This window comes from Crotalus tigris, unplaced genomic scaffold (genome assembly GCF_016545835.1).
Source record: "Crotalus tigris isolate CLP2741 ecotype Arizona unplaced genomic scaffold, ASM1654583v1 scf7180000017977.1317863, whole genome shotgun sequence".
Classification (NCBI taxonomy): domain Eukaryota; kingdom Metazoa; phylum Chordata; class Lepidosauria; order Squamata; family Viperidae; genus Crotalus; species Crotalus tigris.
This window is the reverse complement of record NW_024096755.1, coordinates 1,178,443-1,250,531: the sequence shown is the minus strand read 5'-3', so window position 1 is coordinate 1,250,531 and position 72,089 is coordinate 1,178,443. Positions and strand designations below refer to the sequence as shown.

The 72,089-nt window shown below is 40.8% G+C and overlaps 2 protein-coding genes across 4 annotated transcripts in view; one reads left to right on the top strand and one right to left on the bottom strand.

Moving 5' to 3' along the window:
- RNF112 (ring finger protein 112) overlaps window positions 1–6,869 on the top strand; it is a 21,971-nt gene extending 15,102 nt beyond the window's left edge. For 2 of the 3 annotated variants that reach the window (XM_039345843.1, XM_039345844.1), the window contains 3 exons: window positions 1,974–2,027; window positions 2,828–2,899; window positions 4,410–6,869. In XM_039345843.1, coding sequence (XP_039201777.1) covers window positions 1,974–2,027; window positions 2,828–2,899; window positions 4,410–4,940 — 657 coding nt within the window. In that variant the 3' untranslated portion in view covers window positions 4,941–6,869. The remainder of the gene's footprint in view (window positions 1–1,973; window positions 2,028–2,827; window positions 2,900–4,409) is intronic. The other variant, XM_039345846.1, reaches the window with a different exon arrangement.
- Window positions 6,870–17,449: 10,580 nt separating this feature from the next.
- MFAP4 (microfibril associated protein 4) lies at window positions 17,450–37,700 on the bottom strand. The gene is made up of 6 exons (XM_039345842.1): window positions 37,443–37,700; window positions 33,530–33,620; window positions 21,159–21,322; window positions 19,784–19,880; window positions 19,144–19,326; window positions 17,450–18,481 (listed from the first exon to the last, which is right to left on the bottom strand). The coding sequence occupies exons 1-6, from the start codon at window positions 37,446–37,448 to the stop codon at window positions 18,234–18,236; spliced, it is 789 nt and encodes a 262-aa protein (XP_039201776.1). The 5' UTR covers window positions 37,449–37,700; the 3' UTR covers window positions 17,450–18,233.
- Window positions 37,701–72,089: the final 34,389 nt, after the last annotated feature.

Here is a 72,089-nt window from a genome sequence, read left to right as displayed (position 1 = left end):
CTAAGCAACCTACACCTTTGCATTTGTGTTTGGCATATAGAGATTTCTATTATATCCAAAGAGATCAGTCTTTTGAGCTATTTCTCAATGTTAGGAACTTTAAGATGTGTGGACTTCAAGTTCCAGAATTCCCTAATTCCCTAACTACTATCTACCAAACATCAATGTCTTCTTACATTACTATCCTGACTCTTTTACCGTCTCTCTGAGATTCCTAGTTTTTCTTCTATGTTGTCACTTTTAACAGCCAGCAGATGGAGCAGTTTCACTTTTCTAGGTTGTCCTTTTCCTTGCTGTGCTTCTGTATGTTTGTTCTCAGAACTGGCCACTCTTTCCAAAGGAAAAAACAACTTCTCTTTTTGCTGCTGATGGAGGCATAGCTGTAAAAACATACAGCTCCTCCCTCTCACACCTGTGTCAAGGTTGCTGCTTTATTGGCAACTCTGCTATGCTGGTGCTGGAGGAAATGAGAGGGAAATGAAAGGGAATGAGAGGGAAATGAAAGAGACTTAGAGTTATCTCAAGCAGCCAATCCTTGTGAGATGCCCTATTCTGGATAGGTGAAAAATGGTTATAAGAGGAAGAACCCTGGAATCTGCAGTTTGGACTTAAAACTGTATATGTAAATTGACGAGCAAACAGGAAAAGTCCAGCACTGCCTGTTCAAAACATGATTTTATAGAAACTCAGTTAAAATCCCTGCTCAGTTTAAAAATCCAATTAAAAACATCCAGAGAAATGATTGTTGAAATGCCACTTGAACACATTAAGCAAAGGGTAATTTAATTCCACTGTTGCTTGGCTCTGTAGCCAGTGGACATAGCTACCACATCAAGCTGGTAGTTCTGAATCTCATGAGGAGTGTTAGTGCCCATAGTTTTTTGTGTGACTTGGTTTGAGCCTTGTTACTACCAACTCAGAGGAAAGGAACCCTGTTGCCTCCCTTCTTTCATCCAGTTGTTAATGGGAGGAAATGCATGATATGCTTTGGCTTGACATGGCACACTGATGCAATTGATGTTCCCTCATAGTTTGTCCAAAATTAACACATGCCTAATGAGATCTAGAGTATGATAATACCCTGCCCACCCCTCCACCCTTCCTTGGCACATCTGTGAATATTTAGTGAGTTGATATATGTATTCCTTGCATGTGTATGTGTGTATGCATGTGTGTGTGTTAAAAAAAATTCCTCACCTTGTACTCACTCTTGGGTCTTCTACCAGGGGCCTTGGAGTTTGAAGGTTATGAGTAAGATCTTAGTTGTTCCTAGCATTGTACTTAATTGGACAGAGAGCTATGTTGGAGCCACTCTCCCAGCTTAGGAATCACAAACCCACATACTGTTATTACTACAACATGCACTTTGGCTTTTACTGTCCACATTCTCTCTAGTTCCTTCTTCAGGCCCTCATCCTTATCTACTGTCACAATACTAGTAGTGGTACTACCTACTTGTGGTAATATATAATTTTATTAAAGATTTCTATATATCTAAAACATAAACATGAAAACATAAAATGGAGAAAAAAGAAAAATGTGCAAAGTACAATATAGGCAGAAAGAGAAAAAACAAAAACACAATTAAAGAAATGACTTCTAATCTTCTTTACATCATATATAAAAAAAAACTTCTAACCCTGTTTCCTAGTCCGAGCCTTTGGTCCATTTCAATGCCTTTATGCTTTTGATATTTTTATTGCAATTGTTGTGTTAATCATTAACTTTTAAGTTCTAACCATCTCAGAAAAAGCATCATTTAATCCAAAATTCTATGTGAAAAGAGTGTGTCGTATATTGGGGAAAATACTGTGTGTGTCTGTTTCTGTGTTTTGATCTGTCAATAGAAATCTCTCGGCAGGTGGGTTATAAGTTGATTGTCTATATGCTGTATTTGGAGATATTCTGAATAGACATGTATTTGTTAATCTACTTTCACATGTTGAACCCTCCTTTTTTAAAATTTCTTTTAGGATTTATCAGAACTCATGAAACAATATCACACTGGTTTTTCCTCACCCATAGAGGTACTGACTTTCCCATTTTCCTTCTGCATCTTTTTTTTAAAAGGAAAATGTCCCTCAGAGCAAGCTCCACATTTGCAGACTCCATGAACACATCCACACTGTTTTCTGGGCAGCTATGTAGAAATCGTTTGCTTTTGCCCTTTTCTGTTTCATTTTGTTTTAATCTTAGCTTAGCTTACAATTCTAATACTACTTGATGGGTTCCCAACAAGGAATTAATGGGCCTGATAAACATAATGGGGCATGAAGAAAAAAACCAAAGAAATCTTGCTGAAGCTAAATTGGATTGGGCCTAGTTAGTGTTTGGATGGAAAAACATCCATTTGTTGAATTCTGTAGAGGTGGAAGATAAGATGAGACTATCATAAATAGCTTGTTAGATATGGCTTTGGAGAACCATAGCAGGAAATCCAATTTCTGATAGTGATGGATTAACCAGTGGAACAGCTTGCCTTCAGAAGTTGTGGTTCATCACTGGAGGTTTTTAAGAAGAGACTGAGCAGCCACTTGTCTCAAATTTGTAGGGTCTCCTGCTTGAGTAGGTGGTTAGACTAGATGACCTACAAGGTACTTTCCAGCTCTATTCTGATTGATTGGATTCTGCAGTTGGAATCATTTCCATTAAAAAGGAGCAGATATAAAGCTAAATAGCTGACGTGGGTGAACCTGATGCATACATCCAACTTTATACTTCTCTCTTTATTCCTTTCCTTGTCTCCTCTGGATTGTAAGGGAACTCAATGAAAGATTAAAAATTTTGTAGCCACATCTGCTAACCTTTCCTTTTTCTTTCTGCTCAGATGGCCTATACCTTCAACCAGAACAAAAATAAAATGTTCCAGAAGAAATTTAAAAAGTTCATCCAAAAACAGGTAGGTCAAGAGGAAGAGACCAGTTTTATTATAGTTTTTAATTTTTTAAAAGGCAAAAAAATGAGGATTTTGAAGAAGCAAATATTTGGAATGTGTTAGAGATGGAACAGATTTCTATGATTTATTTAATTTAAATTGGCATGTGGGGAAGGGCAAAGGATTGACATTTGGTCAGAGTATGGTAGACTAGAATCAGAAGTATAATATAAACCAAAAGGCTGCACTTTGAAAGTTCAAGTACAAATAATTCTTGATTTACAACTACTTCAGGGACTGAAATTATGGTTGCTAAGTGATGTGGTCATTAGGTAAGTTATTGTGTGGCCAGACCCAATTTTACAAACAATTTTTCCACAGTTAAGTAAATCACCACAATTAAGCAAAGTTGTTAAGTGAATCATGCGGTCAGTAAGCGAATCTTATATCCCCCACTGACTTTGTTGGAAACTAGCTAGGATACTGCAACTGTCATAAATGTGAGCTGGTTACCAAGTACACAAATCATGATTACTTAACTTCAAGGATAAATTGTTAATCACTTTTTTCAATCCTGATGTAACTCTAAACTGTCATTAAATGAATGATCATAAATTGAGGACTACCTATAGTGGTGTTGGTCAGTATTTAAATGCAGAAAAAGTAAATAAAATGATTTTTGTTTGACATTGTATGAGGATGGACTTAGGCTAGGTGAAATGTGCTCCACAAATGAAAACTTTGAGGTAGGTCAAGAGTAAAGCCTCTTATGTTTTGCAAAATTTAGTAGATATTACACCACAATTAGACCAATAGAGCAAATAAATAAAATTTAGTAGATAAACCATTGAGCCCTGGTGGTGCAGTGGTTAGAATACAGTATTGCAGATTGATTCTGCCCACAGCCTGGAGTTTGATTCTGACAGGGCTCGAGGTTGACTCAGCCGTCCATCCTTCTGAGGTCAGTAAAATGAGGATCCAAAGTCTTGGGGGCAATATGCTGTCATTGTAAACCTCTCAGAGAGTGTTGGAAAATACTATGGAGTGATATATAAGTCTAAGTGCTATTGCAAGTTAAAATATTGTGGCAGCTTCAAAACTTATCACACAGGTATTGGTTCTTTCTGTCACCTTAATTGACTACAAAAGGCTATTGGAAATACCCAAAGGTGCTTTGTCAAGAGGCAACTGGACTTCCTTGTTTTTCTTTGAAGACATTTCGCTTCTCATCCAAGAAACTTCTTCAGCAATGACTGGATGATAGAGAATGGAAGAATTTATATCTTGAAAAAAACATATTTGGGACAACTATGACCTGAATGACTGAGAATCTCCATAGACATTTAACTATTGGGAATATAAAATGGAGAACATAAAATCTGGTGTCCTAGACACAAGGACAGATTAAATATATGATAAACAGTGGAATAATAGGAAGTGACATTATTATGAATAATGAGGTGATTAATATTTACAGTCTTCTCCCTTTTCCACATCTATTTCTATAACCTACCACCCTTTTGTCCAATCTTAGGATAAATTCTCTCGCTCAGTGTTGGCAAGCCTACGAGTGCCCCCAAATTCGATGACTAGGCGCTTAAAGGAGAAGCAAGAGAAGCTCCTCCAACAGTTCCGAGATTCATTTCAGGGTGATGAGCCACATCGGACCGAATTTTTATCATGTCTGGAATCATACCTTAAGTGTGAAGCTAATGATTTCATGGAAGATTACAACCGTCGTTTCAAATCCAGTGCAATCAAAGCTGGGGTAGCCATTGGGGTGGGTGCTGTGGGGTTAGCTGGTGGGGCTGTTGGAGCTGGTATAGCAGCAGCCTTGTTGGCAGGAGAAGCCATTGTGCTGGGCACCGGTGCTACTTTTGCGATTGGGACTGTGGCCGGGGCAAGCACATTTGGACTTGTGGGAGGAGGAGTGGGAGCTAGTGTGGGAAGCCGCTTAGGGAATGCTAAGAGCAACGAAGCCAAGAATGAGGCTAAAGGTGTTAATGAGATTGAAGAAGAAGAAGAGGAGGAGAATGTGTCAGATGAGAAGAATCTTATTAGCTGATTAGGTGCATCTTAAGAATTAGAGCCCCTGTTTCCTTCACCAAAGAACAAATACCTGTTATAAAGATATAAATCCCAGGAGTCTAGTCTCATGTTCACTCCTTTGTCCCAAGAATTATGAAGAATTAGTCACTTCCATTTTGGGATAGCTATAAAATAGCATAGTTCCAGCACAAAGATTTGGACTTGCTAGTGACAATAAAAGACAAAGGCAAATGCTTCATTCAACGGCAATTAAAAGAAATAATTATTTCCTCTGTATCTCTCCGTCCCATTTGGGGGAGGGGAGGCAGGCCCTAATGAATTACTACTCTTTCACAGAACCATGTTTCCCCTGCTCTAGCATCTATTTTGAGATATAAAATAAAGGAAAAGCAAAAATTATATCCATAGCATTAGCTGTAGACATGGAGCTACTTAATGATATCCATTCTGCATTAGTCTGCTTTGGATCAAAATATAAAAGAATTTAAAGTGGGCCTTGTTGTCATCTCAAAATTTATCACAGGGTCCTTCACCCTTTGCAGAAAGATTGTAACACCTCCCAGATGGAGCTGAATCAAGTAGCAGGTGCAGTTAAAGGTGCAGTTTATGTTGTGTCTCAGTTACACCCCTTCCTGAATAGGGACACCCTTCACTTCATCATTCATGGCCCCCCCCCATCTCCTGTCTGGATTATTGCAATGCCCTCTACGTGGGGCAACCATTGAAAATTCTTCAGAATCTTCAGCTATGTGAGTTGCATTGGGTGTTGGTTTATTTCCAGATCCAATTCAAGGTGCTGGTTATGACTTTTAAAATCCTACAAGGCCTATAAGGCCAGATTACCTGCGGAACTGACTTTACCCCATTACAGCAACCTGTCCCACTTGGTAAGGCAGAAAAGGTAATGCTACAGAACCATTAGTTAAGAATTTTGACTGGTGGGCTCAAGGAAGAGCGCATTCTCTGCCACTGCCCGCACTCTTTGGACATTTTCTCCCCAGAGGTGAGGCAGCCCCCCCTCTCCTGGCCTTTCATAAATGCTTGAAGACCTGGTTGTGTTGACCTGGTTGGGGCCCACAGAAGAGCACATAGCCATGGGGCCAGCTAGTGCACCAAAGACTCTTCTTGCCTTTTTAATCTTGAACTTAAACTTTTAAGTTTAACAGAATTTTCCTGCTTTTAATCCTTTTTATTATAATATAGTTTTTATGATTTTATATCTATTTATACACTGCCCAGAGGCCCTCTATGAGAGAGATGGGTTGTTTGCAAATATGATATATAAATAAATTCAAGGTTCTGATGGTCACCTTAAAGGCAGCACATGGCTCAGCAGGGGGCTGAGATCAAGTCAACTCTGCTAGTCCAGAGAGAACAGGGAGACAAGGCATGTTAAAGGTCCTTGTACTAAGAGAATATCATGTCATGAATCCTAAGCCTTCTCAATGGTAACAACCTCTTTTGCAAATACCTTCTCCAAGACATACCTTTCCAATAAATTTTCTGGGAACTTTAAAGATTTATCGAATGTATTTGGGAGACAGATGAAATGCTGGGTTCTGAGGATCATAGGATGTCCTTTGTGATTACATGTTTTTAAATTGTACTGCTATAATAGATAGTTGATGATGATGGTGACTGATAATAGATAACAAACTAAACATTTTTCCAATAACATAACAATATTAACAGCTGCACATTTACCCAAAAAGCTCCTTGCTGAGCTTATGATATACTGCATCATATAACATTACCAGAATAATAAAAAAAACTTCTAATGTTTTAATGTTGGTGTTTTATATTTATAAAAACTTGTTTTTATATTTATATTGATTTCATATACTTATTCTATACCATCCAGATCATTTTGCATTAGATAGACAGCTATATACATTTGTTTAATAAATAAATCCTAGGTCTCTGATTGGAACTGGAATCAGTCAAATACATGATTCTGTTTGTTTGTTCTTTATATTGTGTTATAGGAACAGGGTGGGGAAATGAGTAGAGGGACTTCATTTTTTCCCAGAAAGGAAAGGAAATTCAATTTCTACCCACTTCTTCCTTTACTGGGTTTTGTTGCTTTAAACAAAGTTTATCTCAGCTCGCCTGGATACCAGAAGCAAACCAAGGTAGTTTGTTATAGCATAGTTTAATTGAGATCCTTTCAAGCGCCTGATTATTCAAGGAGCAGGTCCCTGGCATCTTCCTGAATTTCTATTCAGGATGACCATTTTGTCTCTCTAGGTGTGTTCAATCAGTGTATTAAAAGCATCTCATGTTCCTCAAAAAAACAAAATTGGTCTCACAGTCTCTGGTGTCATAATATTACCATCCTAACCCAGTGTGATGTCTTGGACACTTCAGTAGAAGTAGAAAGAAATAAAAAGAATCATTCACATAAATACAAAATAAGAGAAGCTCTGTTGAAGAATGAGGAAAATTGCTTTGCAGATCCACGGATGCTCTGAAATTGGAGGATTGGGCAGCTATTTGTTTGGAGAGATGTGAGGATTTCTGACACTGGTGGGGCTTTGAACTAAAAGATCACATACAACCCTACAGTTCTATAATTCTATTTTGTCCAGGATCTTCCAGTGTGAGGGCTGATTCTGCTTAAAAGCTTCACAGGAGGATGAATGGCAGTGTTCATTTTACCTAATACAATAAGCAAATAAATCACACAGAGTTGAGGAAAGTGGGGTTCAACATTTTAGTTCTGTGCAGAAATAAAAAAGAGATAGTCTTGGGGCCCAAGTCCAAATCAAGCACCCTTGCTGAAATTCAACAAGCTCTTTTTATACCATAAAACCACATATAACCCAGAATTTCCTGATCTTTCATTATTTGTTTCTGATTTCTTAATGCCAATTTAGAGTAATATTCCATAATAAGCATTGGATGGTGTGGGTGGGTTTGCACTTAATTACCTAAGCTCTCTTTTAACAGGCTGATGACAAACTTTTACCTTTGGATCTTTGCCTGGACATTTTTAAACACAGCTAAGCTACATGTCATGTTATCTTTCCTTGTTCTAGTAATGGGCCCATTTGCAAATTTCTTTAGCGCAATTACAAAACCACACCCTGCCATTTAGACTGGCATTTCTTACATGTGAAGTATTTGTGATCATTCTCCTTAGCTCTTTGCTAACAGATGTTAAAGAAGATGTCAGTTAATTGCTAAAGACTAGGTCTAGCAAAGACACAAAGAACAATGTTTACAGAAGCTTCTAATTATTTGTTAACAGGTTAATAGGCCCTCCTTTTCTAGAGTCACAGTTTTTAGGCCCTCACCAGGATTTCCTTAGCTGAGAAAGATATCAGTATGCAGCAGACAAGCCAGATATATTTCCCATAACAGCTCAAGGTTATAGGGTGACAAACATTTTTCTACAGGCTCTTTTCACTGGAAGAATCAGCCCTTTACCTTTGCTGCCATATGTACAGTTTTGTTTCTAGATCACCTTTGGGAGGATTTGCAGACGGTATATCAGGTATGGTTGCTCTCATGCTTCCAGTGGACATGCACTGTGAGGAAAACAATGGGAATGGAGTTCCTCTCATCTCTCTGTTGCAATGTCACATCCTCTTGTGGAGTGACTGGATTGTCTCAGCTACATATGGATATTGTAGAGCAGAGATCTCCAACCTTTCCGGGCTCAAGACCAGAGGGAAAGGGAGCAGCTTCAAAATTGGTGCATGCACATACACACATAGGGCCACACACACTGGCGTGGCACTAGCAGCCCTGTTCGCATATGTGGCATGCACTGCACACACCCCATGGCAGCTAATGGCCCCTTCACCTGCCCCACGCTAGCATCTCCATTCATGCCTGCGTGCATGCACAAACGGGGCCGCGGGCCCTAGCACAATTGGGAAATGAGCATCCACACGTGTACACACTGGCCAGCCGTTTCCGTGGGACCAAGAGCCTGCAGCCTGGTCCCAGGCCGCGGATCATAGGTTGGGGACCCCTGCTGTAGAGGACAGAATTACTGCCCCAGTCAGGTCTCTTAGGAAAGAAAGACCCTCGACTCCATTTCGGTGAAGTAATATATATTTTTTTTACTAAAAATTGCTGGCTGCAGTAAAGTCAGGCTAGAACTAAGTTTCCTGCACAAAAAGTTACATTTCTTTTTCCCCCCAGCCTATCCCTCTCCCCATGACCAGTTCATCTTCAGCCAATGAAGAGCCACATAATTGTTTTGAGAAACACTGAGATATTTGGGGCAGTCTACATTCCATTCTCAGGGTGTGTGGCCTTGAGTGCTGGCACAAACTGGTTCCATGGTTCCCTGGTCTTTGTCAAGCTGTTATCCCCCCTCCCTATTTTCCTTCATATCCCCACACAGGTTTATTGCCCATATGTCCCCCTCCCATGCCCCTTCCTATAGCCTTTGATGGCAGGATGCCAGTGAGGCGCTAAGCTAAAGATGGCAGAACTGACAATTACCTCCCAAGACAGGGATGGGCAGTTAATTTTCCCAAGGGGCCACCTGAGAAACTGGGATTGTTCTGGAGGACCAAATCAATGTCTGATGTCCTCAAACTCCATCACCTCAGCTCCTCGGGCTGCTTTAGGTGAGACAGGAGTGCTGCACAGGTACAGAAAAATGCTTTCTCTCCTTGTCATCCTGCAGCTGCCAGCCGACTGAAGGAGTGCACTGTGACTGCACAGAGCCAGATCCAACTCGGCTTCTTCTTTTGCTCCCTGTGGTCCACTTATTTACATTTGATTTCTAATTTCTGATTTACTTCATACAGGCTAGAAGAAATAGCCAGGACTGGATGTGGCTCAGGAGCCATAAAATGCCCAGGTCTGCCCCATAACATCAGCCAGATAAACTTGTTACAGAAAGCATAAAAAGCTGATATTCTGTGTTGAGAACTGGAAGTTGATCCTGGAGTCCATCTTCTCTCTGGGTGATGGTTTTACAATGGTTGCACATTGTTCCCTCTATTGGTCCATTCAACTTCATTAACTTGCTGGGATTCAGGAGCTCCAGAGACCCTTAAAAGCGGCAATAGTTGATGCCCTTCCCTGACAAGAAGTTAGTGAGTAAACTGAGGGTCCCACAGAAGGCAAGAATCTCTTTCTTTCCGTTATAATCCTTTAGGTTCTTCTATACTTGAATGTCCTTATTAACATAAATTCGAAATAAAAGAGAGCATTGTTACATTCTACCACTAGGGGGAGCATTGGTGTTATAAACGGTGTTTTAATCGGTGGAATCTAAAAAGAATTTAGATCAATTAATTCGTTTGCCGGGAATGAAAGCAGAAACCGAGGAGGAAGAGGAGGATTGTAGGGAGGGGTTGTGACCAAAAACAATACAACAAATTAAGGACTTTTGTATTATATTATAACTATAAATTATTTTATAAAAAGCCAGAATTGGAAGTTTGAACCCCCTGCTCAGTGCAGGAGTCCTATTTAAAAGCTTCCAGACAAATGAAGCTGCAATTTGTATATATTAAGTAAAGAGGAACCTACCACCTCTCTGGTAAGGTAATTCTACTGTTGTTTGGCTTTGCTTCTAGACAGTGGGTAGATACAAAATCAAGCTGGCAGCTCTGAATTTCATGGGGAGTGTTAGTCCCATACTCAGTTATAATGAGGCCTGGTTTGAGCCCTGTAGCCGACACACTTGGAAGAATGAAACATGGTCGCCTTCCTTCTTTTATCCAGTTATTAGCAGATTGATGCAACTAATGGGTGCCTTTCATCTCTCTCAGCAGGCCCAAAATTAACACAAACCCCGTGAGGCCTGATGCCTGTTGCTAACCTTGCTTTCTCCACTTAAAGCTTTCTTATCCAAATCAGGTTATTTATTTCACAGAAGCCTTCACATTTTCCCTGAATTCATGTAGTGTTCTAACCCTGCTTTATTTTTCTTTGTCCCCCAGATCTTTTCTTTACAGCAATGATCAAGTATTTATTGTACTTCATTATATTCTATGCAGATATTCACTCTTTATTACTTTGTTATTGTTTTTGTTACAGTACTTTATTATATTTTATTTTATTACAGTATTTTATTATACTTTATTTATACAGTATTTCTTTACGATACAATCACCGGATATTACTATTGCAATGCTTATGTTAATCATTTTTCAGCTGTCTGGAAAAGGGCATTACAGTTCTTAGACATATATATATATATATTGGAAAATTTGCATAAAAATACGACTCCTGGGCATGTCTATGGTACGAATAAAATACGAACACCAGGACGAACACTTTGAAATCCCCCCAAAAATGAGCACAAGAGAGTGAGAATGCAGGGAATCAGAATGTAGAGATCCAGAGACCTGGCGTCCGCCTGAATGCCGCTCCTACTAGCAATGGGGAAGAGTGTGTGATAGGGAGGAGGGGGGATGATGAATTGAGAGGCGGAGTAAGCACCCGATCACGCAGCAAACAAATGGAACGGTAGAGAACTGTCAACACGAAGATTGCCAGGACGGAGGAGGAGGGCATAGACCCCCAAACATGCAACAGGTTAGTCATGACAGGTTACTCATGACAGTGGAGGAGTGAGAAGAGAGGGTGTGGAGCAGGGATTGAGAAAAGCGTGGGGGGGGAGTGTCTGTGATCCCAGAGAGGCTTGTAATACTGATAGAGGAGAAACGGATGCCCCCAGGGTGGAAAATGAAAACAAAAAGGAGATGAGGGTCAGTATTATGGAAGGAAATAAGGATAAAGGAGTGGTGGAGGAGATGAATGTTAGTAATGGAATGGTGGGAGGAATGATCTGGAAGAACCATAGAAGGAAGCGCAAGGAGAGTAATAAAGAAACATCTGGAACACTAATTAACCTGCCGGGACCGGTGATGCGGTCCATGAGCCGGGTGCAAATGCCAGCCAAACCCATTTAAGTCATCATTGTTTACTGGCTCCTTAGCCCTGATGATGTTTGGAGTTTCCAATCTTCGATCTCCGGGAAGAGTATACTCCAGTTATTTATTGTTAAAACAACATTTAAAACAATAAAAACAGTTATATACAAGATTAAAACAACTTAGCTTTCGCTGGTCCTCTGCCAGCGTCCTCAGAGTGGGGCTTAGGGGGTGGGAAGTTCTTTTTATTGCTGATCCAATTGCCTACTCATTGTCACGAGGGCAATGAGTAGGCAATTGGATTGTCACAAGGGCAATGAGTAGGCAATTGGATCAGCAAGGGGATAAAAAGAACTTCCCACCCCCTAAGCCCCACTCTGAGGACGCTGGCAGAGGACCAGCGAAAGCTAAGTTGTTTTAATCTTGTATATAACTATTTTTATTGTTTTAAATGTTGTTTTAACAATAAATAACTGGAGTATACTCTTCCCGGAGATTGAAGATTGCATCATTGATATATATATATATATATATATATATATATATATATATATATATATGTTTTCTGAGGTTTTCGCGGGTATTTGTATGTAGGTCTTTGGTTGTTCGGGTTTTCTCCCACGTAAAATTGGAAGTGTCCACCCAATCAGTTCATACCCCCACTGGCAGTTAAAAGGAAGAAACAGCTAAGACCACACATTGCTGCTCGAAGCACGAAGCTGAAAACACCAGCCTGAAGATGACGAATGGGACTTCGTCGAAACGTCGCCAAGACACTTCCAATTTTACGCGGGAGAAAACCCGAACAACCAAAGACATATATATATATATATATATATATATATATATATATATATATATATATATTCACTCGTGTGTGTGTGTGTGTGTGTATGAGAGAGAGGGAGGGAGGGAGAGGGAGAGAGAAAGAAAGAGAGAGTGCATGTTTGTGTGTTTTGAGGCAGCCCTCAAATTATGATCACAATCGGGACCAGAATTCCTTTGCTTAGCAAGCCAGTTGTTAAGTGAGTTCACCTGATTTTACAATGTTTTTGCCACATTTGTTAAGCAAATCACTGCAGTTGTTAGATGACTCACACAGTCATTACACAAATTTGGCTTTCCCTGTTGACTTTGCTTGTCAAAAGCCAGCTGGGAAGATGACAAATGGCAATCATGTGACCTCCAGGAAGTTGGGTCCATTGTAAATAAATGCCAGTTGCCAAGCAACTGAATTTTGATCACGTGGTCAAGGGGATGCTGTGAAGTTGTAAGTACGAGGACCTGTTGTAAGTCATTATATTTCAGGGCTGTTGTAACTTCAAACTGTCGCTAAACAAATAGTTGTAAGTCAAGGGCTTCCTGTATATGTGCAGGGCTTTAGGATTGATTATAGGTTTCTAGTCCACATTTGACTGTCATTTGAAAAAGCGTATTGTTCATCCTGTTTTAACTCTCTTTTTTCTTGTCTTTTGTGGTTTCTTAGATCCCACCAAGCTTTTCTTTACTCACACAGGTACTATATATACCCATGTCTATGGAGATTCTCAGTCATCCAGGTCATGGTTATCCCAAAGGTGCTTTTTCAAGAGACAACTGGACTTCCTTGTTTCTCTTTGAAGACATTTCACTTCTCATCCAAGGAGCTTTTCAGCTCTTGACTGGATGGTAGGAAATGGAAGGATTTATATTCCTTGCAGACAGCTGATCATTTACATTCTTTTGGAGAGTTGTTGAGGCCTCTTGGAGGTTTATCTGTGTACTCAAGGTCACCTGAGTAGTGCAAATGGGTGTGGAGGCTTCTTGGAATTGCTGAAAGGAACTGTGTTGTAGACTGGAGATAGATGATGTCCTATCCCTCCCCCTCTGTTGAGAGAGGGCTGTTTTCCCCATCTTCCTCTTGCATCTCTCCCTCAAAATTATTCATACCCTATATCATTTTATAAGTGGTAGCATCCTTTGAGTTGACCTCAATGTTTTTCCATGGGTACACTGTGTATTTTTGTTAATGAAGTGATTTGCCAGTGTCGCCTTCTGTGTTTTTTTTTTTTTTTAAATTTCTCAGACTAGTTTTGGTATTTCCTATTATTCTTCCACCCAAAAACTCACTGATCCTGACCTTGCTTTGTTTTGAAGTCTAGAAAAGTTAATCTAGATGCCATCACCTGTTGGGTTTGAATTCTCAGCTATTCTTTTTGAAGTATAGCACTCTCCTACCTATGGATCATCTCTCTAGTTTGTTCTCCTGAAACAGTAGCTCAGAGAACAATTAAACTCAGAATCTTCCAAATATTTTAGATTCTTAGAATCCTTGATCATCAACTATGTTGGCTGGATTTTGTGGCAGTTACAGTTAAAAAATCTGAAAGGTACTATCTGTCCTCAAAACTAGGACATTATAGTTTCCAATATACTGAAGGCTATCTGTATTTGTATAATCTGCATCGGTACAATCCCCCCCAATTAAAATCTTTCATGAGTTTAGCCACTCATGCCTCTAATGAAGTGAATGGCAGCTCATAAAAGCTATGCCTTTAAATAAATAATACTAGTCAGAAAAGTTGCTACTAGCCTCTCTCTGCAATTTGAAGAAATTCAAGGAAAATTATTATTTTGCCTATCTGCCACTCTTTTCTTTTTTGCCTCTCCATAGATGACTGAAACTTTATGCAATGACAGAATCTCAAAACATTTAAAGCAGAAACTTCAGAATTCATTAAAGAACAGATAGGAAGAAAGGGAGAAACCAATCTGAAAATAATTTTAGGAAAAAGCCAAAAGAATAATTATTTTATGAATTTGGGAGAGTCTGATTTTAGAATGAGGTAGAGGTGGAACAAATTTCTATTGTTTGATTACTGTAAGATAAAATGGAGAGATCGGCACAGTTAAAGTTGCATTGCATTTTATTAATTAGATTTGAGGGCAAAATTGAAGGGTGGGCTTGGCAGGAAAGGGAAATGGTTTGAAATTTAGACAGAATATGATAGACTAAGATCAGAATATGATAGGCTAGGTATCATAAAACTGCTTAGAATATGATAGTTCATGGCCAGACAACCACATGGCTAGACTTTATATTGACAAGAATCTTCAGATAAGAATAATAAGAAATATGTTTTATGGAATGTAAGTGGGTGAAAAAAAGAAAGTTACTTTGGATTGATATTGCCTGAGATAGGAATATAAAACTGTGAAAAAATGGATATTTCAGAAATAATATTATATGAGATTTTTTTGAAGTTTAGAAACTGAAGTCTTTACTCCAGAGAGACTTAGATTAACATTTCCAGTTAGCACCAAAATTTAGCTCACCAAACTGAGCATTGAATAACCTCAACTTACCTCAGATCCTAATTATGAACTTGAAATGAGGTTGGGAGGAACCTGGTCATACAAGAAGGACAAAAGAAGGAGGAGGAGAAGGGGGGAGGCAGCTTAAACTGTTGACTTGTAACTTGATTAATATCTCCCTTTCCCCCTTCCTCAGCCACTTCTATATTGTTTCCATCTTTCCTCTTTCACCTAAGGAACTGCTATTTGCAAATCCAAGAGAACCATCTATTCCTATGACAGCTCCTTCTGAAGAAGCAGCCCGAGCTAATCCAAGAATGCAATAAATCACTTCCAGATGATGAGCCTATTCTGATCAGTTTCACCTCATGGTAGGAATCCCAACTGCAAGATGAGGCTAAAGGTTTTCTGAAAAGCACATCCATAATTATAAAACTGTTTGCTTTAAAGCCATTTTGCTAAGCACTAATACTGGTAATTTACCTCTGGGATTAGGGAGGTGTAAGCACCTTTGCATCGTTGGAGAAAGAATGGAAGCTACTGTGAGGAACAGCATTGGGAAACACTGAGGCTCAGAAGGCTGAGAATGAGGTTAAAGAATATTGCAAGGATGAGGGAAAAAATTGTCAGATTAGAGTCTTTTTCTCAGGTGGTATACATTTTAAGAGTTGGAAAAATCTGAAATATGTAACTTCTTCTGCTGTATCTCTCTTTTTGGCTACAGATATCCCAAAGGGTAAGGTTACACATGAATTTCTCTATCCTAAAAATTATGAAAAAAACCAATCCTTTATTATAGCACCATTAAGGAATAATAGCAAAGTAACATGCTTGTCAGCATCAAGAGTTTGATTTGCTGATGGTGATAAAGACTAGGGCAGCATGCTCTCCAGTGGTAAAGAAAGATATAATGATTTCACTGTGTCTCTCCCTCCTTCCTTTGATAAACCCTTGATGAATCACCAATTCTTTTTCACTAAGTTTATCTTTGTTCTAACACCTAGGCTAAGGTAATAAGTAAAATGGAGGGGAATGGGGAATACCATCCTTAGTTGGCTTCGAGTATCAGCATAGCCATGGAACTATTTGCTGACATCCATTGTATTTCCAAGTGAAATCCACTTTGGGATTGCTTTGGGTACAAAACTAAAGCAGTACGTAGTGGGCATTGTTATCATATCTTAAATTACATTATAAACACTCATTTATTCTTTGTGGAAAAGAGATTAAATATAAAATCAAGATATCAGAAAAATTCTAAAAGTGTAAAAGCATGTTGTAGGAGAGAGTGATAAATTGGTGGTTAGACCTACAACAGTGAAGGTTTGAATCTGTACTTCTTTTTATTTTATTTTTTTCTAATAGTTAATAGAATTCAAATGCACTACTAATTTTTGTTGGTTTCCTGTAGATTCAGTTTTTCAGTATGGGGTAAACTATGCAGTTCCCAATTCTGTTTGGACAGCAGCATGGTGTGCTGAGAAATTTGTAGTGACTTATGGAATTAAAGCCTCTTATCCTCAAGGAAGTTCTCCTTCAAAGAGAATATATGTAGCTCAAGGTTGAATTGTGGAGTCCTTTGTGCTCTCTGAGCTTGGTTGTTTACTGCAGTCTTTTCAATCTGCTATTGCTGTTATTGCTGATGATGTTATCGAGTTGTTTCATATGCAAGCAAACAACCAAGCTCAAAGAGCACTAAGGATTCCACAAGTCTTCTTTCCTTTACACTCTCAGTGAACTATTTCATTGTGCCCCCCTCCCCCCAAAAGGAAGACATCACTTTCTAAGGCTCCAAATACATCTGTTTTCTCTATTACATTCCCTTGTCTTAATTTGCATGGTTGCTAATGACTTGTTCTTACCTCTTGTATAATCTTTCCAGAAATTAATTAATTTAACCTTTGGCTTGGATTTTCAACTTCCCCTTTTCACAAATTACAGATCCAAACCTTCACTGTTGTAGGTCTAACCACCAATTTATCACTCTCTCCTACAACATGCTTTTGCAAGATCCAAACTGATTTCTTTGGAACGTGCAAAAGAACATCAGGTTTTCTGGGATCTCTGCCCATTTCAGTATTGTAGCCTCAGGTGTCCTATAAATTTAATTGCTGAGAACAGAATCCAGATGGTGAACAGGCTGTAGTCAAAACAAGTCTTTTGGCAAGATACGAGAGCAAGCTAGAAAGAGGATTTCCATCTTCAGATTTTTACTTTAGAACTTGGACCATGTCACTGTCCAGACAGATGCTGCAGAAACAGTTTAATGATAGGGTAGCTGTATAGGGGTGGGATTTGGCCCAGAAAGGGTGGCCTTAAAAGTCTTTATAGTTAACAGTTCTACTGGTCTCTCAATTGTCCATATTTGGAGAATAGACTTTCATTTCATTTCATTTTATTTTATTTTTAAAAGCAAGATAATTGCTATCACCTTTGGAACCTTTTCCCTGAACCTTACAATACTTGTTCCTATCTGCCAGAAACTTCCAACTGGATGTGTCTACTCTGATCATTCTTAAATGTTTTCTGAGTTCTGTCCTAAATCCTTTGGTCCCTGTAGCTTTGAATATTATAAATCCTTTGTTGGAGGATTGGGATGGGAATAAAGCAGGAACCTGGCTTAGATGAGCCATTCTTCCAGTTCTGCCAATACACTTTACCTTATTTTATTAATTGAGGCAGGCAGATTTGCCTGGAACACTACCGTAACCCTTATAACCTCCTCCATTTTTTCTTTTCTGCTGAATGCTGAAGAGGAGCTAGAAGAGATGGGGTTTATTTCTGGTTTGTTCCCAATGCAATTTTTGATTTGGAACATTGAAATGGCGGGCAGGACCCATGATCAATCATACTGATGTTGGTGAAACAAACCTAGGTTTCCTGGGAGAGCAGGAAGGTTGGTGGCTACCATAATTGTGATGATTAGTAGGATTGTAGTATAGGGCACTGGCAATTATCTAGTTGTGTTTGATCTCAGTAATGAGAAATGGGTATCTTTATTGAGAGTTGTGTTCTCTGAGGAATAATTTGGTGCAGGCTGCATGCTAAAGGTAGAAAAACAGAGTCAAAGTGATGAAACACATTAATAATTGGGAATTCAGTCTACATCAAGACTCAAATGGCCACTAGAGTAGAAGAATGGGAAAAGCCACCAGCTGCCTCGGATCTCAAACACGACGTATTTTCATCTCACTTCTCTTGAGAGAATAGTAGAAGCCTTTCCACTGGTACCAATTAATGCCATTGGCATAGGACAGATGTGGTCCACCAAGGTAGAAGCCATTGAGGTTGGAAAAATGGCAGCTCTTGAACCACCAGGCACCTGATGAGAGAGCTGCACAGTTCTGCACATAGAGATCTTGGTCACGGTCAAATGTGGAGAACTTCTGGCCACTATGATAGGACAGTGAATCACCTGGTGGGAACATAAAGAGAAATAACGGTAAAAATGAGACTTTACAAAGCTGGTAGGAATAAGGAGTAGTTTCTTTGTGTGCCTATTTGAGAGTATATTCATTGGAACCTACATATTCTGATCAGGGATAGCTGACATTGGAATGTTTTAGGGCACATTTCATAACTTGTGTTTCAAGATTGGAGGGAATATGCTGTTAAAAACCTTTTAAATTATTTCTGATTTCCCCATAATATATTCTGATCCCATATATCAAGGTATAGGGTAAAACATCTGTCTGAGGGAAAGAAAAAGACCTGGCTGTAGACATCATTTTAAGACATAAGTGGGTTTATGTTAGTATTTGGACACCCTTAGCCCAGAAGGATTTTGGAAATTATAGGCCCAATATATGAGAAGGACAGCAAGATGTAGATGACTGATCTATATACTAGGCTGGAGAGAAACATCCTAATATTCATGATAATACCTAGATCCAAATTGATCCTACTTAAATGCCTGATTACCAAGTTTGAGACAATACCATGCTTTCCATCTTTTAAAAAAAGACAGATGCAAATGGGTCACAACTATCATACTGTAAATAGGGTTTCCTATTTTCGTTTTGAGACTCAGTCTACTCTATGTCATACTCAAATGGGACTGGGAATCGGGTCTCTTACCTGCCCCTCCATCAGTAAAGCCAGATACATGGAGCGTGTAGCCATCCTCTTCTGCACTGATTGCACTTGGGGAAAGGGAGAAGTCAGCATATTTAGCAAAGGCAGTATTATTCTCAAAGTCGTCCAGTTCCACACGTAGCTCATACTTCTGCTTCAGAGTGAGAAGATGGATATTTTGCAGTCCTAGAAAAGGTGGGAAAAGAGGTTGTAGGCTCATAGTTCTGATGCCTTGGGAAAACGTGCAAAGCACCGCCATTTATTTTCCTATCCTTTGGGGATGACCCCCATTCTCTTGACAAAAAAGTGCTGGCCAGACAGAAAAGCAAGACAGTTCTTGGCTGTGCTTGCTGGCCTAGACTAATAATAAACAGAGCAATTGCACTTCATGATGTAGTTTTCTGGCCCAGGTTTCAGCTGCTTAGGGGAGAAACCCAAACATTTTACATTCCAAATGTTTCTGGCAAAAGTAGATGTCTGGATCAAGAGATGCATAAAATTCTGAGACTGAGGAGAAGCCAGTGAGGGAAAGGATGGGAAAAATCAATGGCTTTTGGCAGAGGCTCCTCAGAAAGGAGGAGGAAAACGATAAGGAAAAAGGAGGAAGAGAAGAAGAAATTTCCGTGCACCCCTTTATATTTACCAAGCCAATATTCACCATCTGCTTTGCCAAAGCCAAACCTGTAGTCATTCCAGCCCCGAAAGAAACTGATTGACCCATTGAAACGTTTCTGGAAAACCTGCAAAGTATAACAGTTTTGAGGAAAGATAATTGTAAAATTAACATCAATTTGTCAACAGTTATCTTGAAGCTGCGTTCCTGTCAACACCATGGAAAGGAAATAATCAAGAAGATTATGCATTATGCTAAGCTACATTGCTGAAATGTGGTTAATTGGATAATTCAAAATGATTCATACACTATGCTAAGCCTTATTCTAACACAGTGGTTCTCAACCTTTTTAATGCCGCGACCCCCAACCAGTCGTAAGTCGAGGACTACTCAACTGGTGCAGCACCGTTTGCAGATTGGGACTTTTGGCAGGCTCAGCAGGGCAGAGACAGCCTGGACAATTCCTATTGGCTTTTGAAAGTCAATAGAATTAGACTCTATTCAAGAGAGTCTATTCTATTGGCTTTCAAAAGCCAATAGAATAAAAGGGCGTAGCACAGCTAAGGAAAAGGGGGAAAAAATGGCGGACTGCATTGTTTTGGCGACCCCTGTGAAATGGTCATTCGACCCCAAATGGGGTCCTGACCCACAGGTTGAGAACCACTGTTCTAACAGTCTTGGTTTCAATGCGCACACAATTCATCACCTTCCTATTTGCATCTTCCTATTTCAAATACATATTTGCTTGTTTGACTTCTAGTCTTTATAACCCATTTTTCCATGCTGGACACTATCTCACTACTACATTGGCTAACAAAACAAGGAAAAGTACTGAATTGCTTATATCTGTAGAAGGATGGCATTCTTCCATAAACAGGGAGACATCACAAAAAATGTCTGTACCTGGTTGATCCTAAATACTTCTGAAGTTCAAATTAAGGAGCGAAAAGTTTCACATGAGACACAGATACCTTGGCCTCATGAAAAAGAGTAATGTAGGACCTAGTTTGAAAAGATCCAGAGTCATAGCCCCATTTGACATTAGAGTTCAATGAGTTATTTTGGCCAATCCCTCTCTTCTGGTCCAATTTACCTGAGCGGAGTCTGTGGTGATAAAATGAGGGGAAACACCCTTCCATATTTGTTGCCTTAAACTCCCAGGGAAACAAATGGTTGCAATAGAGTACTACAAGTTTCTTAAAGCTTTATATTGAACAATATTAGCACCACAAATAATACTGAAACTACAACTGGAAAACAGGCCAAGATCAAAGAAATCAAGGTTATGGAATTTCCACCAGACTAGCACTGAACAGCCTCTACTAATCTAACTCAGTGCTAGGATCTCTTGCGCCTCCATAGGATACACTTTCCCATTTTGAATCCATCCCAAGGACTTCATTACCGTCCATTTTCCATCATCAGTGGTCATGTCACAGTATACGGGGACAGGGACATTGGGTCCTGCTGGAAAAATGAGGTACACGCCATCTGTCTCTGAACCTTGATCGTATATATCCTCACAGTCAAGTGGAAATGAATCTTCTCCACAGGGTTGAGATTGCTGAGCTATCCCAGTGGAAGGAAAAACATATTACTTTAAATTTAAATAACCCAACAAGTATATAACATTATTTTGGCTTCTGATTAACCATTTTGCTTCAAAGCAGACAGTTAGTAGTCCAAGACAATAATTATAAATCTGTTGCTATTGTTATTTTACAAATATCATAATTACTTTGTTCAAGATCACCTATTTGGGCAGATGTGATATTTCTGAGAATAGCTTAAAAATCTAAGAAATAAATAAAATAAAATACTACATCTTGTTAATCAAAATATAGATTTTTTTCTTCAAATTTCATATTAAAATTTATATATATTTCAGTACATATTTGTCAAAATTTAGGCACATTTTTGACATTCAACCAATGTAAATAGATTTTATAAATAATTTCCTTACTGATTTTTTGGGGGGGAATATTACTTTAATAAATATATACATTTCAATACAGTCTTTGCTGTCACATACAGTAGATGTATATTCATTTTGGGGGCAACTGTAAAATTTTGGAAATGTTAACTTGTAATGTACAATGTAGGTTTGTTATCCCAGATTTATAAAATTAGATTGTTTTCTCCAGCATGATTGGATGGAGAACCCACGGATGGGTTGTCTTAATCTATCTGCTCCAATTAGACTAAGTCTGAAATTGGTAACGCCCCTCTGTGCTAAGTGCACCCCAGTTTTAGACTTAGTCTCTTTGCTCTAAGACGCGTTTTTTCTTCGCTCCTGGAGCAGAAGACTGTTTTTTTTTTCATTTATTTCCTTAGCTCAGGCTATTTATTTATTATTAGAATTGATTATATACAAAGAGTATCAGGCCTCGGACTGCCTCAGAGTCTCCCAGCTGGCCTAATTACCTGCCATCCGCTGCACTAGGAGCCCAGGCGATTCCTTGGAACGAGGGCTCGTTGTAGCTTAGGCCCCAGGCCTCAAGGCCTTCTTCCAACGGCCGTTTTTTCAGGGTGCGAATTTGGCAGCCGCCATTTTGAATTGCCTCCCGGTGGCCATTTTGTGTGTGGCTGAAGCCCTCGGTGGCCATTTTGTGTGTGGCTGAAGCCCTCAGCGGCCATTTTGTGTGTGGCTGGAGTCATCGGCGGCCATTTTGTGTGTGGCTGAAGCCCTCGGCGGCCATTTTGTATGTGGCTGAAGCCCTCGGTGGACATTTTGTGTGTGGCTGAGATCATCGGCGGCCATTTTTGTGTGTGGCTGAAGCCCTCGGCGGACATTTTGTGTGTGGCTGAGGCCCAGACTGCCTGGAGCTTTCTCCTGAAGGCAGTATTCGATCATCGGTAGCAGGCTCTTCGAGAGAGCAGTTTCAACCGGGGAGGGCCTGATCGATCCAGAGTGATCGGGGTGCCCATTAATTCCCCGCCCTCCCCCCTCTTGGGCTGAATTATCTCTGTAGACTCCCTTGGTGAAGTACAGCGCCGAGGGGGGGGCGTTTTGCCAAGGTTGAGACCAGAGCAACTCATCATGGCAGAGAAAGGCAGCGAGTCGGCCAAGAGGAGATACCAAACACAGGCAAGTGGAAAGAGCACCACCAAGCGAGCCCGGCGAAGCAGGGAGCCACAGAGGGAGGAAGAGTGCCAAAGACTGAGGGCCACCTCCCCAGATCTGACAGGCACAATAGGAAAGTCTACCTTTGAGCCCCTTTCTTCACATAGTGCCTCAGCCCCAGGGGCCTGGTCTCCCCCCAGGGGAATTCCCCAGTCAGATTCAAACCTAACAGTGAGGGAGGGGTATAACCGGCCAGGACACCTCAGGGCCCAGGCCACATTCACCCCTACTGCAGCAGGGCTTCGCTCTTCTGAGAACCAGGCCCTGAACCCGAACCCCCCCAGTCCATGATAGCCCAGGCTGTGGCTCAATTTATGGCCTCCAACACCCCACAGCCACCCCCCCCCCAGGCCACACAACATTCACAATCTCCGGATTGGATGGATGATCCCGCATCAGATTTGGAACCTAAAGGAGCTGAACAATCTGGCCTGATTTTGTCTGAGGACGAGGGCATCGCCCCATCCAAACCCACCCTCCTGTCGGTCTCTTTGACCATTCTTCTTCAATCCCCTGCTACTCAAGGCCTGCACTACTGCAAACCTCGCCAAGGACAGGAGACCCCCCCTCAACATCCCAGGGTCCCCATGCCATATACACTGACCCCTCTGTCTCACAGAATCATATTCCCTGCTCTCCTCCCACCCTTCTAAGTATAGTTCAAAAACAATGGGAGAACCTAGGATCCCTTAAACCCTGGTGCGGCAGAGAGAACATTGTTTAATGTGGCCCCTTCTCTGACTTCCCTTTCGGAGATTCCTGAGATTGATGAGCCTTTGAGCTCATTGTTTCCCAATTCTAACATCCCTGGGGACATAAATGAGGCATTCAGGGCAGAAGACAAAAAGATTGAGTCCGCCCTACGCAGGTCTCACCAGGCATCAGCCTGGGCAACAAGGGCAGCAACATCCATGGCCTTCTTTGCCAGGGCTTCGGTCCTGTGGTTACGGGAGCTCCAGGACATGATCCCTCTGGACCAGCTCAGAGCTCACCAGAATCTGGGTAAGTTGGTGGCCAGGTCCCAGTACCTAGCAGGTGCCTCCTTGCATATGGCCAGATACACTGCCCGGTCCATCGCGTCGGACATCTCAGCACAAGGGCTGCTTTGGCTCAGAAATTGACGAGCAGACACCAAGGCCAAGTGGCGTCTGGCCTCTAAACCTTACACAGGTGGATATCTCTTTAGTAAGGCGTTAGAGCCATACCTAACCGAAGGTAAGGACAAACATAAGACCTTGGTTAACACACCAAAGAAAGGAGACAGATGCTGGGGAGACAGCATGTCGCAGAGTAACTACAGAAGATAGCCCTTCGGCCAACCCCATCCTGGGACTGGGCCCAGGCTTCTCGCCCCTCCTTTCAGAGATAGGAATGACAGCAAGATCGTTCAGCATACAGAGGCAGATCACAGTTCCAGTCCAAGTGGTCCTTTCGAGGTGCAGGGAGCCGTTTCTTTAAGAGAGGCAAGTGATCCTGCAGCCTCACCTCCCATAGGAGGCCGGCTGGCCCTCTATTCCAGCATTTGGGCGGCCACTACTACGGACGCATGGGTGTTACACACCATTACACAAGGTCTAAGACTGGAATTTTGTTCCCATCCACCTGACAATTCCGCTTTTGTCCTATTTCAACGAACAGGACCAGAGCTGAACTCAGGTCAGAAGCAATAGCTCATTTATTGCAAATACAAGCAATTGAACCAGCACCACAAGACCAAGAAGGACGAAGGTTTTAATCAAACCTTTTCGTCATTTCCAAAACTTCAGGGGGTTGGAGGGCGATCTTGGTCTTAAAAGGTCTAAACCTTACTTGAGGTATAAGAAATTTCAGGTGCAAGCACTTCAATCAATCCTGGGCAGCGTCAGGCAAGGTGACTTCTTACATCAATAGAACTGACTGAGGCATATTGCACATCCCATTTTCCAGGACACCGCAAATTCCTCGGATTCAGTTATGCCCGACGCCACTGCCAGTACAGAGCCCTTCCATTTGGCCTCTCTTCTACACTGAGAGTATTTACAAAGGTACTGGCAGTGATCGCAGCCCACCTTAGACAATTTCCCATCAGAGTCCAATGCTATTTAGATGACATTCTAATTCAGTCATCATCATTACAAAGCGCTCAGGCAGACTTCGCCCTAGCCATCAGGGGTTTTCAGGAGCACGGTTTTTCGATTAATTTCCAGAAAAGTCATACCACACCAACAACTCGGCTCCTGCATTGGGGCGCAGTTATAGACACAGACAACTGTACGGTCTACCTATCTCAGGACCGACAGAACTCTATTCAGACCCTTGTACGTTGGATCCGAAGGGACAGAGTAGTCACATTGGCCTCCCTTTCACAACTACTAGGGAAGATGGTGTCCTGCGTGCAAATTGGGCCATGGGCACGTCTCCATGCCAGAGAATTACAGTGGTTTCTCCTTCCATTTCAGAAACTTCATACCAGCACATCTCACCAGAAGGTCCGAGTTCCACCGTCGTTGTCGTTGGTGGGACTCTCTGGCACTGTCACGGGGAGCAGAATTCAAAGAACCAGACAGGACCAACATCACCACAGACGCAAGTCTATTTGAGTGGGGGGCACACCTCCACACACTCTGGGCCCAAGATCAGTGGTCCAGGCAGGACCTAAAGAACAATACAAACTGGCTGAAACTAAGAGCCATACACATGGCCTTAAAGAGATTCAGCAGCTTAGTACAGGGACAGCACGTCCTGGTCTTAACCGACAACATCACAGCCAAGGCCCATGTCAACACACAGGGGGGAACAAGGCCCAGGCCTCCCAAGCAGGAGGCCAGATTGCTGGGGTCTTGGGCGGAACTGAATCTTGCCTCCATCAGGGCGGAGCACATATCCGGAGTGGCCAACCAGCAGGCGTACTCACTGAGCGGAGCCACCGTGGACCATTCCGAATGGCAGTGGGATCCAAAGATCTCCAGAGAGAGCGTGACAGGTTTGGTTCCCCAACCTTAGACCTTTTTGCCTCCCCAGCCAACTCACAGCTTCCCAGATTCCTTTCCAGGTTCCCGTCTCCATCAGCGGAGGGAACAGATGCACTCCGCAGTCCCCTACCCCTTCTACCTGCCATGATCAGGAAGATTTTTCGCGAACAAGCAGGGGTCCTCCTGGTCGCCCCGCATTGGCCGAGACGATCTTGGTTCGCCGACCTGATGGAGCTCTCCGCATCCCCTCCATGGAGGATTCCAGCCAATCGGATCTCCCTCATTCAAGGGAAGCTACGTCATCCGGACCCTCAATGGCTCCAGTTAACCGTCTGGCACTTGAGAGGCAGGCCTTAGGTCTAGACCCATATTCGTCAAGGGTCATAGCCATGATCCAGCAATCCAGGCGACCCTCGACGAATAGAATAGACGATGCCACATGGAAAAGCTTCTGTAATTGGTGTTTAGCTCACAAGATTGACCCCTTGCAGGCTTCAGGGCCAGTCATCTTGGAGTTCCTGATGGAAGGTCTGAACAAAAGGGCTTTCCACAAGCACCATCCGTAGGCAGGTAGCAGCACTCGCCACGGTTAATTCCTGTGGCAATGAATCCTTAACACAGCACTCTATGATACACTCCTTCCTAAAAGGAGCTAACAATGCCAGACCACCAACCATACATAGATACCTCTCCTGGGACCTTCATCAGGTTTTACAGGCTCTTGTCTCACCACCATTTGAGCCCACTGACATTTGTTTGCTCAAACAATTATCAATGAAGGTGGCATTTCTGATTGCTGTAGCTTCAGCCAGAAGGATCTCTGACCTGACTGCCCTGTCAGGAGGAAGGACCTGTGTATTTTCCATAGGGACAGGGTAACCCTCAGGTTAGTTCCTCCTTCGGCCCAGGGTTAACTCCTTTTATCATAGATCCCAGGACATAGTTTTGCCGGACTTCTGTCCGAACCCATCTAATGACATGGAGCTTCAGTGGAACAAATTAGATGGGCGCAGGGCCTTATATTGTTATATACAGAGAACCTCTTCCTTCCGCAAGACTGAGGCTCTGCTTGTCTCATTTCCCCCTTCGTCATTAGGACAGAAGGTTTCACCACCCACTATAGGCAGGTGGATTAGAGCTTGTATTTTCTGGCATACCAGACTCAGTCACTACAAGCTCCCAGGCATATCACGGCCCATTCCACCCGGGGCACGCCCACTACAGCAACCTAGTCCACCCAGGCATCCATAGAGGAGGTTTGCAGGGCAGCTACATGGGCATCGTCTCCTCCTTTGTCCGTCACTACAGGATGGATATATATGCATCTTCTACGGCTTCATTTGGCCACAAGGTTCTAGAACATGCATTAACATTGGATGGGTCCCAGGCCCAATCTAGTTCCCCACCCTAGGGACACAGGGCTTTGGTATGTCCCATCCATGGGTTCTCCATCCAATCATGCTGGAGAAAGGGGCGTTGTCTTACCTGAACGCCTTTTCTCAGCATGATGATGGAGAATCCATTCCCTCCCATTAGGTCAGTTGGCCTGGTTCCCATTTGTTCAGACGCGTCGGACTAAAGTCTGGGTATCGCCTTAGTCTAAAACTGGGGTGCACTTAGCACAGAGGGGCGTTACCAATTTCAGACTTAGTCTAATTGGAGCAGATAGATTAAGACAACCCATCCGTGGATTCTCCATCATCGTGCTGAGAAAAGGCGTTCAGGTAAGACAACGCCCCTTTCTCATTCAGAAATGATATAAAAGAATTTCTCCCAATTTGTATATGATCTGCTTGAGATTTGTTCAGAGGAGGTTAAAGATTAATTTTAAATAGCTTTAACCTCTAAATGTTCTGAATTGTGTGCATCCAGATTTTCCATATTCTTTTTCTGTATCTTTCCAAATAAAGATTATAAAATATGTACCGAGCCTACCTAAATATGAATCCCAAAGCCTTAATGCAATTTTCCCATGCTAATCATACAGTGATCAGGTCACTGAAGACACTGATTGGATGAGTTTGAATGTCACGCCATTTCTCTAGGCACATATGCATAAGGGATAACGATTTTCCTTTCCGGATAGATTTCAAATGTATACATATTTCTCTTTAATACTCATTGAAATGGGTGTTTATAGATCAATGATGGCAAATCTTTTAGAGACCGAGTGGCCAAACCGCAACCCCAAACCCACTTATTTATTGCAAAGTGCCAGGTCCGCATCAGTATGGTGGTGCCCTCAGGGGGTGGGTGGGCGTGGGCGTGGCTGCAGTGGACCCGGCAGACTGAGTGGGTGTGGCTGGGGTGGGCATGGCCATCTTGATGTTGCTCGTGGGGGGACGCTTGTGGGAGCTGGGCTGGAATAAGGGAGATCCAGGGGGTCTCTGGTGGGTCAGGTGGTGGCAGGAGGCTCGTCCTGCGGGGTGAGGCAGGGTAGGACAGGGGTGCCATTGCTGCGGGGCATGGTGAGGCAGGGGGGCTGCTTCCTGACACCATCAGCCCCCGCACAGATGCCAGCAAGCACATGGGAGCGTGGTCTACCACCTCTACTCGAGCTTGCTAGCCAGTTGCTTTGCCTCCTTTGTGCTGGGTGGGGTTGCCGCTCCAGGTGCCAGCAGTGGCCTAACGAACCTGCATAAGCTGGCGGCAGTGGCAGTGCTGTGAGTGCCGCCTCTGGCACGCGTGCCATACGTTCGCCATCTCTGTTATAGGTTGTGGGGATTGTGCATATGTGCGTGTAAGTAGTAACTAAATAGTCATCAAGCATGAAATGCCCTCAGAATTCATATAATCAAGAAACTTCTAGCCAAGAGTCCTATTAAGGAATTGTTTTAGTTATTATCTCTGTCAAAAGACACTATTGATTCTGCGCAGGGATAGCAAACAGTGATCTTTATACTGTAGTAACTGCCATCAACTAAGACTTTTCTAGAAATTCTTCCATACATGGGAAGCTATTTGTTTATTCTTCCAGTACAGTTTAAACAATATATGTGGAGGAAAAATATATCAGCTAACAGATGGAAAATCATCTGTTATCCCCTTAGTTATCTAGAATTAAGAAGAAATTTCCTGAAGTGAGAACAGTTAATTAGTGGAATGACTTATCTCTGGAAGTTGCGGGTGCTCCACACTGAAAGTTTTCAAGAAGAGACTGAACAACCATTTGTCCAGAATGATATAGAGCAGTGGTTCTCAACCTGTGGGTCGGGACCCCATTTGGGGTCGAATGACCATTTCACGGGGGTCGCCAAACAAGGCTGTCCGCCATTTTTTCCCCCTTTTCTTTGGCCACAGCCCTGGCACCCGGTGATGTATAAGTGGTTGGGGGTCACCACAACATAGGGAACTGTATTATGGGGTCGTGGCATTAGAAAGGTTGAGAACCACTGATATAAAGTCTCCTACTTAAGCAAGGGGTTGGACTTGAAGCCCTCAAGGGCCCTTTCAACCCCATTATTCTATGTTCTATGAAATATTCTGTCCATTATAGTAGAATCATTTGACATTGCTTGAGCCTCACAAGAAAAATGACAGAATTTTACTAGCAGGATTATTATTGAGAAAGAAGAAAACAGTGGTTGGCAATATCCTGAAAGAGCAGTAGTCAGTAGTAATCCTATAATATTTTGTTACCAAGGGAGGAGTGTGATAAAATGCCGCAAAGGCTATATGTTGCCTACTTCACTGAAATTCTATTCTTCTTCCAATAATATATATGGAATACGAAACTCTGTTTTATTATCCCAACAGATTACAACAGATTGCTGATGTTGTGAGTATGGATGATAACGAACAGAGATTTTCAATGCATCTTCTGTGCTAAGGATAAGACCAAAGCTCAAGGCTGGCACTCTCCTTTATAATGGCATGTGGGAATTATCTTAGGAAGCCAGGTGAATGGTCAGATAAGAGACAGCATAGCCTACAGCTCCATAATAGGAAGGGCAAGAGACTGAGGAGGGACTTTCCCTAAATTATCATGCTGTAAAGGAGATGGCAAGAGAATTGTATTTTCACACTAATGTAGCTTTACACTAGAGTGGTATTAGTTTATCCAGTCTTGTTTCTTGTCTGGTCCGCCTGATAAAGCTGACAACATTATATCAGGGATGGGTTTTTTTAGTTCTTGCAAATTAGTGCATCTGAGCAACCAGATTAATGTTTAGGGCCCCTTCACCATCTGAGGTATGAAAGCAGTAAACAGCAAGGGGGCTATTTCTATTATGGTACTAGCTACTCCAATGTCCTCTTCAAGAAAGCCTCTCTAACTTCATAATTAGTGCTCACTCATCAGTCAGAAACAGGATCTTTCAAAAGACTTTAAGATAAATGCAAGTACATGGATTAAATCTCTTCATAGTACTGGCTTTATTTGTGTTTTTTTTTCTATTAACTTTTCCCAACCCATTGTGTGTTTGTGTGTTTCTTTTGAAATAATTGTTCAGTTGGTGAATTAACATTGTTCTGTACTATTAATTAGGAATCAGTCAGATGCAAAGATAGGATACTTATATTGTTACATATAAAGTAAACTGTGCAAAGGATTAATATGGAAGTAAGGGAATAGGAGAATCACAGCTTAATCAATTAATATTTGGATTGCATGTAAGAAAGGTCCTCTTTTCAACACTTCAACATTTCTCCAGTTAATAGGCAGAATATGATCAGCAAATTCTCCTCTTGGAAACTTAGAACATTGCTCTCAAAGTAGCCATTTCTGGACTAGATGGACAACAGACCTGACACTTCTTGTGTATTTCAAGATTCCCTATACTGCATTGTAAAAATAAAGAAACATCCTATCCAAGAAGCATAATTATTGGATATAGCCATAGTGGTACAGTGGTTAGAATGCAGTACTGGAGGTTAATTCTGCTGAATGCCAGCAGTTCAGTACTGACCAGCTCAAGGTTGACTCAGCCTTCCATCCTTCTGAGGTCGGTAAAATGAGGACCCAGGTTGTTGGGGGCAATATACTGATTCTGTAAACCACTTAGAGAGGGCTGCAAATCACTGTGAAGTGGTATATAAGTCTACGTGCTATTTCTATTTTGGATATTCCAGAACACTGTATTTAACTATAGTGAAAAGATCCTATGATTAAAAAGGCAAAAGATTCTGTAATGTAAGCCAGGTCAGGCAAGCCGTAAGCCACAAATGACCTCCCAAGAGGAGACTTTCTGGCTAACTGGAAGCAGTGTATTTTTCTGTCCAATTTGATTGCAAACAGCTGTTCAGAAGCTGAAAAGATAATTTAAATGCTTGTTTGTGTCTTTTGTGCTTGCCTGAAAGTGGACTATGTTTTGATATTCTTCATTTATTGTTAAAAAATGGCTCAGTCTGCTCGGCAGACTAGTGCTGGCCCAAATTAAAAAAAAAATGTATGCAAAGAGCAGTTCTGGCAGTAAAAGTTTATCTGTCTGGAAATGTTTTAACAAATGGACTTGGCTGATCTCAGAAGTCATGTAGGGTCAGCCCTGATTAGTATTTGGATCCGGAGAATTATGGAATGCCATGCTTGTTAGCTAGATTAGGAAATCAAAGAAACCACAAAACAATGGCAAACTTTCATAAAGTTGCCAAAAAAGCTTCACAGTCAGAATCATCAAGAGTTAAGCTTGACTTGAGAGTTTCTTTACTTTTTAGCACAAGTGGTCTATTTAATAGTAGAGGAAGGTGCTTTATACTGAGTCATGCCAATGACATTAATACACTTCAGACTGGGTAAATGGCCATAGTTCTAAGAACCCTTAATTGAACCTATAATCTTTAGAAAACAAAGTTGGTTGTGATCTGTTGTAGAGCTGATATGCAACCATAAATAATCATTTTCTGGGAGTAATATAATGGCTGAGGGTTTCCTGACAGACAATGCATAAACATAACATGTACTCCTAAGTCAGTCACTAAGTGGCAGGAAAGAGATAGAGAAGTTTCTATATTGTTGGTGCTATCTAGGAATCATCAGGATTTTTTCAACCCACTTCTAATACAGAAGGGGACAATTCACCATGACCAACTCGCTGCGGGACAACTTGTTGCAGGGCAATTTAACAATTCGATTTAATTATTTGAAATAAATAAAAAAGTTGTTGTAATTTTTGTCATTCATATTTCACCCTGTCCTTCCTTTTGCATTCTTTTTTAATGATTCCATCCCACCATTTCTTTGATATTTGTGTAACTCTTGTCCCGCAGTGAATTATTTCATGGTGAGTTGCCTGCACCAAGTTGCCTGTGGCAAGTTGGCTGTGGTGAATTCGCCTTAGCAAGTTGGCCGTGGTGAATTATCGTAGACTCCATCCAATAACCCAAGTACTGGCACAATTTTCTGGCAGTACTGCACTCCCAGGAGAGCATTCTAAGCTGTTGCCTTTTCTCCCTAGCAGAAGCTTGTCAGGGAAACCACAAGCACTGGAACACATGAAACCCTGAAGTCTTTAACTGATGAATCAAGTTGGAATGGAGACCCAGTTTGGTATGGTGGTTGAAGCATCAGGCTAAAATCCAGGAGACTGTGAGTTCTAGTCTACCTTATGGACAAAGCCAGATTGACCCTGGGCCAGTCATTTTCTCTCAGCCCTAGAAAGTAGACAATGGTAAACCACTTCTGAAACTTTGCCAAGAGAACTGAAGGAACTTTCCAATCAGTCAGTAGTATAGATTGACTTGAAGGCACAAAAAAAAGTTAGAATGGGGAGAGACATCTGAGAGGTTTTAGAGTTTAAAGAATTCTATGCCCCTGAGTCATAACAAGTTCTGTATCATCTATATCAGGGCTTTTCAACCAGTGGTACAGGTACCACCTGTGGTACATTGGCACCTGGCAGGTTGTATGCAAACATCCTAGAAAAGTGGTAGCGGGGGAGGGGAATGAGCTGAACCGATGGCAGCACCACACAAGCCTGAGCGAGAGACGGCTGGAGGTGCAGAGCTGCCAGGGCTCAGCGGAAGCACCAGGATCAGTGCCAGGCTCCAGCTGGAGCTCGGTGCTGATCCTGGTGCTTCTGCTGAGCCCAGAGGAAGTGTTGATCAGCTGGAATGTTGCAGCATCTCCAGGGTTTTGTGATTTACATTCAGATGCTTGACAACTGATTCATATTTATGATGGTCACAGTGTCCCAGGATCATGTGAAGTGACCAAACCCTGTTGCAACCGCCCAGCAGATGGGGGGAATAAAAACCAAACACACTCTCACACCCCCCCCCCCGCTGCCAATCCTCAACAGAAAAGCTCACAACAATGGAAACCTCAGACAGGAGGAAGAGCACCACTGGGTGGGCAGGCAGGTGTCTTACTCAGCTGTGGCTTGGGGGTCACTTTTTTCAGTGCCATTGTAACTTTGAACAGTCACTAAGTGAACTGTTGTAAGTTGAGGACTACCTGTACTTTATCATTTTTTTCCTTTTTTTGGGTCATCAAGTTTTTGACACCTTGCTAGGCGACTGGTAATACTCGGATATTGCCATATCCTAAAAATGGTACAATGGGTGAAAAGGTTAAAAAACCCTGATCTATATTGACAAGCAGATTTTCATAGTCTTAAATAAGAATTCTTTCTTGTCCAACCTAAAAATGGCTAAAATTACTTCATCTAAAGCTGGTATTACTGTCTTTTTTCAGTCGACATAATGTGGAAAGAGCATATAGAGGATTCTGAGCATGTGCCATAAATCAGCCTCAAGAGCACTTACCTGAGTTGATGGCCTGTCCTTGCAATGTTGGCAGCTGAAGAAGTAAAAGGAGGAACATAGAGATGGGCAGAAATGAGGAGGCCTGAGAAAGCTAAAATGAAAAAGCATGTCTTGTCATCCAAGGTACATACTGAGGAAAGAGGCACCTTATTATTAACAATAATATAATTGTCATTGTTTTATAAAGATCTGTAAATAGAAGTAGAAATAATGTGACAAAGGAAAGCAAAGATATTACAGACACCAACTTGGATGCAATTCCAAAACATTTAGAACACTACTTGAACACTATCAGCATTGACAAAATCACCATCAGTAAATTGCAGAAGGCAGCTTTACTTGGAGCAATTTACAACTTGTGACAATATATTATTATTAAACAACAATATCTGCCTATCTCAGGTCCTTGGAAAGGACTTGTTGGATGGACAAAAATGCCAAATCTAGTCTAAACATCTGTCTGACTGTGTGACCAGCCTAATTGTAATATACAGTATATACTGCCTAATTCCCAGTTTTATTGACTGGGAAAGACACTGTCCTAATATAATTGGCATTATCTACCAAGAAAAATAAAAACAGAAATCTGAAATGTGTGCTTAACTTGCCCAGGACTTATTTATGTTGAACTCTTCCTTTTGGTCATTTTCACATTAAATATTACCGTGGCAAAAGATAAAAATCAGATTTTGCTGTCTCAAATGAAAAATGTGAATGAACATTTTCTTGGGTTCAGAAGCTTGCTGAAGACCCAACAAACTTCTTTGTTAGTGATAATATGAGCTCTAGTGCTCAAAGTTTTATGGCAATGTAAAAAGAGAGAGAGTGTGAGAGAGAAAAATGGATTAATTGGTTGAATATAGAAAAATATTAATCAGAGATGGAAATATATCACAATATAACCCTGGCAGTTGAAGCTTGAAAAGTTGCCTATTTATTTATTAGTCACAGCAGTGCCTGTAGAAGGAACAAAAGGAATCAGGTTGATGAAAGTGGCCTTGTTGTGGTGCAATACAAACCCTGCCCCTTTTGTAAGTGTGTTGCAATCTTGCATGCCTGCTCCAAAGGGGAAGATCTTGCAATATGGTGCTGGAATGTGGCTTTTGTCATTGTGAGGCAAACAGCAAGAAACATGGATATTGCTAGAGAACTTGATTTGGAGACATTACCTCATGATGATGGGTCTAATGTTCAGGTCACAAGAAACCCTAAATATTAAGATTCAAATAGATGCTTTTCTATTAGTCCAATTAATTAGTCCAACACTAATTAATATTTGTTAGTTCCAAAAGTGGGAGAATTTAGAAGGAAAACTCCAAAGTTCATCTACCATTATTCATATTCTCTTTGACAATCTTTCAACAATTCACAGGTTAGGTGGTTTAGGTAGAAACTTTTGTGCACTCTGTTGTTTTTCTTGGCCTCAGAATTTTATTTTGGCCTATGGCCTGACATCGAAGAGAAAAATGCATCACAGAACATTTTAATCAGATTTGCCAATTTGTTGAATGTATTCATGTCCCAGTTACTTACTTTTTAAATAAAATATTTATATACTATAGTCTGGTTTGCTGTTGTTGTTATTATTGTCTGTTTTGTTTTAAAGTTTGTGAATTTGCATCCTACTTGTAGAACAAAATAGGTATCTATCTGCTTTTCTGGGAATATACACTGTACTCTTGCTGAATGAAGAACCAATGAAGAAGATATGGGGATTAGAATGGAAAATTACATATAGTTAAGCTGCATGTATTCTTCTATTTGAAGCTCTGAACTACAGTGTACAGGTAATCCTCAATGTATGACCATAATTGAGCTCCAAATTTATGTTACTAGGTGAGAAATTTGTTAAGTGAGCTTTGTCCCATTTTACGACTTTTCGTGCCATGTTTGTTAAGTGAATCACTGCAGTTGTTAAATTAGTAAAATGGTAGTTAAGTGAATATGGTTTCCCCATTGACTTTGCTTGTCAGAAAGTTGCAAAAGTTGATCATGTGACCCCCGGACACTGCAACAGTCATAAATGTGAGTCAGTTGTCAAGCATCCAAATGTAAATCATGTGATCATGGGGATGCTGCAACAGTCATAAGTGTAAAAAATGCTCATAAGTCACTTTTTTCAATGCTGTTGTAACTTCAAATGGTCATTAAATGAACTGCTGTAAGTCAAGGACTACTTGTATAGCAGTGTTTCTCAGCCTTAGCAATTTGAAGATGTATGGACTTCAATTCTCAGAATTCCCCAGCCAATTGAAGTCCACACATCTTTAAGTTGCCAACATTAAGTAACACTGTTGTATAGTGTTGCTCATTCTCTCATTAATGTATTTAAGATTGTAGTCAAGCCCTTAAAGAAATTAGGATGAAATCATAGCTCATCTCTAGAATATCTTCAATAAGATTTGCAAGCAAGCAAAGAGCAATGCATATGAAACATTGAAGAAGTTATTTCTGTCTCCACATCATGTCCCTCCAACCAGTTTATATTTAGGGGGTCACATGTCAGACTATGAAGTATAACAAGTAGATAACCTTAAGTTTGATTCTGGCATGAATACAGAAAAGCTCTCTACAATAAACAGTATTCTACTTGAATCTAAATTGATATGTGGAATGGAAACTGGGATGATAGTCTCCATTCCTGATGAAACTATGCAGAGGTACCTTCATGCAAAATATGGGCCAGCAAGCTTTCTTCATGCAATCAACAGTCAGTATTCTAGATATTCTATATATATGAAATTACATGGTCAAGACACTCCAGAGATCAGAAGGAGCACATCTGACTCAATTGCAGCTTTGATTACAAAAGTCTGAAAAAAGATATTTCCATTCTATAGTTCATACAGTCATATTGGTTCACGTTCATTTTTTAAAATAACCTGCAGCTTCTCATTCTGTCCATTTCTCATTAATCATTTTGTTCTGTGAAAATTAATATTCCCATATCTCTTTTCATTTATAGGGAATCAGGGCAATTTTCCTCTCCTCTTCTCCCCATTAATTTTGCAAAGTGTTTTGTATGAAATGATTCATTTCATAGAATCATATTAGGTACTAATTAGATATTGAGAAGATTTACCCTGATCAATTAGTCCTTGTAATTTCACTATCTTGGATATGAAGGGAAACCATTTCTCTCTTTTGTTACAGAACAAAAATAGAGTAGCTAAGCAGTCCATGATTCAATATGTCTTTGGAAAGCAATCCCTTAATAGTATTACAGAGAGAGAAAGTAAACATCCCCTTTGTTTAAGGAATCAGCTTAATGTCAGGATTTAAGAAGACAAGGAAATCCAAACATATCAAAAGAAAGGTCTGTTTCGTTTAGCATTTTTCTTCCCTATAATGGCTAAATAGAATCCTTCAGGAATGTCTTGGCAAAATGTTTGTCACATCTATTATACATCTGTATTGGGAGGATATCTTTACAATGTATTAATTTTATATCCTGTCTTTACTCCAGGAATACATAGAGAGATCTTCCTTCATTTAATCCTCACAGCTAAAACCTAATGAAATAGGCTGGGCCCAAAGAAAGGGACTGGCCAAAAGTTACCCAGTGAGATTTAATGGCTGATTCTACCTAGAGACAAAGTAAATATGAATCTGTCAAGTCCTAATCTTAGTCCAACACCTTAATCCCTCCACCATTCTGGGTCTCAGTTCTCACATTCAGCCATCATACCTAAAAGTTACTGAAGCTGGCTTTCACCATTTCTTCTAACTGCAAATTCCATTCATCACATATGACATTGAAATAGACCATTACACAAATTAATTTGATTGGGAGTGAGGAGAGAATACCAAAGTCAAATGGGAAAAAAAAAATCAAACCTTAATTCACAGCCTAATTCACCTCCCTTCCAAAACTATCTGTTGCCCCCAAACTTCAGATTCTTCATTGACTTACCTTCATGTTGTTCTGTGATTCCTGAGCTGACACTTCTGTTGCTTTGTGTATAGAACTTTCTGTTTTCTTTTGAAGCTGCTTCTTTCAGTCTCCTTTGCAGGCCTTTAGCTGTACACCTCCCACCCACACTGCTCCTGCCCACTAACATACCCCAAGCCAAGGAACAGACATGATGTGTAAATCCTGGATTTATAGCCTAAAGAAAAGTTGGGAGGGGAAGGGGGGCAAGAATGTGTTATAGAAAAGCAAGGCAGGGAATGAAAAATTGGAGAGAAGAGGGGAAACACGAACAAGCCAAGAGCTAGATGTTTTCCAGGCTCTTGGCATGAACATAATGTTGTTATATGCCTTTCTCACATATGTGCAAGCAGACGTCCCCCACATCTCTCTCTGTGTTTGTGTGAGCATATTGGAAAAGGTGTTAAAGTTTAACTTTAGATGGGAGAAAATATTCTTCAGAGCCAGAACATTTGGGCGGATTTTATGAAGTCCCAAAGAGGGACTTCCAGTGAAATAAAAAATGATGATATTGAAGTTAGTATTCTTTAGTGTAAAAGAAGGGTGTGACATAGTGATGGCTCAAAACCTAGAGTTCTTGCTCACAGACATATTAAAAGGAGCTAGTAGAAAACTATACCAGCGTAAAATGTGTTGCTTCCACTGGTGATTCACAACGTCCCAGAAGTACAATGATAGCAAAAGTTGTTTCCTTATTTTCAGAGTCCAATGGATTCATCAGGTTTTGTTTCCCTTTCCTGTCAACAAATGTTATTAGCCAGTAGAAAAATATAACTCTCTTTTATTTAGGCTGAGACAAGGGAAAGACTAGAATTTTAACAGATATCTATATCAGTGAATCTAAATTCAATGTTATCTGTCAAAAACTGCACTGGGTTTCCACAAGAAATGAGTCATAAGACTTGCCATAGCATTCCTCTGGAAGAGAGGCACCACAAACTCACATTGAAAAATGATACTACTGGTTATCAAGTAATGTCAGAAAAATCACTAAACTTGTTATACTGTGAAGAAGAAGAGAGTCACCTCTTCTTTCCCCCCTCCCTTCTCTCTCTCTCTCTCTCTCTCTCTCTCTCTCTCTCTCTCTCTCTCTCTCTCTCTCTCTCTCTCTCTCTCTCTCTCGTTTCACTACAGCAGGTTATCAACTCTCTAAATTGATTCAGATCTCCACTATTCATGATTTATTTTCTTAGAATATCTCTATCTTGCTTTGAAAACAATGCAATGCCTGGTGGCTTTCATAGACATTCTCAAGAGGGAGGCAAGTGAAGAAATATCATGATGCAAATTCCATTCAGTTTCTGTCATCTTTGCAATCTTTATTTTTCTTATTTTTGTTTCTTACTGCATTTGTTTTTTAAAAAATCTTTTCTTGTAGGAGTCTCCCAAAATCATTGGTAGTCAGTGGCATATATTTTTGATAGACACATAGATAACGACTTTAAAATGTGTGATCTTCAACTTTCAAAATTTCCTAGTCAGCTATAGTATGATTGGTAATACAGGTAACACATGTACTTCATTACAGGAGTTCATTTATCCTGCTGAAAAAGACAAAAGGGTGTTGGACTTGTTTTTTAACATAGAAAAATATTGAGGTATTCAAGACAAAGATACACATTTCAATTTTGTTTCTACAAATGGAGCCAGCTAGATGGTTTAATGGGTGTAGAAGTGTATTTTCACCCATATTTATAGGAATGTCAAAATTTACAAACAACGTGGCAATTGCTAATGCAAAGGTTTTCTATTCTTAGGTATATTCTAAATTCAAATAGGTAATTAGGGGCTGCTACAAAGAAAAGGAGTGGCTGCCATAAAGAAGAGGGCATTAATCCATTCTCAACCTAAGGAGTGGCTGCCACAAAGAAGAGGGGAATCAACCTATTCTCCAAAGCACCTGAAGACAGGACAAGAAGCTATGGATAGAAACTAATCAAGGAGAGAAGCAAGTTAGAACTAAGGAAAAATTTCCTGACATTTAGAACAATTAATCAGTGGAACAACCTGCCTCCAAAAGTTATGTGTTTTTAAGAAGACATTGGACAGCCATTTGTTTGGAATGGTACAGGGTTTCTGATGTGCAGGGGGTTGGACTAGAAGACCACCAGGATTCCTTCCAACTCTGTTAGTCTGTTATTACAATAATCTACTACAGGATTATGAAACACACCAACAATTCAGACAAAACTATTCCCATCACTTGTCTTCTAAAACTTTCTGAACTTTGGTGGACTATTTCCGGGACTTTCTACATATGATATTAATCTGATATTTCTTTTTGAATCACATTAGAAAATCAGTGGGATGTACTAGGAAATTACATATATAAAGTTCTCCACCACTGGTACATATTACATCCTAAAAGTAATTGTTTTTGTGATCCACTTGGAACTGCATAGCATTTCTATGTATAGAATATTCTTAGCCTTCCCTAACATAATACTGTCCAGATTCACTGGAGGGTATTTGCAAACTTCCACCATTTCCAGCCAGCATGGCTGTTTCCATCATTCTCTGCCAGAAAGGTGATTAGTTATGGGGTTGGAACAACAGGATTCAATTTCCAACACATCTGGTGGGCATCAGGCTGGGAAAGGCTCATCTATGTAATGAAATATATGTGCCTGGCAGGGGAAGGAATTAAATCTTAACAAAGATAGATTCCAACATGTTTTTCTTTCTTTTAGTCTTTTTCTTTTCTAAAAATGAAACCGTGTTTCTCAACAAACGTTTAAAGCCAAATGCCTATCTCTGAAATCTTTATGTGCATACTAGCCTAGACAAATATAACATAATGGTGGAAACCATTATGTTATATTTGTCTAGGCTAGCATGAATGTAAAGACTATTCCAGTATGCCAGAGAAGTTATATCAGAGTGAAGAAAGAGGTGGAAATGACCCAAACCATATTGCAAAGATGTGTTCCATATTTTACCCCCTAAAATGGGGAACTTCCATCGATTTATTCAAACTTTATTTTAAAACTTGTAAGATGTGCCCAACTGAAATTATAGCTCAGATTCCAAAATACAAAACCTCCACTGTGTCAGCTTTTGAATTCAATTTTCATGGAAAAGAACAAATCGGTATAATAAGTATTAATAATATTTTAGTACTTTATTGTAAAGGTATGTATATATGTATCTTTAAAAAGATCAGATTTCGTTTTGTTTAATTTTGTCTTGTTTTAATGGAAATTAAGTTCATAAGAAATAATCAGCCAGAAAGCAATTGTACGTCCTGCTTATATTGGAAGAATATAACTTTTAATCAGGTTTGTGGCCTTAAAATAAAAATGCTTCAAATCTAAGAGAAACTACAGGTAATCCTCAATTTATGACTTATTGGTCCATAACCTGGGACCAGAATGACCAATGCTGAGCAAGACCATTGTTAAGTGAACCATGCCTGAATCTCTGCAGTTGTGAAATGAATCATGCAGTCATTAAGCAAATCCAATCTCTCCCATTGATTTTGCTTGGGAATGTTGCAAATGGTGATCCCATGACTTTGGGGTACTGCAACCATCATAAATACATGACAGTTGTGGCTTCTGGTTTTGATGTCATGGTGAAACAGGTGCAGGAAGATGATGCTCCATTGTTCAAGTTCGAGTTCTTCCTGCTGGAAACCCTGGAAAGAGTCGAAAGTCACCCCAAAGAGGTGACAAGCAAAGACGGTACCCTCATTGATTGTGGGAGGGTGGCAGCCCTTCCATTTGACCTGAGGAAGATCTCCAAACCAGTGGGAGAAAGATTGGCTACATTTGTGTAGCCAGTCAGAAGCTGCTGACAATGGAAGACAATAAGCACTAACAAGCAACCTTTCAGTAATGTGGATGAAACTGGGTGAGACTCTATCTTCTCTTTATGACTCTAAGACCTCTTCCTGGAAAAAAGCTGCCCAAAGTACCTTCCCAATGAGAGAGGGAAGGGGAATTTCCATCCCATTCCCTCAGGAAAGAAAAGCAGTGAGCTAATTACTTGGGGGAAACAGAGAAAATTACAAGATTAATTTGGAATTAATACACATATATGGCTTTGAAATTTGTGAAAAATACCCTGGTATCTATAGTTGGCTCACCTATTACAAAAAAGTGGATCCATGGCTTCATTCCAAATATACCCTGGTATCTATAGTTGGCTCACCTATTACAAAAAAGTGGATCCATGGCTTCATTCCAAATATTGACTTTATCAAAGACCCTAATAGTGATAAATCACATAACTGTGCAGCAGGATTCCAAGAGTCCTAGTGGACAATCACTTAAATATGAGCCAGCAGTGTGCTGCAGCTGCCAAAAAAGCCAACTCAGTGCTGGGCTGCATTAACAGAGTGATAGAATCAAGATAACGTGAAGTATTAAAACCACTTTACAATGCCTTGGTAAGGCCACACTTGCAATACTGCATCCAGTTTTGGTCGCCACAATGTAAAAAGATGTTGAGACTCTAGAAAGAGTGCAGAGAAGAGCAACAAAAATGATTACAGGACTGGAGGCTAAAACATATAAAATTGTTTGCTGGAATGGGATATGTCTAGTTTAATGAAAAGAAGGACTACGGGTAACATGATAGCAGTGTTCCAATATCTCAGGTGCTGCCACACAAAAGAGGGAATCAAGCTATTCTCCAAAGCACCTGAAGGCAGGACAAGAAGCAATGGATGGAAACTAATCAAGGAGAAAAGCAACCTAGAACTAAGGAGAAATTTCCTGACAGCTAAAACAATTGATCAGTGGAACAACCTGACTCCAGAGGTTGTGAATCGTCCAACACTGGAAGTTTTTAAGAAGAGATTGGACAACTATTTGTCTAAAATGGTACAGGATTTCCTGCCTGAGCAGGGAGTTGGACTAGAAGACCTCCAAGGTTCCTTCCAGCTCTGTTATTCTATTTTGTACTAAAGTCAATGGGGAAGCCAGAATCATGTAACAACCATGTTACTCACTTAACAATTGTGGCAAGAAAGATAATAAAATGGGGCAAGACTCACTCAACAACTGCTTCATTTAGCAACAGAAATGTTGGGCTCAATTGTGGCTGTAGGTCGAAATTGTAGGTTGTAAGGTCATAAGCCTATAAACAGTTAAAATGTAATATTTCTAGATTAACAAATACAGTTGACCAGAAAGAGCTTCTTGCCATTATTTGCAAAAATGGGGAAATATGTTCTGTATATTATAACATTATCCAAATAGGGCTCTTTACTTTTTTTTTAATCATCCAGACAAAATAATTAAGCTAGAAGCTTCTTTCTTCTGTATAAATCTCACATCTCCCCACCACCCTTTAAGCATTATTTACTCTTCTTACATGTGATAGCATTGGTCCTTCTCCATATATTATATGTAAAATGCCTTCAGTTTTTTTTTCTTTAGATATTTGGCAACTACTTAAACAAATCACTGCAGTTTTCTTGACAAGATTTCAAAAGTGGTTTAACTATTGACTCTCAAGGGGGAAACATGAGACACACATGATCTCCTAGTTTCTAGCTTTATGCCTTAACCTCTATATCAGAATGGCATCATATATTGCATCAAGGAAGAACACTACTTATCTTTCAGACATCTTTCAGATAAGTAGTGTCCTTCCTCAGATATATGATGTGCTTAAATCTCTTAAATTGTCTTAAATCGCCTGTGGAATCAGGCCATCACTCCTGTTCCTGTGATAAAGTTTACTGCATGTCTTTGAGTCAATGATAGGCATACTTAACTTCTGAGGAATTTGTGGGGAAGGAAGGTTGACTGCATTGACAACATTATGTGGCACTAAAACACTTCTTTTGAAGAGTTCCTCCTTCTCTTACATACACTGCCATCTTTAAAGAATCTCAAATTTCTATAGAGTATTTCACATTTTTATCAGTTTCTTTCCTTCATATTTTCTTTCTTTTCACTTATAATCATACAGTTCTTTATCCAAAGATTTATTCTCTGACCTCTTGCAGATGACTCTGCTACTCTTTTGCTAAGGAATAGGTTGGGACATTTCTGGCACTCAGAGGCATCATTGCCTCATGTTGCCTGATAACGATTAAAAAAATTAAAACAGCAGAAGGCTGTTTCACAAAATGTCTCAAATTTCACAATTTTTAGCAGTCTAACCTTCCCCACCCCAAGGTCTTGGATGAAGTTGATCATTTTATATTTTAATAGCATTAATTTTGGGCTCTAATATGCAGATGCTATATTTATGGGTGAAATATTCTAGAATAAGGTACATTTTTTTTAATGTTTTGTGTATGCTATAGTTTTCCTGTAAAGAGAACACAAAGAAAGTGGTAGGTGGAGGACTGAATTCACAGCAAGATTAGAGTAAATGATCTTAATATCAAGAACTATTCTTGGAATACAATGTCTGGACTTTTTATTCAGTTAGTTCCAAGCTTCAAATCATAAAGAGTCTGGTGTTCACCTTTTTAGACTAACATATTTTATTAAAAATCACAAACTTTTGTCAGCTACAGCTCATTTCATCAAATACAAATCCCATTGAGGTAGGATTTAAATTGGAATGAAGCAGGGGAAGAAGGTAGGGAAAGGCAGGGTCGTTATCCAGCAGCAGGTTGTAATACATGTGAGAGAGGTTACAAATATCTTATGTCAAATTCTGGCTGAGAAGCCCAACAAACAAAACACCAGAGTCATTACATTCTCTAAAGTTAACTTTATTGGGCATTAGCAAACTGCTAAGATAGAAAGGAAGCTAGCTCTGAGAAAATGTCAGGAAGTAGATAATTAAAAGAGTGAAACTTTCCCTCCCCTCTCTGACAGTTCAGGTGACATTGTCCAATATATCTTCCAGTAATTATTATGAGAAGGAATTTTAGTTTGCCAAAACAACTCTTCAATATCTTCACGTTGATAAGAAACACCTGTGGACCCAAAACTCTCCCCTCTTTCCCTCCCATACTGTTGGCAAGCTAGACACTACAGTACTCCTAAGGACAATAGGTTTCATAGCTTGACATCTTATCAATTAGTAGTAATAGTATCTTAATAGCCCATTGTATTTATTGATACCTTTTGTGATAGCCTGATAACTGTTGATGTATGTGAATTTAGCAATCTCTCACTGAATTAAGCTGTTAATGATTATGTTGAGATCCTCAATGGACTATCCTAGGAGGTCGAAATCCCCTGATAAAATTTTACATTTGTTTTGATATCAAACTTATATCAAATTTATATCCATTAATTATTTTAACCTGTTTGTTCTATGTAGAATCCAGAAAGGCAAGCTTTAGCATGTTTGGTGTTAATGCCAAGAGTAGATAATCTATTTCATCTGTATTGGAAAATACTGCACTTAACTTATGAACACTGAAATAAACATTATGTGGTCTACTGTTGAAATACTCTGAACTATTTTCTCCATGTTCAAGGAGTTCAGTTTGGTCTAGAGAATTCAGCTTCACTGTTGAATCTTCATCTGTTAAATCTATATCTTAATTCATACTGATGCATGATCTCATTTGTCTCTGTATTGTATATTATTTGTGATTTTAGACAGTGGAAAATTTTATGTCAATATCCACTCAAAACCAATATGCAGGACAGAACACAAGCATGGAATAGTTTGGATTTAACTTTTGTATGTGTATTTGAGTGCAATTTGTAACCATACCACTGATTTGATTGCATTTTGACATTATAAGCTATTCTAGGAACAGAAAAAAGTGAAGTCTGTTTAAATAAATATTGTCTCCTGGTGTCTTCATGGAGACATCCAGGGGGTATTGTTTTAATTTAGTGCATGGTTTAAAATATTGAACTGATTTGCCATTTTCATTTTCTGAATATGTCAAACTAAACTATAGCCCTGAGATTTTCTGGTGGTCCCCAAACATCTAATTTTTTCAAGATCAGTCAAAGTGGGCAGGACAATGCATAAATCTCTAAATAAATAGGTTTGAGCTATTACAATGAAATAAAAAATGTTACGGAAGTTAGATACAACAGAGATAAATTATGATAACATGATCATGAAAAGGGCTTTCCATAGACTTTTTACAAAAACTGAGCCAATGATGATCAAGGTCAGAGAAGTTTGTGCTTTTGTTAGTAAGAAGTCACTCTCTCCATATGTCATTCACTGTGCTCCCTGAAAGAAACAATGTGATGCAGTTATTATCCACCCTTCTGAAATCAGAGACCCTCCACAAACATGCTTTTGGTTTAACTGTAAACTGATTTTCCAGGGGCAAGCTTTCATTCAGAACAACTTGACAGTAGAGTTGGGAAACCATTGAGAACAGATAGTTCCTAATCATCACTACTATGTGGTGGAAATAACTTGATTTGTTTCTGCTTAGTCCAGTTGCTTTGTTTCTTTAGCGATACATTTAAGCAATCATAGAATGTACAGTATATAAAGGCAGTGGTGGGATTCAGCCAGTTTGCACCAGTTGGGCAGAACCAGTAGCTATTTTTTTTTGCCCAGGCCTAGAATGGACTTCCAGAAACAGCATCCACACAGAGAACTGATTGTTCACATATTGGAATCCCACCACTGCATAAAGGTTAGCATTTTTCCTGTTGAAAAGAAGCCAGGCAAAGTGATGTGATTCATGCATTCTATTTCTGTAACAAGAATGATTGAATGTTCCAGTTTTAATCTGATGAGGAAAGAGGAAGAATTATCTTCCACAAAAAAGATAGAATACATGAGAAGAGCCAGAGACAATAGTTATACAGAGTATCATCAAAGAGCTTCTTTCATGTATGGATATCCCAAGCTCACAGGAAACTCTAGATAATTTAATATATTCATATTTTTTGCAATGTGCATTTGGATAATTAAATATATAGGTGAGCCTCACTTATTGCTACTATGGGATACTGATTAAGGTATAAGATTAGTACCAAAGTTTAGATTCATATTCATCCATGTCATGGTTCTGATTAGGGGAATACTTCAAAGAACCTCGAGGCATTGTTTACCTTAAAGTCGCTTTATTAGTACAGCATCCTTCGGCACAAACATGGTGGATGCCAAGATCTGAATTCCCCTTCCCTGAGCACACAATATTAAGCACAATTCCCTCCTCCAATTAGCAGTCATAAATCATATTCTCCAATCAGTTTGAAGGGCAAAGTTTCCCTTCCATTCTATAGCCTGCAGTTTCTTCTTAACTAATCCGCACAGACATTCTTTCTCCTCCCCTCCCAGCATCATCTAATTTAATCTAAAAGTACCACACAGCTTATACAGAGAGTGGCTGCCTCTTCATATTTTGTCAAAGCAAGAACATCCAATGTTAGCAGCATTGACATCTGGCCCTCCTTACAAAAAGGATAGATCCTGTATGTAAACAAAGCATATGTTAGGGACTATCTCTCGGTTTATTGGGGTGTTTCTTGTAAAACCTTTTAATGAGTCTGTCAGCTTTCACATCGCTAGACTTCACCCAAGTGGCTTTGGACAATAAGTACCCCTTTCATTGTACTAGGTACTGCAATTTCCCTTTAAAAAAATCTAGAGTCAAGAATACGTTTCACTTCATAGTGAGTCTAACCTGCTACTACGAGGGGCCTAGGTGCCTTCTTAGGAGAAGGTCTTAAAGTGGAGCCCCAAAAAGGCTTCAACAGGCTACAATGGAAAACAGGGTGAACTTTTTCCTAAGAGCCTAGGGAGTTTTAATCCCACAGTGACTGAGTTAATGATCTTTACAATGAGGAAAGGTCCTAAGAATTTTGGTCCTAATTTCTTACTGGGTAATTTAAGGTGTAAATATTTAGTCAACAGATAAATCTTTCTCCCAACTTGGAATGTTCTTTGGGGAGCCCTCTTTCTATCAGCCTGCTTTTTATAGGTCTTGGAAGTCTTTTTTAAAGCAGTCTTCATGTTTCTCCAACATTCTTCCCACACCCTCACCCATTGATCAAGTGTCTGGAAAGTGGAGGGCACCTGAGGGTATTCAGGTATTGGGTTGAATTCTTTTCCTGTGGCTACTCTGAAAGGCATGTAGCCAGTGCTGCTGTGAACAGAATTAGTGTAAGCCACCTCTGTGAAAGGGAGGAGGTCAGCCCAGTTTGTTTGTTGGTATATGAAACATAACATCTGAGGTATTGCTCCACCATCTTGTTAGCAGCTACCATGGCCCCATTAGTAGACAGATGGAAAGTAGACAATAGGCCTTGAGATGATCCAATTAATTTGAGAAACCTCCTCCAAAACCTCACTGTGAATTGCACTCCCCTGTCCGAAATTATCCACTTAAGGGCACCATGCAGTTGGTAGATATGTTTCAGGAACAATTTAGTCAGTCGTTGGGCAGATGGGAATCCTTTGCAGGCGATGAAATATGCCTGCTTCGAAAACAGGCATATCACAGTCCAGATGACAGTATTTCCTCTACTTTCAGGTAGGTCTACTCTAAAGTCTATAGCTATTTCTTCCCATGCTTGAGAAGGGTCTGCCACCAGCTACAGCAACCCGGAGTTTTTCCATAGAATTCTTTTCATGGTGGCACATATAGCGCAACTCTTGACAGTTTTCCACATCTCATTTTAGCCCCGGCCACCAAAATTGCCGGCGAATGAGATGTAGAGTTTTTAGATATCCAAAGTGTCCAGCCTGTTTTACGTCATGGCTGTGTTTTAGAGCCTTGAGATGGAGGGCTTCAGGCAAATACAGTTTACCCCCCTTGTAAGCCAAACCATCCATACAGGTCAGGAAGGTTTGATTGTCTTTGAACTATTGATCGGTGAGGAGCTCTTGTTTTATCTTCTTTGCCCTAGGTTCATCAGAATTAGAGCCCTGCAAGGCATGAGTTGGGCAGCAGTTTGTGGACTGGAGAGAATTGCCTCATTAACCTCTTTGCATTCGCTTTTGTAGTAGGGCAATCTCTATAGCGCATCAGCTAGGAAGCTTTTTCCTCCCGGTATGTATTTTAGAGTGAAGTTGAAATGGTTAAAGTACTGTGCCCACCACACTTGCTTTGGGGATAGTTTGCAGGGAGTTTTAAGTGCTTCTAGATTTTTATGATCTGTCCTTACTTCAAAAAGCACCTTGCTCCCCTCTAGATAGTGTCACCAGTTTAACAGGCCCCACCTAATTACGAAGGCCTCCTTCTCCCAGATTTCCCATCTCCTCTCGCTTTCAGTGAAATGTTTGGAGGTGTAGGTGCAGGATTGCAGGACCCCACTTTTGTTCTTTTGCAGTAATACAGCTCCAACTGCCACATCGCTAACGTCAGCTTGAATTAGGACAGGTTCCCCTGGGCAGAGGTGTTTTAATAATAATAATAGTAGTAAAGTTGGAAGGGACCTTGGAGGTCATCTAGTCCAACCCCCTGCTCAGGCAGGAAACCCTACACCATTTCGGACAAATGGCTGTCCAGTCTCTTCTTAAAAACCTCCAGTGTTGGAGCATTTACTGCTTCTGGAAGCAGGCTGTTCCACTGATTAATTGTTCTCACTGTCAGGGAGTTTCTCCTTAGTTCTAGGTTGCTTCTTTCCTTGATTAGTTTCCACCCATTGCTTCTTGTCCTGTCTTCAGGTGCTTTGGAAAATAACTTGATTCCCTCTTCTTTATGGCAGCCCCTAAGATATTGGAATACTGCTATCATGTCCCCCCTTGTCCTTCTCTTCATTAAACTAGACATACCCAATTCTAGCAACCGTTCCTTATATGTTTTAGCCTCCAGTCCCCTAATCATCTTTGTTGCTCTTCTCTGTACTCTTTCTAGAGTCTCAACATCTTTTTTACATCGTGGTGACCAAAACTGGATGCAGTATTCCAAGTGTGGCCTTACCAAGGCATTGAAGAGTGGTATTAATACTTCACGTGATCTTGATTCTATCCCTCTGTTAATGCAGCCTAGCACTGTGTTGGCCTTTTTGGCAGCTGCAGCACACTGCTGGCTCATATTTAAGTGATTGTCTACTAGGACTCCGAGGTCCCTCTCACAGTTACTACTATTGAGCATGGTGCCACCTATGCTGTACTTGTGCATTTGGTTTTTCTTGCCTAAATGTAGAACCTTGCTTTTTTCACCATTGAATTTCATTTTGTTAGTTAGTGCCCAGTGTTCAAGTCTGTCCAGATCCTTCTGTATCTTAAGCCTGTCTTCTGGAGTGTTGGCTATTCCTGCCAGCTTGGTGTCGTCTGCAAATTTGATGAGTTCCCCATCTATCCCTTCATCCAAATAATTGATGAAGATGTTGAAGAGCACTGGGCCAAGAACAGAGCCCTAGGTCATCCCACTACACACTTCCCTCCATATAGATGCAGTTCCATTGAGGACCACTTGCTGAGAACGGCCAGTCAGCCAGCTATGGATCCATCTGGTGGTGATTCTGTCTACCCCACATTTTTCCATCTTATCAAGTAGTAGGTTGTGATCTACTTTATCAAATGCCTTACTGAAGTCCAAGTAAATTATGTCCACAGCATTCCTCTGATCCACTAATTTTGTCACTTGGTCAAAGAATGCAATAAGATTTGTCTGGCATGATCTATTTTTGACAAACCCATGTTGGCTTTTAGGAATGACTTTGTTTGCCTCTAGGTGTTCGTTGATTCGTTGTTTGATTATCTTTTCCAGGATCTTCCCAGGTATTGAGGTCAGGCTGATAGGTCTGTAATTTCCTGGATCCATTTTTTTTCCTTTTTTGAAGATGGGAACAACATCAGCTCTTTTCCAGTCCTCTGGTAGTTCCCCTGTGTTCCAGGATCTTTGAAAGGACTGGTTCAGCAGCAAATAGTCTTTTTAAATTCTCAAAATCTGTTTGACATCCCATCGTCCATGCTAGTGGTTGGCCTGGTTGCGGCTTCTCTCCTCCTTTTCCTATTTTGAGTAGTTCTGTAAGGGATAGGGCAATCTCAGCAAAGGAGGGGATGAATTGATGATAGAAGTTGGCAAATCCTAAAAAGCTCTGAAGCTGTTTGTGAGTTTTTGAGAGCTGGCATTCAATTATAGTTTTCACTTTGGCTTCTATGCCCTCATTGGAAATTCTGTAGCCAAGATAATCTAATTTGGTCTGATGAAATTCACATTTTTACAATTTGGCATAAAGCTTGGCATTCAATAGTTTCTTTAACACTTTTCTCACCAGCTTTATGTGATCAGTCATATTCATGCTGTAAATCAGGATATCATGAAGATACACCAGAACCCCTTTGTACAAGTGATCGTGTAGGACCTCATTAATCAACTGTGTAAATATGGCTAGGGCCCCTTGTAGTCCATATGGCATGACTTTGAATTGATAGCTCCCCAAGAGGCAGTTGAAGGCAGTTTTCCACTTGTCTCTCTCCTTTATTTTCACCCGGTAATATGCCTCTCTCAGGTCTAATTTAGTGAAGATACTCCCCTTAGCCAGATGGATTAAAAAGTCCTTTAGGAGGGGGAGGTGGTATTTGTTCTCCATACTCACCGTATTGAGTCCTTTATAGTCCATGCAGAGATGAAGAGACCCATCTTTTTTTCTTTGAACAACACAGGGGCTCCCACAGTAGACTTGGCTCATTCAATGAACCCCCTTGCTAGGTTTTATTTACATATTGTTGCATCTCCTCCATTTCAAGGGGGGACATAGCATACATTCTCGGTTGTGGGAGTTTGGCTCCTGGCAGCAGTTTGATGGAACAATCATTGGGTCTGTGAGGGGGCAGGGTATCACATTCTTTCTCACTGAATGCTTCCACCAGGTCCCAGTACTTGCTGGGGATGATTGGCTTGTCTGGTGGCAGTGAGGCAGCCATGTGCACTCGCTCATTTGGAGGCCTAAAGTGTCGTGCAATGTCAGTTGAATCATGGGAGGTTTAGGCCCTATAGTCTCGCAGTTCTCATTCCTTTCTCCCACCAGATAAACAGCTTCCATTTGTCCAACCAGGCTAATCCTAGGATCACAGCCTAAGTCATTTTTGGGGCCACCAGAAAGTGAATAAACTCCCAGGGCTCACTTATTTCTAGGCATAGGGGCTCAGTTAATTGTGTGACTGAAGTCCCTCCCATCAGGGAGCCATCAGCTTGCTTAAACCTCATGGGTTTGGAGAGCTGTTTTGCCTTATGCCCACTTTTATGGCAAATGGCAGGCTAATGATGCATCGGGAGCATCCAGAATTGATTAGCACTTTTAAGTATTTGTGCCCCTGACTTAGGGATCACAAGTTTGGCAGACAGTGAAAAAGGTGGGACATGTCAACTCACCATTGGGTCTTTCTCTCCTTCATCATCGCTGTCAAAGGAACGTAGAGCGGGGGAGGCTTCTCCTAAGTCCTCGACTTACAACAGTTCACTTAGTGACTGTTCGAAGTTACAACAGCACTGAAAAAAGTGACTTATGACCATTTTTCACACTTATGACCATTTCAGCGTCCCCAAGATCACATGATTTACATTTGGATGCTTGGCAACTGGTTCATATTTATGACGATCACAGTGTCCCAGGGTCATGTGATCCCCTTTTGCAACCTTCTAACAAGCAAAGTCAATGGTAAAACCAGATTCACTTAACAACCTTTTGTATTAGAGGTATCAAACTCAATTTCATTGAGGGCCGCATTAGCATTGTGGTTACTGTCGGGTGGGGGTCCTTTCTTTCTTCTTCCCTCCCTTCTTCTCATTTGCATCTCTCTCTCTCCTTCCTTCCTTCCTTCCTTCCTCCCTCCCTCCCTTCCTTCCTTCCGCAGGGCTGTCGGGTCAGCAGAAGCACCAGGATCAGTGCCAGGAAGAAAGATAATTAAAACTACCCACCAAATCATCTTTTCACAGCCTTGAGGCTATGTAAAATGTGGCTCTTTGGAAACTCATCCTCTACAAAAACTTTTGTTTTGTTTTGTTTTTACATGTCAGGCACTGTTGAGGCTTTCTGGAAGCTTCATTTTTCAATGCATCTGACCAATATTTAAGAATATAGCCCCAAACCTCTTATGCAAACACAATGCATCATGTCAGTTGTAGGACAAATAACATGAGCAAGCATTTTATTTCTTAACGGGATACAATTCCGGCAGCTGCAGAAAAAGCAGCAGAAATAGAAAAAAGAGAGAATGTGCATTTCACTAATGGAGAACAAAAGAACAGTGAGTGATTCAGACTTAAGGGGAGAGACTTAAGGGGAAAAATAGGTAAAAATAAATTTAAAAAGACACATCACAACAACATATTTTCTGCTGTGGAAAGAAATTTCTCTGTAGCTTATCACTACATTGTTTCTTTAGCTTCATGTTTCTTGGCTGTCTGCCAGAGGCTATTAACTGAGCTGGGCAGGGAGGAAGAAAGAGGAGACAGAGAGAGAGAGAAACTCTTCTCTGGTACTTTTATTTTTTGGCTTGATTTTTCTAAGAAAAGAGAAATGGGTGTTTCTTTTGGAGCAGTCTTTTGTATTTGTAATAGTTGGTTTCTGGGGCTAGGTTTTCTACCTCTTTTCCTATTACTCCTGCTTGTTTAATATTTCCCAAAGCTATTTCTTTTTCATAGGTATGTAGATGCTAACTTCTAATTATTGATTAAATCAATAATCCATCACTGCCATGGAACAAGTTTCAAACTGACTCCAGAATTCAGAGATCTTAAACCAGGGATGGGGTACCTTGGCTCTTTTATGACTTGTGGACTTCAACTCCCAGAATTCCTCAGCCAGCATGGCTCAGCTTGGAAACCTCTTCCTTTCCCCTCAGCATGGCTGCCTCAGGAATTCTGGGAGTTGAAGTCCACAAGTCATAAAAGAGCCAAGGTTCCCTGCCCCTGTTTTAAATGGCTGCTCCATGGGAATTGCATCCCATGAGGGAAGCCTAGCCAAGGATTTACTTTGGAAACGGGCATTTGTAAGTTGAACCAAGCAGGCCATAGCTAACAGCTGCTCTTTGCTAAAATCCCCCCCCCCCAAAAAGCAAAATTACAAAAAGAGAAACCAGCAAAGGAGCCAAACTTTTTCCTTTGACCTTCTCCCGAGGAAAGAGGAATGCGGCATTTGCCAGGCATTTTTTTTCCAAATTGGGCAAAGCAAAGGGAAAAAACTGCTGAAGAGTTTTGAAAAACTGCCAGGGCTGCTGTGCCCCTTCCCAAAACAAAGTGCCCCATGCAGCCCAGCCTCATCCGCACAGCCGCCGCAATGCCTGGTCACTTACTTGTCCAAAATGAAGTACAGGTTGAAGCCTCCGTAGCAGGCAGCACCCCCCCCCCTCTTGCTACCCGCTCCCCGGTCACAGGGTACCATCCGAAAGAGCCACTGCAAGCCCCAGGAAAGAGGTCTCTGTGCTGCACAAGCCATTCCTGAATCCAGGCAGCCCAAGGTGGCAAAGCTCTGCTTTGCTTCTCCCCAGCTCCTTCAGCAGATGGCCAAGCAGCAGTGGTGGCTTCTCAGGGGATCAATTCCTCACATTCAGAAAGGAGGGGGAAAAGCTGTCGGAGGTGGGTTTTTAATTTTTTGGGGGGTGGTTTCAGATTTCCCTTCTGCTCTGCTTTCCCTCCGGTCCACTTTCAGGGATGCCTCTGCCTTGCGCTTTCAATGCAGCACAGCTGAACCCACCACTGTGTCAATGCTGCTAGCATTGGATATTTTGCATTGACAACAGATGGAAATGTAGCCATCTTTTTCTCTTTCACTTTTAGAGTTAGATGATGCTGGAAGGGGGGGGGCTATGTGAATGAGAGTCTGGCTAGACATAACAACACTAAACATAGCATGAAAATCAAGGCTATTGAGCCCAGAGATGATAAAGAATTGGTGGGCTGGAGAACTGGAGAAAAAGCCCGTGCTTCAAGCTAATTGGGGAATGTGATTTATGGCTGTTAATTGGAGGAGGGAATTGTGCTTTGATACTATGTGCCCAGGGGAGGGGAATTCAGTTTTTTGCTTCAATTATGTAGTGCCGATATTATGCTACTCAAATAAAAGATTATTTAAGGTAAACAATGCCTCAAAATTCTTTTGAAGAGTTTCATCTGTCGGAACCAGGACATTAAACCAAAAATTCCAATTTTTCCTTAACTATCTTGGGGTCCTGAGTCCCAGTCACTGTCCCTAGAATCAAGGGACAAACCAACAAAGATTCAGGGAAGACATAAACACGGGGAAGAAAGAGCACCCCGGCAATGGCTGCTACTCCAGAAGGGGAAGCAATAGCCAGAGTGCCAGTGGAGAAGGAACTTTTTCAGGCCTCCCAGCTGGGGGCAAAGCCCAAGCTGCAAGGACAGCTGATTTGGTCATTGGAATGGACCCTGCCCATGGCCTTGCCACCATCAAATGCTTTAAAGATGTATGAGGTTGAGCTGCAAAGAGGGGGTTCCCACATGTGTTCCCCAGACCAGTGGAGAACCACAAAATTGTCTGCAGCTGAGGACTCGGATGAGTGGAAATACCTGTCCGCAGCCCATAGTCAGTCAGTGGAGAAGCTGGTGGAAAGATTTGAGGAGCTAGAGATGAAGAGTGGAGAACAACCTTCGCATTCCCCATACACGAGCGATCATGATGATCAGTGAGGCAGCCACCAAATCTTACCAAGAGGAACCCTCAGTTCTCCTTGTGCAGATCAGGCAGCCTCCCTGTCCTCAAAGCCATTGTCCATGGCCTCCAGCCCCGCAGATAGAGACAGCTCCAGTCATCACCCCTCCCAAAGCCCAGATTGCCCAAGCTGTCACTGGGACAGCCAAACCCCAGATTGACATGCTTACCAGCCACCCAGCCCAGGGCCCAATCAACAATGGGGAATGCCACAGCCTTCCCAGGTGGGAAGCCAGCAGTTTCTGGCAGTGCAGCAGCTGAACTGGGGATGGCCACAGCCCCCAAATGTGCAGCAGCAGATGGGGGCCTTGTAACAACTGGGGATCATGCAGCCACCAGCAATTACTGGGAGCACTACAACAGAAGTGGGACTGGCCTCCTCCTCTGAATGTGCAACAACTGCTGAGGGGACTGCAATTGATAGGGATCCAGCAACAATTGCCTCCGAGGCCACAGGAGGGCCTGCAGCAACTGGGGGCATCACAACCCCCCGCAGACCAGCAGCCATGGGGATGGCAGCAGCCCCCACCTATGCAGCAACCGCTGGGAGGCTTGCAGCAGCTGATGATGCCATTACAGCAACCACTGAGACCAGTGGGGGTCACACAGCAATTGGGGGTGCCACAAGCACTGGCAATGCAACAACATCCATAGGGATGGCAACAGCCCCTGGGTGCGCAACAACCTCTAAGAGGCTTGCAGCAACTGGGGATGTGGCAGCCACCATGGGGGGAGCAGCAACAATTGGGAATCCAACATTCACAGTGGGGAGGTCAGCAACTACAGATGGCACCACCTCTTAGAGCCACCTTTGATGGGGACCCGGAGAAGTTGATCTTTTTCCTCAATCAAGTGCACTCTCACATAAACACTGTGCCTATTTCTATCCGAACCCAGCCGCTATAGTTGATGTGATTGCGTCCAGCTTGGAAAGAGTGGCTGAACGATTTGTATAACAAGCAAGCACCCAAGTTAGAGGAGCCCCACCTCTTCCTCGTAGGATGGAGAGCACAGTTTGAGGACTGATCCATTTCCCTCAAACTGGAGGAGGAAGTCCACAAAATAAAACAAGCCTGCCCTAGAATATGTACAAGAGTTTCGCAAGATAGCTGGCAGAATAGAGAGGTGGCCTGAGCAATCCCTAGTCCATAATTTCAAGGAGGGACTAGACGACCATCTCTCCCAGGCTTGTATCTATCAAGCAGTTCCTGAACAGCTGCAAGAGTGGTACCTGGCAGCAGTAAGACTAGATGTTCAGCTCACCTGCTATCAGAAGTCACCCCCAAAGTAAGCCGAGTCGAGGCCAAATCAACCCAAATGATGGCCACCCCCCAAAAGCCTCCGCTACTGAAAATCCCAGACCATCTGCTGGGCCACCAATCAAGTCTTTCAGATGTGGACAACAGAGACACCGAGCAGCAAATTGCCCAGTCCCTTACCCCCAGCAGCAGAATAGACCAGGACCACCAGCAAGAAAAAAACCAGCCCAGCAGCCAATGAAAGAGAAATCCAACTGGATCATGCAGGAACCCATTGCCCAAGTCATGTCCCCCAGACAGGAGAGTGCCAAGACCCAAGCTGGACCTGCCGTCGCTCTACCCTCCTATGACAGTGACGATGAAGGAGAGAATGACCTGATGATGAGTCAACACATCCCACCTTTTTCACTACCTGCCAAACTCATAATCCCTAAGATGGGGGCACAGGTAGATTTCAAATTACTAGTCGACTCCAGATGCTCCTGGTGCATTATCAGCTTGTCACTTGCCCTGAAAATGGGTATACAAGCAAAGCTACTCTTCAAATCTATGTGGTTTGAGTAAGCCAATGGCTCCCTAATGGGAGGAATTTTAGTCATACAATTGACTGAACCCCTATGCTTAGAAATAGGGGAGCGCTGGGAGTTCATTCATTTCATGGTGGCCCCAAAAATGACTGAGACTGTGATCCTAGGGCTAGCTTGGTTGGACAAATGGAAGCCATTTATCTGGTGGGAAAAGGGAATAAGAACTGTAACACTACCCTTAGGACCCAAGCCCTCCCTTAACTCAATGGACATTACAGGAGATTTTAGCCCACCCAATGAGCTAGCACATATGGCTGCCTTATTGCAACCAGGTGAGCCACTCATCCCCAGCAAGTACTGGGACCTAGCAGAGGCATTTAGTGAGAAAGAATGTGACACCCTGCCTCCCCACCAACACAATGATTGCTCCATCAAACTGTTACCGGGAGCCAAACTCCCATGACTGAGGATGTATGCTATGTCCCCCCTTGAAATGGAGGCGATGCAGCATTATGTGGATGAAAACCTAGCAAGGGGATTCATCGAACGGGCCAAGTCTGCCCGTTGTTGTTTAAAGAAAAAAAAAAGATGGGATGCTTTGTCTCTGTGTGGATTATAAGTCTGAACATGGTGAGTGTGGAAAATAAATACCCTCTCCCCCTCCTGAAGGACTTACTAACCCACCTGGCAAAGGGGTGTGTCTTCTCTAAGTTAGACCTGAGAGAGATATATTACCGGGTGAGGATAAAGGAGGGAGATGAGTGGAAGACTGCCTTTAACTGTCCCATGGGGAGCTATCAATTTAACATCATGCCGTTTGAACTACAGGGGGACCCAGCTGTCTTCATGCAGCTGATTAATCAGGTTCTACAGGGGTTCTGATGTATCTTGATGACATCCTGATATACAGCCCGAATATGACTGACTATGTAAAACTAGTGACAGAACTGTGAAAGAAACTGTTGAATGCCAAACTTTATGTCAAACTATTAAAGTGTGAGTTTCACCAGACCCGATTATATTATCTTGGCTACAGAATTTCCAGCAAGGGCATTGAAATGGACCCAACCAAATTGAAAGCCATAATTGAATGGCAGCCCCAAAGACTCGCAAACAGCTCCAGAGCTTTCTAGGATTCACCAACTTCTACTGTGAATTCATACCCGCCTTTGCCGAAATTGCCCAACTCCTTACAGAAAGAAGGAGAAAACCTGTGACTGGCCAAACGCTAGCATAGATTATGAACTGTCAGACCGCTTTTGAAAACTTAAAAAGACTATTTGCTGTTGAACCAGTCTTAAAGCATCCTTGCCCAGGGAAGCCCTTTGTAATTCAAGCTGATGCCAGCATCATGGCCGTCAGAGCTGTATTACTACAAAAGAACCAGAGTGGGACATAACAACCCTGTGCCTACACCTTGAAAAAATTCACTGAGTGTGAGAGGAGGTAGGTTGAGTGGAAAAAGGAGGCTTTCACAATCCGTTTGGCTCTATTAAACTGGAGACACTACCTAGAAGGGAGCAAGGTGCCTTTTGAAGTATGGACTAATTACAAAAATCTAGAAGCACTGAAAACTCCCTACAAATTGTCCCCAAAACAAGTGTGATGGGTGCAGTACTTTAACCGTTTTAATTTCACTCTAAAGTAATACCTGGAGGAAAAAACGTCTTAGCTGATGCTCTATCCAGACTATCCCAGTACAAAAGCCAGCATGAAGAGGAGCCAATTATCTCCAATCCACAAACAGCTTCTCAACTCATGCCATGCAGAGTCCCACCTTCAAGAGCCCCTAACCTTGATGATCCTGGGGCAAAGAAAATAAAACAAGAGTTCCTCACCGACCAATGGTTCAAAGACATGCAGGGATTGTTTGGCTTACAAGGGGGAAAAGCTATACTTGCCAGAAACCCTCTGTCTTAATGCTCTCTGACATGGCCATGATGTAAAACAGGCTGGACAATTTGGATATTTAAAAACACTACACCTCATCCGCGGGCAATTCTACTGGCTGGGATTGAAATGGGATGTGGAAAGCTGTAACCGGAATTGTGCTGTATGTGCCACAATAAAAAGAATTCTGGGGAAATCCCCTGGGTTATTGCAACTGGTGGCAGACCCTTCCCAACCATGGGAAGAAATTGCTATGGATTTTACAGTAGATCTACCTGAAAGTACAGGAAATACAGTCATCTGGACTGTGATAGATCTGTTCTCAAAGCAGGCTCAAGTCATCACCTGCAAAGGGCTCGCATCTGCCCAACGACTGACTAAAATGTTCTTGAAACACATCTACCGGCTGCAAGGTGTGCCTAAATGAATAATTTCAGACGGGGGTGCAGTTCACAGCTAGGTTTTGGAGAAGTTTTCTCAAACTAATTGGCTCATCTCAAGGTTTATCATCTGCTTTTCACCCGTCTACTAATGGGGCAGCTGAATCTGCAAACTCAATGGTGGAGCAATATCTCAGATGCTATATTAGCTAACAACAAATGAACTGGACTGACCTCCTCCCTTTTGCAGAGGTGGCTTACAATAACTCTTTTCACAGCAGCACCGGCTTCACGCCTTTTAAAGTGGTTACAGGAAAAGAGTTCAGCCCAATACCTGAATACCCCAGGCGCCTCCACTTCCCAGACACTTGATCAATGGGTGAGGAGGTGGAAAGAAGTTTAGAAAACCACAAAAACTGCTTTAAAAAAGGCTTCCGAGACACACAAAAAGCAGGCAGATCAAAAAGGGCTCCTCAAAGAACATTTCAAGTTGGGGAATAGGTTTATCTGTCAACTAAATATTTATGGCTCAAATTATCTAGTAAGAAGTTAGGACCAAAGTTCTTGGGACCTTTCCCCATTGTAAAGATCATTAACACGGTCACTGTGGGATTAAAACTCTCTAAGCTCTTAGGAAAAGTTCACCCTGTTTTCCATTGCAGCCTTTTGAAACCTTACCAGGGTTCCACTTTAAGACCTCCCCCTAAGAAGGCACCCAGACCCTCATGATGGCAGGACAAACTCACTATGAAGTATTCTTGATTCTAGAATTTTTAAAGGGAAATTGCAGTACTTAGTACAATGGAAGGGATATTCAATGTCTGAGGCCACTTCGGTGAAGTCTAGCGATATGAAAGCTGACAGACTCATTAATAGATTCTACAAGAAACACCCTAATAAACCGAGAGGCAATCTCTAACCTGTGCTTTTGTTTACATTACAGGATTTGTCCTTTTTGTAAGGGAGGGCAGATGACAACACTGCTAACATCAGATGTTTTGCATTGACAACAAATGGAAATGTAGCCATCTTTTTCCCTTTCGCTTTTAGAGTTAGATGATGCTGGGAGAGGGGGATGTGAAAGAGAGTCCGGCTAGACCAGGGGTAGGTAACCCAAAACACTCAAAGAGCCACTTGGACCCATTTCCCACCAAAAACAAAACACCGGGAGCCGCAAAACCCTTTTGATATCTAAAATGAAGATAACACTGCATATATCCTTTTTTACCTTTATTATAGGTGTGTGTGTGTGTGTGTGTGTGTGTGTGTGTACACACATACACACACATTAAAAATAAAAGTAAAAATATCACTCTTGGGAATATCCATACTATTAAAACAATGATCACCAAGAGAATGCTTTAAGAGAATAAAATTACATACACACACAGGTAAAAAAAGGATATATGCAGTGTTATCTTCATTTTAGATGTCAAAAGGGTCTCTCTCTCTCTGTCTCTCTCCCTCCTTCCCTCTCTATCTGCCGTTGGTCTGCCACTCCTCTTCCCCCACTCTCTCTCTCTCTCTCTCTCTCTCTCTCTCTCTCTCTCTCTCCCCCTCCCTCCCTCTCTCTCTCTTTCTCTGCCCCCCCATCTGCTGCTCACCTGGCAAGCTTCAAGCTGTTGTCCAACAAGCTCAGGTGTAAGCAACTTCGTCTCTTTTATGACTCATGGACTTCAACTCCCAGAATTCCTGAGTCAGCCTAGCTGGGCTAGCTAGCTCTCTCCTGCCCTTCCTTCAGAGATGCAGCAAAGGGAGTAGCTCCGCCCAGTAAGCTTTTCAGCTCCTCGGAGAACACTGTGAGTGCACTCTCTTTTACACACAAACACACACACACACACACACACAGAGAGAGAGAGAGAGAGAGAGAGAGAGAAAGAGAAGCAGGGAAGCGCAATTGCCTCTCTCTGTCTCTGTCTCTCTCTGCAAAGGCAGAGAAGGCTGAGAGCCACAGGGGAAGGCTCAAAGAGCCGCATGCGGCTCCGGAGCCGCAGGTTGCCGACCTCTGGGCTAGACATAACAACACTAAAGATAACATGAGAATCAAGATTATTGAGCCCAGAGCTGGTAAAGAATTGGTGGGGTAGAGAACTGGAGAAGAAGCCCATGCTTAAAGCTAATTGGGAAATGTGATTTATGACTGTTAATTGGAAGAGGGAATTGTGCTTTGATACTATATGCCCAGGAGAGGGGAATTCAGTTTTTGGCTTTGATTATGTAATGCCGATATTATGCTACTCAAATAAAAGATTCTTTAAGGTAAACAATGCCTCAAAATTCTTTTGAAGAGCTTCATCTGTTGGAACCATGACACACTGTCAGCCAGGAGATTGGCAACTTCCAGTTCCCATTTCTTTGCTTTACCCCAGATTTGAGGAATGTGGAAGTCTCCTCCTCCCTCCCACCCCCCTTCCCATGAAGGAAAGAGCTGGAATCTGGCACTGATCCTGGCACTTCTGCTGAGCCCTGAAGAAGCTCCAATCAGAAGAAGTGCTGAACAGCTGGAGCCTGGGGCTGATGCTAGTGCTTCTGATGAGCCCTGAAAGCCCTGCAGCTCCAGCCATCTCTCGCTCAGGCTTGTGCGGTACTGCTGGTGGTTCAGTGCATTCCCCTCCCCAGCCAGGTGCCTATGTACCACAGGTGGTATGTGTACCACCAGTTGAAAAGCCCTATTCTAGGCAAATCAGTCTCGCCATCCTGAGACAGAGGTTTGAAAAAAAAGTGTGAATTCTTTCCTGCAAAGTTCAGAGTAAGGGAACAATTTTCATTTTCACAAGAAGTCAAAGAGATTATCAAATGAGTAGAAGCTTTTTTTTTCAGCATTAAGAATGTTATATTTGAAACAAGATATAATAGGATATCTTTCCCTCAAAAAGGCATTACCTAAGCAGGAAGATTCCAATCTGATGAATCAATGACCACTCCAATCATCTGCTACAGCAGTAGTTCCCAATCTTTTCTATACCCTACACCCCTAAAATGCTTCTGATATATTCTCACACCCCTTATAAAAGTTTTAAATAACAGCAACAAATTATGCATATACACTATAATTTTGAAAATCCAAGTTTTTGCACTCCATGGAATATTGTCTCGTACCACCAAGGGGTGTGAGCACCCCTGGTTGGGAACCCCTGTGCTAAAGAGTATGTAATAATATTAAAGATGGCTAGAACCCCAAATCCTGAAGCTCTAGCTTTAATGTCATATAATATTGGAGAGATACCAATATGCCTCAGGTGCATAGAAACTAGGTAAAGAAAACTCTCTGTGTGTCTGTGTTTGTGTCTCTGTGTGTAGTATTCTGCAAATACTACTAATGCAGAACTTTTTTTGACTGAGTATATCAACTGAAATAGAAATAGGACTGAGCAGGACTTGTGGTCAACAAAATGGATAAATTTATCCATCCTGTTTCCTGATTTTTTCAGGGGGGTAAAATAGCATGCCTAATATAGTATTAAAATAATATAAAGTTATAATTTGAATATGCTTATAAAGTTGAAGTTGTGAATTTTGTATTATATTACATTTAGCCAAACTTAGGAAGAAAGGAAGAATATATTTATGTTGCCTTTCTTTCAGAAATATTTGTTTTAGTAATCATCATCCAAAAATATCCAGTGGCAAGCAGTACTCCCAGTTCCCAGTAGTAGAAAAAAATAGTTTCTGGAATTCATTATGGAAGCAGAGATGGGTTAAAGAAGAATAATGTCAAACAAGAGAATATTGCCTTTCTGTTTTGAAATTCCTGTTCTTGGGCTATGTTCTAATAATTGTTGGAACAAATCAAAGCAACTTATGTTTTAGCGTAATTGTCCCTGGCAAGTTTCTGTATTTTTTTCATGCATGGCTGGAAAAATGCCTTAAGACAATGTTGATTATCTGAGCATTAAAGTTGCCATTCTTCAGGGTTCCACCCACATTTTGAAGAGTGTAAATTACTTCCAAGAAATTTTGACACAGAGAACTATTTAAAAATTAAGACTACTGGTTTCAAGGTCACATGGTGTCACATATTTTGCCATCCTCTCCTTCACTTCTTGTACAGAAACTAAATTTGTAATCGCAGGTGTGATCTGGTCCAACCTCTAACAATGATTAATCTACCTGAACCCATGTGATATAGTGATTAGAATGTCACCAGGATTTCAGCAAGCTATGAAAAATTCCTGCTTGAGTTCCTACCTCACTCTAAACTATAATGTGCTTTTTTGGTTTTAATGTAACATATTGGGAAAAATCCATGCATTATGGAAATGAACCAGATGGTTTAACATGATGTGAAAATCCAACAATTTATGATTTGTTCAATACAGCATATTTAAATATTTAACATGGGAAACATTATAAGATATAAAGACTTACTAACAGATATGGGGGAGTTGAAAACCAAACAACAATTAGAGGAACAAGGAATAAATATGGATTGGTACATGAGAACGGAAATACAATCTAGATATGAAAAAGATGTTAAAATAGATGGTGTTAATTTGGGGACAACAGAGTTAGATGAAATACTCACAGGAACGGAAGAAAAATGGATTAAAAATGTACAGTTATCTACTACATATGGAGTTAGAGGAGGAACAAGTGAAAGAGACAATGATAAAATGGACAAGGAATTTTGGATACACAATTGAATTAGATAGATGGCAGCAACTATGGGAAACAAACTATAAATTGACAATGGCGACTGCGTATAAAGAAAATATGTACAAAATGTTTTACAGATGGCACACGTCTCCAGAAAGATTAGCTAAAATGTTTAAGGACAGGTCTATGAAACATTGGAAATGTCATCAGATACCAGGTTCCTTCTACCATATGTGGTGGACGTGTGTAAAAGCTAAAACTTATTGGAATATAATTAGAACATGGATAGAAAAGATGATACAACAATGTATAGAACTAAGACCAGAAATATTCCTGTTGGGTACTCTACCAGGGAAATACAATAAAGAGAAAACATATTTAATTATTCATATAATTACGGCAGCCAGGATTGTGTTTGCACAAAATTGGAAAGCACTGAAAGCCCCCCCCCCCCCAGAGGGAGAGGTGATTGGGAAAATACTGGAATGTGCAGAAATGAATAGACTAACAATGACAGTTAAAGATAAGACAGAGTCAGACTACTATGAAATCTGGGGAATTTTTTATGATTGGCTGAAAAGAGAATACGGTTAAAAGATAGTTAACATCAATTTAGATGGAAAAAGAAGGAGCAGATAAGGAAGGAGACCCAGGCGACACAGTATTGAATAATTGAAGGTTGTATAAATATTTATAGAAGTATCGAATAACAAACAGGCATGAACACCAGGAAAAGTTAAAAGCTATAAAAGTTTTAATTGAATAAAATACCACGCTTTCGTTGGCTACTGCCAATATCGTCAGGGTTCATTTAGGTCAATGGGAGAACTTATTTATGGATGAAAAAGCCATTTGCGCCCGATTCATGGATCTCGTCATGGGTCCTGACCAACCAATCAACGCTTTGGTCATAATCCCCGTGTTATTAACTAATTTGTCCTTGCTTCCCTTACTTGCGCATAAATTGCTACTCACTTCCCTCTCCTCCTCCTGTATCCGTAAACTAGGAGTCTACTCCATCTTACTCCAAACAGACACACATTCCAGATCCCTAGGTTGTTTCATCCTCTCACCCCCTTTCCCGGGGTGCTCCATCACAGTGGACTTTTTACCACTTCTACTTCTTCCATGTCCGTCATTCTCACTATCATCCCTCTTACCATGGGGTTCCGTACTAAACGCCCTGCCTTGACCTACACTATCCAATGTTTCCCCTTCCTCTTTCATATACCTGGTGATACCACAACCACCATCTCTTCCAGCAATTACTATCCCTCTCTCCCCATTCCCATCATTGGCAAGCTCTGAAATGCCGTGGGGATTGGTTCGTAGCTCCCGTTGTCCAGACCGGGCAACTGGGACAAGGGGCACTCTCAGGTGTATCTGTCTTGATGTCCCACCAGATCGATCCCTCCCATCCTCCCCCCACATGGGGTGTGATGTGGTCCTCGATCCGGTGGCCATTCCTTCCTTTACATCCATCCACTGCACTGCTCTTTGGGAGCGCATAATTGCCCCCATGGCAAAGCAGTTCTGGTTGCCTCCCCCTCACATGTTCCCGGGCTGTTGTTTCACTTTGATACATCAGATATTTCGGGGAGTACGTTGGCGATCTCAATACATGTAATAATGTCCTTGTGTCATTCGGTATTCTCTCCGTTCCCCGTGGGTGCGCATGCACTTTCAGCGCACAGATGGAAATGGGGGCAACGGTGGGAATGTCGGTAGGGGTGGCGGGGATGGTACGGCCCCTTAGGCGGTAATCACTCCATGTCCTAGAGCGTGCTTGCGGTGTCGTCTCTTTTGAGCACCCCACATGACCCGAAAGAATTTCTGGAAATTCACTCCCTATATAGAGGATTTAATAATCAAGTTCACTGTATATAGTTTAATGCAATTTTCAAAGTGAATTAAATCAAATTATTTGTTGATCCTGCTTCTCCCACTTTTTGAAAACTTTCTCTTCTCCTGCACACCATAACAGGCCAAGTGTGATTTTCATCTTTCCTAAGGTTGTGTCTCTTGCAATGGAAGCCCTCTTTCTTCTGCATGGGATAATCCTGTATGTTTCCAAAGTTGTTCTAAATGTCTATATGGAAACAATCATGTAGACAACACTGAGTTCCTTGGAGAAGGATGGGAACTGGAATGTAAACTAAGAAGAAACCATACCATTAAAAATAATTGTCAAGTCATAAAAAAAATCATTTCAATGAGCAGTCTTTTGCTTGTAATAACAAAGCCAGCTGTAATTTGAACACCAACAGGTGGACATTTCCAAAGGCACTAATTGGAATTTTGACAGAACCACAGTCTTGTTGAAATAATCAATAAAAAAGAAAAAGTATATCCAAGGAGGAGGAGAGGAGGAGATTTTTTTTAAAGTTTCTTATTTATAAAACAGTTAAAACAAAGATGGACATAAAAAGTAACATTCCAGTGTATATATTCCTAACCATTTGTTCCTCATCATACATATAATTCTTAATCTCTATATATACATATTTTTCTATACAATACAGTCTCTAATTTGTTTTTCTATATACTAACATACAGTTTTATATTTCTCTATCTTAACACTAACTTAAAACCTGAACAGTCTCCTTGATTCACACCAACAATAGAATTTGTCCCAGATTTCAAAGTAATCTGACTCTGTCTTGTCCTTCATTTCCATCGTGAGCCTATCCATATCAGCACATGATAGGATTTTATATAAAATCTCTTCTTCTGTTGGAATTTCTTTATTCCTCCAGTTTTGTTAGAGGAAGAAATTTTGAAGGATATGTGGAGACAAGAGCCATGGTAATTGAATGATATGGTTTCTGCAAGGTGAAAAAGAGCTTTTATACTATCTATCTATCTATCTATCTATCTATCTATCTATCTATCTATCTATCTATCTATCTATCTATCTATCTCCTGGAACATTGCAATCCATGATCAGAATGTTGGTGAATTAGTCTAAACTGCATCAAAAAATTAGACGTCCAAAGGAAAGTTTACCTATCAGTAAAGCGATAATTGAGGTCAACTCATTAAGAGGAAAAATAGAAAACTGAAAGAAAAGCAAACAAATAACAGTTTGACACAACTAGCTCTTCCCTTAAGTACAAAGAAAATACACAGGACAGAGATTTCAAGATTGAAACCATCTGGTTGGACTTTGGAAGGATGAGGTAATGTGGTTCTCAAAAAACAGCTGGTTAATATTTGTAAATGATCTTCACAGAAACATTCAGAACTGGACCTGGTGTTGAGAAGGAATACTGAAGCACAATTTATGGAGAGGCTAGAAGTTATTTGAAAACTAACAAGACATATCGATAAAGGAAGGCACCTTTTAATATGCAAAAACATAGACCCATCTAGCATAGGCCATAATTAGCTATTTTGGATGTGAGACAGATACATTTCAACAACTCAAAAGCAAAATTATGTCATAACTCTAAAACTGTTTGCATGAAAAGCATCTAATCTACTCATAAGGTATAGCCCTTTCCATGTAGTGCTGCTGTGATATGAGTACAACAGATTCCACGAGTTTGTACTTTCAATCCAGTCCCTAAGATTAAAAAAAAATATATGGCAGAATTCCATTTTCCCAATTCTGTTCTCCAGTCTGAAGCAGACAAATTCTAAACATATTCAATTGGACAGTTCAGCAGGATTTAATAAGATCTTTTTATAATCAATAATCAGTTGGTGAAAAGGTCACAGATATTTAAATGAGAAGTGTCATCTCATTAGAAAAGTCTTAGTCAAGTAAACATAGAGATGCAACTGATTAATGTGCCTAATTTTATAACTCATGAGAGAACAATATTTCTTCCATGTTTTTTTTCAAATGTTAGAAAAAATTTATTTAGCCTAACCTGATTCCTATGATGATCAATCAGATGATTTTACAAAGTCTATGTGCAAGATGGGAAAACAATACAGTAGCTTTGTCCCCTTGGCTAACACAATAGCTTGATTTTAGAGCTAACCTGTTGCAATCATGATTAGCAACCGAATGTGACTAAAATGACAAATATGTAGTGTTTCCTATGTACTGTTTATGCAAAAGTACTTTCAGAGTTAATGGACACTGCTTTCCACAAATGGTCTGTTAAAGGAAAAAGGTTCAACTTGATCTGTTAAATAAAGGAAAAGTGTAAGGTTAAGGTTCTAGTCACTGACAGTTGGTAATAAAGATTGTATTTGCTTTGAACTTGTGTTAGTAGTGTAAGAGAATATAACAAAGACTACAAGAAACTTGGCATAACTATTAAACCAACATGACAGCATGTTGGATTTAATAAAAGGTAACGTGTATTCAAAACTTAGTAGTAGGATTTGAGCCTTTCAAATTTTAAAATTAAAAGTTCGGTATTTTTTTTTAAATTAAACTATTGGAAAGAATTTGCTAATAAATTAGCAGCTCCTTATGAATTCCATGGGGGAAGAAATCTTACCACCGGAAGAGAAAATACTCTGCATTTGTGTCTAAAGAGAAGCCTGAGATAAAGCTGAAGGTAAAAAAAAAAAATGAATTTTCTATTCAGGTTTTTATGGGAGGGGAAGATAAACTGCACAAAAAAGTTGTGTGTGTAATTTCTTGTTCAAATTATTATTATTAATTATGATAATTGCAAACAGTTTGGGAGAGAATCCCTAGAAAATAGGGGTTCAAAAGTGTAACACAGCATTAGCTTGCTATTGAAAAACTTTTTTCTTTCTTTGTTTGTTTTTGTGCCTTCCAGTCTTTCTTTGATACTTGACCACTGCCTAGACAGTTTTCTTGGCAAGATTTCAGACGTGGTTTGCTATTGCCTTCTCTCTATGGTTGAGAGATAGTGACTGGCCCAAGATCATCTAGATGCAGTGGTAGGATTCAAATATCTGAACAACTGTTTCTCATATTTGATGCAGGCCTGGGCCTCCGATGCCTAGAACGGACTTCCAGAAGTGGCATCTGCACTTCCGGTGGGCCATTCTAGGCCTGGAAGGCCTCCTGCAGGCCTCTGATGTCTAGAACAGACTTCCAGAAGTGGCATCTGCACTTCCGGTGGGCCATTCTAGGCCTGGAAGGCCTCCTGCAGGCCTCTGATGTCTAGAACAGACTTCCAGAAGTGGCATCCACACACTTTCAGTGGGCTGTTCTAGGCGTGCAGAACAATTGGAAGAGTAGTAAAAGGTGTTTACCCGTCATAAATACACAGTGCTTGAAAATAAAGAAATAATGATCTGTTATTACAGATCAAGTCCAACAAGAAGAAGATATCTAAAACAAATGCACCAGTTTTGGAAAGAACAACCTGATTAGGACCGCTCCCACCCTGTTGGTCTTCCGTAAGCTACTTAAGACCTGGCTTTTCTGGCAGGCCTGGGGTTTATAAAACCTGACCCCTGGATGATTGTCTTTGTACTGTTGTCCTGTTATGTTTTATGTGTTTTTTATTGTTAGCCACCCAGAGTCCTTCGGGAGTGGGCAGCTTATAAATTTTAAAAATAAAATAAATAAATAAACATCCAGAATCAGAAATAACAGAACAGAGACTAGCAGATCAATGTGAAATAAAGTAGTCACAGAAACAGAATTGGACGAACTGCAAAGGTTTACCCAGGGTAAAGAAATCAAAGCCTTGCCAGAAGTAATTCAGAATATAGAGGCAAACCAGGGGGAGTTGGCAGTGAAGTAATCCAACAGAGATATACAACTGTTCTCATTTGGAAACCAGGCATCTTTTCCACAGAAAGAACAAAACCCTCTAACTAAAGAAATAAAAGAATTGAAACAAAGAATAACTGACCATCTAGAACAGCACAAAAACAACAGAATAAGGCTGCCTGCATTGAAGCTTGTTCTAAAAAAACAGCTAGCACAAGCATTAAAAGATGCAAATACTACAATATCAAGTATAAGCGCCAATTCACTGCAAGAAACAAATCAACTAATGTACAGCACAGCTGCAATTGTAACTGAATATCTGGGATGCAAAATCAATAAAGAAGAAAAACCAACAGTGCACCACAAAAATGGAAGGTTAGACTAGAAAATAAGATCAGCAAGTTAAGATCACATGCAAGCAAGCTAGAACAGATGAAAGAAAAGAAGCTGAAGAACAAGAAAACCAAAGAATACCTAATCAAGAAATACCACTTAGAACCAAGGAAGATCAAGGAAGCACTGGAAATAATAAAACAGCAAATAACAGCTATAGCCAGGAAAATCAGTAGATACAAAGCTTGAATTGCAAATTATAGGCAATCAGAAACGTTTCTACCAATCCATCAATGGAGAAACTGCAATGAATCAGTCAGTACCTGACAAGGAAGAAACAGTGCAGTTCTGGAAGCAGATATGGGATAACTCAAAGAAATACAAGGATGTGGCTTGGTTAAAAGAGGTGCATGCAAATTAAACAGAAGTTGAAATGAAAGAACTAGTAATAACAACAAAAATGGTAGAAAAAAGAGCAAGGAAGATCAAAAATTGGTCAGCACCAAGTGAAGATGAACTGCATGGGTTTTGATTGAAACATCCAACTGTTTTATATCCACTCATTGCCAAGCAGTTCAATAATATACTACAAGGAGGAGAAATTGAAAAGTAGCTAACAATTGGGAAAACCTACCTAATAATGAAAAATCCAGCAAAAGGGGCAACACCAGGCAACTACAGGCCAATTACCTGCTTACCAACAACTTTCAAATTGCTAACTGTTGTGGTAGCTGATGCAGTATAACAGCATCTAATTGAAAACAATCTCTTTCCACCTGAGCAGAAAGGAAACCATCCCAATAGCAAAGGAACAAAAGATCAACTCCTAATAGACAAAATGATTTTGGAAAACTGCAATAAAAGGAAGACCAACCTGAATGTGGCATGGATTGACTACAAAAAGGCATTTGACTCTCTGCCACATGATTGGATAATAAAGTGCCTAGAAATAACAGGAGTCAGTAGAAACATCAGAAAATTTGTGCAAAGATCAATAGCACAATGGAAGACACAGTTGCAGGTCAATGATGAGAGACTGGGAGAGGTTAATATCAAGAAGGAATATTTCAAGGAGATTCATTATCACCACTACTATTTGTTATTGCACTGTTTCCTCTGTCAACAATACTGAATAACTCAGGACATGGCCATCAAACATCAAAAACATCTGCCAGACTATCCCATCTCCTTTACATGGATGATCTGAAGCTGTATGGAAAAACATCGTCTGAAATAGAATCGCTGCTCAACACTGTCCGTATATATAGCCAAGATATTGCAATGGAGTTAGGCTTGGACAAATGTGCCACACTTGCTATCAAATAAAGAAAAATAGTGAAAACTGAAGGAATCAAGATGCCCCATGAAAATAACATCAAGAGTCTGGATGAGGAAGATTACTACAAATACTTGGGTATCCTTCAAGCTGACAACATCAAGCACACTGATGTCAAGAAAAAGATTAGAGGTGAATACATCAAGAGAGTGAAGAAGATCTTAAAGTCCAAACTCAATGGAGGAAATACCATGAAGGCAATCAACACCTGGGCAATTCTAGTCATTAGACACACAGCTGGAATAGTGGACTGGACTCAAGCAGAACTAAAAGCAATGGATAGGAAGACCAGAAAAATAATGACAATGTATCATGCCCTTCATCCACATAGTGACATTGACAGATTCTATCTACCAAGGCAAATAGGTGCGCGTGGAATGCTACAAGTACATCAGATGGTTGAAGAAGAAAAAATAGCTTTGGAAGAATATCTGAAAGACAATGATGAAGATGCACTGAAATTAGTATATCAGGAAGGCTTACTGACTACTTGAGAGACCAAACTGGCTTACAGGAAAGACCAAATGAAGAACAGAATAGAGGTATGAGAAGGCAAAGCACTATATGGCCAGTAAATTAAAAAAAAAATAGCTGGGAAAGCAGATAATAACAAGACCTGGCAAGGGCTAAGAGCAGGAAAATTGAAGAAAGAAACCAAGGGACTAATTCTGGCTGCACAAGACCACGCCTAAGGACAAATGCATACAAAGTCAAAATTGAGAAGACAGCAACAGACAGTAAGTGCCACCTATGCAAAGAAGCTGAAGAAACAGTGGACCACCTGGTAAGCTGCTGCAAGAAGATCGCACAGACTGACTTCAAGCAGCGGCATAACAAAGTAGCAACAATGGTGCATTGGAAGATCTGCAAGAAATATCATTTGCCTGTAAGCAAGAACTGGTGGGATCATAAAATAGAGAAAATCATAGAAAATGATAAAATTAAACTGCTCTGGGACTTCCTAATTCAAACAGACAAGCACCTGCAACATAACACCCCAGACTTAATAATTGTCGATAAGAAAGACAAAAAAGTCTGGATAGTGGATGTGGCAGTGCATGGAGACAGCAGAATAGATGAGAAAAAAATGGAGAGGATAACAAAATACAAAGACCTACAAATAGAAATAGAAAGACTGTGGCAAAGGTAAGCAAGGGTAGTACCAATAGTAATAGACGCGTTGGGTG

Excerpts from the sequence above, each read along its gene's own strand:
- MFAP4 (XM_039345842.1), bottom strand. Across the intron at positions 21,323-33,529 it reads AGGACAGGCCATCAACTCAG|CTCAGCAATCTCAACCCTGT; the intron begins GTAAGTGCTCTT and ends CCACTGGGATAG. Across the intron at positions 18,482-19,143 it reads CTTTACTGATGGAGGGGCAG|GTGATTCACTGTCCTATCAT; the intron begins GTAAGAGACCCG and ends TGTTCCCACCAG.